Source organism: Triticum aestivum, chromosome 7B (genome assembly GCF_018294505.1).
Source record: "Triticum aestivum cultivar Chinese Spring chromosome 7B, IWGSC CS RefSeq v2.1, whole genome shotgun sequence".
Classification (NCBI taxonomy): domain Eukaryota; kingdom Viridiplantae; phylum Streptophyta; class Magnoliopsida; order Poales; family Poaceae; genus Triticum; species Triticum aestivum.
In genome coordinates, this window is record NC_057813.1 from 93,456 (window position 1) to 165,544 (window position 72,089).

The 72,089-nt window shown below is 45.4% G+C and overlaps 4 protein-coding genes across 4 annotated transcripts; 3 read left to right on the forward strand and 1 right to left on the reverse strand.

Moving 5' to 3' along the window:
* The first annotated feature begins 18,951 nt into the window (after positions 1-18,951).
* LOC123159948 (glutathione S-transferase T1) lies at positions 18,952-20,836 on the forward strand. The gene is made up of 6 exons (XM_044577759.1): positions 18,952-19,259; positions 19,341-19,401; positions 19,602-19,655; positions 20,059-20,138; positions 20,259-20,464; positions 20,554-20,836. The coding sequence occupies exons 1-6, from the start codon at positions 19,112-19,114 to the stop codon at positions 20,710-20,712; spliced, it is 708 nt and encodes a 235-aa protein (XP_044433694.1). The 5' UTR covers positions 18,952-19,111; the 3' UTR covers positions 20,713-20,836.
* A 266-nt stretch (positions 20,837-21,102) lies between these two features.
* LOC123159949 (uncharacterized) lies at positions 21,103-25,731 on the reverse strand. Its single transcript, XM_044577760.1, has 10 exons — positions 25,362-25,731; positions 25,140-25,217; positions 24,177-25,009; positions 23,661-23,749; positions 23,239-23,342; positions 23,028-23,127; positions 22,854-22,929; positions 22,647-22,761; positions 22,042-22,573; positions 21,103-21,874 (listed from the first exon to the last, which is right to left on the reverse strand). The coding sequence occupies exons 1-10, from the start codon at positions 25,621-25,623 to the stop codon at positions 21,391-21,393; spliced, it is 2,673 nt and encodes an 890-aa protein (XP_044433695.1). The 5' UTR covers positions 25,624-25,731; the 3' UTR covers positions 21,103-21,390.
* A 996-nt stretch (positions 25,732-26,727) lies between these two features.
* Positions 26,728-28,067, forward strand: LOC123161377 (phytosulfokine receptor 2-like). The gene has a single exon (XM_044579216.1). The coding sequence runs from the start codon at positions 26,751-26,753 to the stop codon at positions 27,867-27,869; it is 1,119 nt and encodes a 372-aa protein (XP_044435151.1). The 5' UTR covers positions 26,728-26,750; the 3' UTR covers positions 27,870-28,067.
* Positions 28,068-34,252: 6,185 nt separating this feature from the next.
* LOC123161376 (receptor-like protein 12) lies at positions 34,253-35,630 on the forward strand. Its single transcript, XM_044579215.1, has one exon. The coding sequence runs from the start codon at positions 34,287-34,289 to the stop codon at positions 35,412-35,414; it is 1,128 nt and encodes a 375-aa protein (XP_044435150.1). The 5' UTR covers positions 34,253-34,286; the 3' UTR covers positions 35,415-35,630.
* The last annotated feature ends 36,459 nt before the right edge of the window (positions 35,631-72,089 follow it).

Genomic DNA, 72,089 nt, shown 5'->3' on the forward strand with positions numbered 1-72,089 from the left:
CTGAAGTCCTTGCGGCCGAAGAGCATAAACTCGAACGCCCCTCCAGAGCTACCCAAAGCGCAGGTTGCTACCCCCATTAGAGGAGGAAGCACTCGATGCGGCCGACCGGCCACCTCGTGGCCGCGACAGAGAGGCCTCTCGGCCCTCCACTCAAGCCGCACCCCGTACCAAGGCACGGGACTATGCGCCGGACTTACGAGATATGTTGGAGGACAAGGCTAAACAAACAAGATCGATCTACGGATCGCGTGGGCGCCCAATGGCTCGAGACGGCATCCGTCATGCCGGCCACAAATTCGGCAGGGCCGAACACAGTAGACAAGGCTCACTGTAGCTACGTCATGATATAGCCCAGTGCAGAGGCGCCGCACACCCACTCTGCTTCACAGACGAAATAATGGATCATCAAATCCCCGAGGGTTTCAAACCCGTAAACATCGAATCATATGATGGCACAACAGATCCTGCGGTATGGATTGAGGATTATCTCCTTCATATCCATATGGCCCGCGGCGACGATTTCCACGCCATCAAATACCTCCCACTCAAGCTTAAAGGACCAGCTCAGCATTGGCTTAACAGCTTGCCAACAGGATCAATCAGTTGTTGGGAGGACCTGGAAGCCGCATTCCTCGACAATTTCCAGGGCACTTATGTGCGACCCCCAGATGCCGATGACCTAAGCCATGTAATTCAGCAGCCAGATGAATCGGCCAGGCAATTCTGGACATGGTTCTTAACAAAGAAAAATCAAATAGTCGACTGTCCAGACGCTGAGGCCCTAGCAGCCTTCAAGCACAATATGCGCGACGAGTGGCTAGCCCGGCACCTTGGATAGGAAAAGCCGAAATCTATGGCAGCACTCACGACACTCATGACCCGCTTTTGCGCGGGAGAAGACAGCTGGCTTGCTCGTAGCAACAATATAACCAAAAACCCTGGTAATTCGGACACCAGGGACAGTGGTGGCAGGTCGCGTCGAACCAAGCAGAAGTGCCACATTAACGGCGACAATGCTGAGGATACGGCAGTTAATGCCGGATTCAGAGGCTCTAAATCCGGTCAGCGGAATAAGCCATTCAAAAGGAATCCTAGGGGCCCGTCTAGTTTGGACCGAATACTCGACCGCTTATGCCAGATACATGGCACCCCCGAAAAGCCGGCCAATCACACCAACAGGGATTGTTGGGTGTTCAAGCAGGCAGGCAAGCTAAAAGCCGAAAACAAAGACAAGGGGCTACATAGCGATGACGACGAGGAGCCCCAGCCGCCGAACAACAGGGGACAGAAGGGTTTTCCCTCACAAGTGTGGACGGTGAACATGATATACGCAACCCATGTCCCCAAGAGGGAGTGGAAGCGCGCGTTAAGGGACATATACGCGATAGAGCCAGTCGCCCCAAAGTTCAACCCATGGTCCTCCTGCCCGATCACCTTTGATCGACGGGACCACCCCACTAGCACCCGTCACGGCAGCTTCGCCGCATTGGTTCTAGACCCAATTATTGACGGATTTCATCTCACTAGAGTCCTTATGGACGGCGGCAGCAGCCTGAACCTGCTTTACCAGGATACAATGCAGAAAATGGGCATAGATCCCTCGAGGATTAAACCCACCCAAATGACCTTTAAAGGCGTAATACCAGATGTAGAGGCCAACTGTACAGGCTCAGTCACACTTGAAGTGGTCTTCGGATCTTCGGATAATTTCCGAAGCGAGGAGTTAATCTTCAACATAGTCCCGTTTCGCAGTGGTTATCACGCACTGCTCGGGCGAACCGCATTCGCTAAGTTCAATGCGGTACCGCATTACGCATACCTTAAGCTCAAGATGCCAGGCCCTCGAGGAGTAATTACGGTCAATGGAAACACCGAACGCTCCCTCCGAATGGAGGAGCACACGGCGGCCCTTGCGGCGGAAGTTCAAAGCAGCCTCTTTAGGCAGTTCTCCAGTCCGGCCACTAAACGACCGGACACCGTCAAACGCGCCCTGAGTAACCTACAACAAGACCGCCTGGCACGATCCGAGCAGGCGTAGCAATGCGGCCCCAACCCCAACCCTCGCAAAAAGGCGACGCCAGTACTTCGCGTACATAACTACGCTCTAGAGATACCATGGGCACAGGGGGAGGGGCACCACCACGGCATGCCCGAAACACGGCTTAAACCGCACCAGGGGCTGCCGATTTTTTAAATTTTCTCTTACTTTCAGGATTCCACTCTTCGGAAGGCCTGTTCGGCAGTTCAGTTGCCGCACAAACGGTGCAAGAACCAGGGAAGCAGCCAAGCCACACCGCATTACGAAAACTCCCAAGTGGTCTCTATCACGAGCAGTATACCTGTTTCACACATTATTCCGCAGCTTGCCACTGGAGCGGACATGTTACATAGTCCAACCTTTTGCTTATCGCATTATTTGTATCGTTCTGCTTTGATCGCAGCCCTTTTTAATAAACAATGCATAGCTTTTGTCTATTTTTGCATTACTTTTTTAATATATTTATATATGTTCCTTAATGACATGTTGCACCCGTACACTTTGGTACGACCAAAATACGCCAGGGGCTTCCGTACCCCTCAACATGGTGTGAGAAGTCCGAACACTTTAACAAGTACGGTACCCCGAACTTATAGCATTATATGCATCGACTCCGAATCATGTCTTGGGTCAATAGTTGGGTTTGCCCGGCTCCTATGTTTTGGTGCCTTACGTTCCGCTATATCGGCTAAGGTAGCACTAGGAGAACCACTGCGATTGTGCCCCGGTTGAGCTGGGTCGAGCACCTCAGTGGAGAAAGCTAAAACTGACCGTCATGATGAGGCGAGAGCTGGTCGCTGTTCGAGAGGTTTTTTCGAGTCCATAAAGACTTATGCCACTTAGGGCGAGGAGCCGGCTCTGTCTGGCCAAGGCGTGGATAGCGCCCCGAACTCGGTCTTCCGAATACTAGGGGCTTCGCCGAAATTTAAAATTATAGAATTCTATGGCTAAGTGAGAGTGCTCACGCATTATAGTCCGATTGCCTCGTTCGACGGGCTGAGTGCCTCCCTCGAAGGACCCAAATATGGGAAAAAGAGCACCCAGGTTTATCCCCGAACACCCCAGCACTAGCGGCAAGGGGGCAGAAGCCGACGACTCGCCATCTCTCAGTATTGATAAACAGCCGCACAGAAGGTAATATTTTAAATTCAAATAGCATTGCCTAAGCGCATATGAACAAGTTTTCAGCGCACGGGACAAAACGAGCGAGTTTTACTCAAAAATTACATCCGTAGAACATTCCTCCGCCACAAGGCGGGCACCCTTCAGAACATCCTTATAATAATTTCTGGGCTTACGATGCTCTTTCCCCGGCAGTGGCCCATCCTTCACAAGCTTCTCAGCATCCAGCCTGCCCCAGTGCACCTCCGCACGGGCAAGGGCCCTACGGGCACCTTTAATGCAGACGGAGCGCTTGATGACTTCGAGCCTGGGACAGGCCTCCACCAGCCGCCGCACCAGCCCGAAATAGCTCCCAGGCTGAGCCTCTCCAGGCCACAGCAGAACTATGAGGCCCTTCATGGCCTGCTCGACCGCCTTGTGGAGCTCGACCAGTTGCTTCAACTGGTCGCTCAAGGGCACGGGGTGTCCGGCCTCAGCATACTGAGACCAGAACACCTTCTCCGTCGAGCTACCCTCCTCAGCTTGATAGAATGCGGCGGCATCAGATACACTCCGGGGAAGGTCTGCGAACACACCTGGAGAACTCCGGATTCGGGTAAGTAACAAGTAACTCACGCTTATGTGTTTACTTTGCATAAAGAATGCCTTACCCGCCGCTATCTTCTTCACCTCATCCAACTCCTGGAGGGTCTTCTGGGATTCGGCCTTGGCAGACTTGGCACTTTCAGTAGCCGCCGCGAGCTCGGACGCTCGCGTCCTTGAGTCACGCTCCAAACTCTCATGTTTTTCCATGAGAGCCTGGAGCTCTTGCCGCACCTTGCCAACCTCGGCCTCATACTTTTCTCGCTCAACGCGCTCCGCGGCCGACCTATTCTCGGCCTCGAGCAGCGCTTGCTTCAGGGTCGCCACCTCAGACGTGGCCCCTACAATAGCCACGATAATCCTGTCATTTTTTGCAATTGCACCTTTTTATATAAACATATATTTTATTTACATAAGGTATTTCTTACTTTTTTTTGACTGTGGACTGTGGGGCAAAACCCCCGCAGCAGATCAAAACTTTATCGAGAATAAAAGAGGTACAACAAGTTGATTACAAGGAGTAACCAGGTTACAAGGAACAAAAAGAGAAAAGAAAGTCCTACCAAACTAGCTTAGGGTGGGAGGAAAGATATCCATTTGAGCAGGTCATCCTTGTAAACAGCTTTGATCCTGTGCTGCATGAGACTAATATCCTGCCGAAAAGCAAACCTCCATTTACTGAAACTGGCCCTCTCATTTCTGAACACTTTGGCATTTCTGACTAGCCAAATATGCCAGCAAGCAATGAATACCACTTCAGAAAAGAAAGGCCTAGCAAAACCTCTCCTTGGCTGAGTAACCAGCTCAATCATGGATGTGCCAGCAGTCCAATCAATCTGTAGATAATTCCAGACCCTTACACTAAAATTGCAATTGAAAAATAAGTGGTCTCTTGTTTCCCTAGCCTGCAAAGGGCATAGTCTACAGTGGACTCCATCCTCCATGTGCCAGTGTCTCCTTTCAACTATATCCTTGGTGTTTAACCTGTCCATAATGAGCAACCAAGCAAAGACCTTGATCTTGAGAGTACAGGAGGATTTCCATATCCAACAGAGCAAAGGATTGAAGGACTCAAACTGAAAGGAGAGTAAGTAAAACATCTTGGGTTTGTAAAACTTGGAGGAGCCCTGCCAAAACCAACAATCCTTCAAGCTGGGGTTCCTTTTGTGTGAGTTCATTAAAGCCTTTATCAGGTTTAACTCATCAAAGGCTTGAGCCGATAAGGGTAGGTGAAAAAATTGGAGCAGATCCTGGGTGTTGAAAATTTCTCTAATTGAGATCCAGGGGTCCTTGGCAAAAGAGAAAAGCCTTGGGAATTGTGCTTGCAAACTGGATGTCTCAGAGCCAAGGTCCCAATTATCAGACCAGAATAGGGCAGTGTCCCCTTCATTGATCTGTACCCAGGAGCAGTCCCTAAAATGCTGCATGACTTTACAAATATCTCTCCACCAGAAGGAGCCACAGTCATTTGTTCCCTGGGGCATTCTCTCAAAATAATATGAGTCCCAAACTAGAGATACCCAAGGAATATGTCGTTTGTTCAGGAAATTGCTGGCATGCTTGAGAAGGAGAGCCACATTCTGAACCCCCAGATTAAGAATACCAAGACCTCCTTTGCTTTTTGGCCTACATATGAGCTTCCAAGCCGCCAGAGATGGAGCTGGCTCATCTCTATGCTTTCTCCACAAGCACTGCCTTTGAATTCTTTCTAACTGCTTTAGAATACCAGCTGGGAGAGCCAGACTACCCATAAAGAAAATTGGTAAAGAGGATAGAGCCGAGTTTAGGAACTGTAGCCTTTCTCCTTGGTTAAGGAAAGAAGAACTGGCAGTCATTCTTCTCTCCATACAGTCGACCAGTGGCATGAAGTCTACCATTTTGGGTCTGGTGGTCCCCACAGGTAATCCCAGATAGGTAAATGGCATTGTACCAATTTTGCAGTCAAAAGCAGTTGCTAAATCCTTCATTACAGCAGAGTCAACATTAATTGGAATAATGGAAGACTTTTGATAGTTGACATCCAGACCAGTGGACTGGGAGAACACCTGTAGCATATCCTTCAGAGCCAGGAGTTGGACCCTATCTGCAGGGAGGATGATCAAAGTATCATCAACATACTGTATCACAGGGTAGTCTGTATCATGGCAAGGAATAGGTAAATGCAGAATTCCCCTCCTCTACATATCATTAATCACTGTTTGTAGCAGGTCAGTAGCTATGACAAACAACAGGGGAGATACAGGGTCACCCTGTCTAACTCCTTTCTTACAAACAAACTTCCTCCCAGGGACTCCGTTGAGCAGGACAGAAGAAGTACCAGTGGTAAGGAGCTGTTTCATCCAAAGAATCCACTTATCATTAAAGCCCTTATACCTGAGAATTTGAAAGATAGCTTCATGCTCAATGGAGTCAAATGCCTTTTCAAAATCCAATTTAAGGATTACTATTGGCCTCTTGGACTGGTGGCACTGATGTAAGTACTCGAAAGTCCAACCCAGGCAGTCCTGTATTGTTCTAGTTTTGATGAAACCATATTGGTTCTTATGGATGCACTGCATGATTATTGTTTGAAATCTATTTGCAGCCATTTTGGACAAAAATTTAAGCCCCATACTAGTGAGAGAGATGGGTCTGAAGTCTCCCACTTCCTCAGGAGAAAGTTTCTTGGGCACAAGAGTAATAAAAGAACTATTGATGTTATCTAAGACAGCCTTTCCCTCATGAAAGGCCTGGGCTAGCTCATAGAAATCCCCAGAAATTAGGTGCTAGCATTTCTTAAAAAACAAGCCATTAAATCCATCCGGACCAGGTGCCTTATCCATAGGCATATGCTTGACCACATTATCCATTTCCTCCTTTCAAAAGGCCTAGTGAGCACCTCAAGGCCAGACACTGGTGAGATTAGCGAAGACAAGTCAAAACCCATCACAATCCCTCTAGAGGTGCCCATTCTGTTCTTAAAACAGTTCCAGATAAGTCCAGCCATTTGGGAATGATCAGAGACTACAGTTCCATCAGGTAGTCTTAGACTAGCTATGGAATTTCTCCTATGCCTCTCAGTGGCCATAGCATGGAAAAACTTAGTGTTTTCTCCCCCCACCTTAAAGTATCTGATAGAGCATCGCTTCTTCCAGTACAGAAACTGTAAGTGCAGAAGCTTTTCCAAATGTGTTTTGACAATTCTTCTGAAGTTGTTCTCCTGAATAACAAGAGGCCTCCACTCCTCTAATTCATCCAAAAGGAAAATGACATGATTGCATTTGCTAATCAATAGTCTCAACTTGGAAATATTCATTTGCCATTTCTTAAGACACATTCTCAAACACTTAAATTTGTCTGCAATTTTAGCAGTTATGTGTGTCTTTCGAGAGGGCTGCTTCCAAGAGGATTCAATACAATTCATGAAACCTTCCAGTTCAAGCCAATAGTTTTCAAACCTAAAGATGTTTGATTTTGGAATGGAAGTTTTGATGGATACTAGACAAGGCACATGATCTGATGCAGTCCTAGCCAGGGGCAGAACTTCAGTCATGGGGTAATCAGAGATCCAATCTACAGAGGTAAAAAAACCAGTCTAGCTGCTCAAGAAGTGGGGTGTCTTGCATATTGGACCATGTGTAGGATCTGCCTTTGATTGGAAGTTCAAGGAGGCCCAGGTGACCGATAATCTCATTAAAAATGAACATGTCATTAATGTCCCCACCCGGTAAGTTTCTGTTGTCCACAGATCGAAGGAAATTAAAATCACCAAGTAGCAACCAATGCTCATTAACAGGTATAGTCAGGTTGTATAACCAATTAACAAAGTTGTCCCTTGCTACACCCTGACAAGGACCATAAACAGACACAAGAGTCCAAGTTTCATTATTTTTCCTGGAAGTAAACTGAACCACCACAGCAAACTGCTGCACCTCAATTATAGTGCCACTAAAAACAGCAGAATTCCAAACAACAATAATTCCCCCAGAAGCCCGAATTGAGGGAGAGCAGACAAAAGAGTCAAATCTTTTAGGGCGGAAAGATTTGATTGTCCGCGAGTCAAAAGAAGTACATTTCGTTTCTTGCAGACAAGCTATTGAACATTGGCTCTCCTCAATTTTCTGCCTAACAGCTCTCTGTCTAGTTTCAGAATTCAGGCCTCTCACGTTCCAACAAAGAACATTCCAGTTTCTACAGCTATTACTCATTATAGAAAAAGTTAAAGGCAAGAAACCACATGGCACACAATACCACATTTTTAAAAGACGACAGTTTAGTCTGTCCCAACATCACCAAGCACCAAAGTTCCAGAAGCATGAAACTGCCTAAGAATAGATAAAAGGCAAAATTGAGGGCTTGCAAAACCCAATATTCCAGGGACACACTAATCATCAAGTTTAGGCGAGGCTACAGCAGGTGGGTCCACCATAAGTGCATCCACAGTTAGCAGAGCAGCATCAATCTGAAGCTCATGTCCAACTTCTTGTAGTCTGCTGATAGGGGTTGCAGGAGGAATTCCATCAGAAGCAGGCTCTTCATGCATCTGGGCCGTGAAAGGCCTGGCCTTGGGCTTCTTCCTCTTGGGCTGAAGTGCGAGCTCTTGGAAAGTGGGCTTGAACCATCCCGCTGGGCCGAGCTTCTGGTGCAGCGTCGAACTGTGGTGTCTACAATTGGAGTTGGTGCCAGAGTCTTCCGTGGCTTGCGAGTTTTGACCTCAGCGGAATTGGGCACCTGCACAGGCTGCACATCAATAGGATCAGAAAAAAGTGCCCTGGCAACCGGCCGAGGTGGCTCCTCTTCCCTCCATGTAAGACGTGGCAGGTTCGAATCGCTGAAAGCCAAATCCCAGCTCCTCTTAGACAGAATAACAGGTGACAGAGGTTGCAGCATCACTAGCCTGGGTACAGAAAATGCTACAGGAGCTTGCAAAAGGTTCTCAAAAGACCTCCTCCAAATCATCTCCGGGGGCAAAGGAGGCCCAAAAGGAATCACCGGTAGAGCAATCTCCTTCGTGACAGTAGGAGGATGATACACCACAATTGCCCAATTGTTCGCTGTATCTTCATTGACCACATGCTGCATAATTGATTCAGATAGATCATCCTCCACCACAATGACAGGTGGATCCTGGTCAGTAGCGGAGCTTGGCTGGGCGGAGAGATCCACCACCATTAACTCTTGATCTTGAACAGGTTCAGGCTCAACATTGTCCTGGCCATTCCCCCAATTGTCCTCAGCCACTTCAATGATCACAGGCTCTGGCGGCGGAGGAGGGACTGCATTCCACCCCAAGGCGTGGTAGACAGGAAGATTAAACGGGGGAAAATCCGGCAAAGGAACACCCGGAACTGGATGCGGATTACCATTGAGGGGCATCCAATCTTCATTCTGGGGCATCTGCTCAGCAAAGTTCGCTCCCAAAATGTATAGAGGTGCAGTCCAAGAAACCCTCGCCCCACCATAGGCCGCAAAATCCATGAATACCACACCACGTGGTACGAGGAAATCCTCAGGGAAGGAAGCGAAGACCAGAGATCGAACCAAATAAGGGTCCTCACTGACCCAATGGTGGAATTTCCCAAAAGTATTCACCGCTGCCCTTATGCATTCAGTGTTACGAAGGTCCAACGGAATACCAAGAAACATAATAAGTCCCTGACGAAAACCCTGAACTCCCCGAAAATTTTCACCCTCGTCATGCTTCATAAAATGCACAAAACGGTCATTACCCAGCGGCTGAGGCGGAAGTTGTAGCAGAGAAAATCTGACGACAGCATCTCTAAGCTCAAAGAGCCCAACAGACCGGATCCAAGGCTGAGCTGACCGAACATGAACCCCATGCCCATGCAACCACTACACTACTTCCTCTCTAGCCGCACCAATCTCATCTGGTTGAGGAATAGGCATTACCTCTGCAAGCATGAACTCCTCATGGCGGCGCACAATTGGGGTATGTGGCGTCACAAAGGTTCGCGGCAGCCGATCTTCTCCCCCATCGACGATGTGGTGACCAGCAGGTACATACCGCAGGGGATCCAAATGGAAGTTGGCCATTGGATTCGGGAGCTCCGCCTCCAATGACGACTAGTGAAGGGGCGGGGGAGGGGTTGCAGGCGGCAAAGTCGGTGGTGTCTTGGGGCCAGGGCTGATGGAACTGGACGATGGTGTAAATGCGGAAGTGCAAGGGAGGTCCAAGTTTGGTAAAGGATTTGTCAGAGAGATATTCCCGCAGCGCGCCTCGGAAGATGGAGCGTTAACAGGTTTGGCTTGCCACATGAGCCCCAAGATACTAGCAAATTTGTTGCAATCTTTTTTGACGTGACCAGACCGGAGGCAAGAGATACACCAGAGCGTAGATGTGCACGCAGAAGCAAAATGACCCTTCTCCAGGCACTGCTGACACATAGAAATTTCATCGACCATATCAGAAATTAAGTTATCGAAATCCTCCCTTGCTTGTTGGGACGAGGGGATATTCAGCTGCTCCCCAAAGGAAACCGGCGAAGTCCAGCCCACCTCAGAGGAGGATGATGGCTCATCAAGGCCCTCCGAGTCCATAAAAGCGGGCCCAACATGGCTCGGCACGTCCGCATTCGAAGGAACAGAATTCCCGCCCGAGACTGGTGGCGTGCGATCAGCATGGGGCCTAAGATCATGCACCGTACCAAACGAGATAGATGGTCTCGCCGACGTCCACCGAAGAGTCGTCGGCAAGGTTGGACGAATAATCACCCTCTCATGAGAAGAAATTGAGTAGCTCGCTTGTTCGACATCGCGAATGCAACTTTCCGTAGCTGGAAAACGATAATCCTGGCAAGCACCATATCTTTGAAAAACTGCAAATGAGAGCTTCTTTCGAATTGAATGAGCCGATTTGAAAGAAGACTTAGAAGGCTTAGAGCGCAGGGCTAAAACCCCAAGAGCAGCACGTCTCTTTGAGGGACTCACTAGGATCCACTCAGCATCACACTCCAAATTCCAGATCTTGAACTCACGACTCCAATTAGGACCACCGTTACTCCATAAATGAAAGTAACATTTGAATTGTTCGCAAGAAAAAGACCGAAGGCGAAGAATAATCATGGCAACAACCTTGCAAGAGACTTGAAATCCAAATACCTTGTCCTTAATCAAAAACACCATGAGATCAATGCCCGATCCACCAATCGCTGCTTCTAGAGCCGCAGCCACAGAATCTTCGTTCAAACAAAAGTTGTGGCGCCCAAACGGAACCACCATGGTGAAGATGTGGGAGTCCTCCATGGGGTGTACCGAAAAGCCCGTAGATCTGAAGACCTTCTCCGCAAAGGCCAAACCCTTGGAAAAATCCAGGCCAAGGGTAGAACCCTCCATGGGACCCATTAAAGATGGGTATGAACGTGTAGATCTCAGAACGCCGAAGAGATCCACTGGAGAAGAACTAGATTTTAGTGGCTAGTGGAGTGGATCACCGGAAGGGGGTGGAGATCGCCGGGGTGGGGGTGGGAGCGCCATTTTCGTCGTGGGCTATGTATTTCTTACTTTCATTGTCCTCGAGCTGCTTCTTGGCACATCCGAGCTCTTGCTCGGACCGCTCGAGGTTCTGCTTTAGCACGTCCACTTCCGCAGTCAGTGCGGCGGACGCCAGCAGGGAAGCCTGCACACACATATTGACTCTTTTTAGACTCCTGCGATTTTTTATTTTGATCCTCTATTCGGCTTTTCTTTCCGAACGCCAAACAGAGCATCAGGGGCTACTGTCTATGTGGTAATGTTATTTACACATTCTTTACTTACCTCAAAGCTGGTTAAAAGGCTTGTACAAGCTTCAGTCAGTCCGCTCTTGGCGGACTGAACCTTCTGGATCACCGCACTCATAATAGTGCGGTGCCCCTCGTTGATGGAGGCGCCTTGGAGCGCCTCCAACATATTGTCCGACGCCTCCGGTTGGACGGAGATCGCCGCCGCGGTGGGTTTGCTCCTCTTGGAAGGAGGTTCTCCGCCGGACTCTGGAACCTTTGAAGGTTTCGGAGCGGTGTTCGGCCTAGGGCCGGACTTGGAGCCCTGGGGGGTTTCGTCCCCTTTACTCCTGGAGTCCGGGAGGTCGCCTTGCGGCGCCTCCAGGACCACCTCCTCCCGGATTGGACCTTGTTGGGACAACACTTCGGTGTCGTCCGTAGGGCGGGGGGAGGAAGCCGTCGGCAGCGAGTTCACGTCCGACGAGTCCAGTGAGCCGCTCGACGACGCGTCGAGCCGGTCTTTGGGTGGGCTGCATAAACATATTCGACATAAGGGAAAGCTGTGCAATAAACGAATACTATGAAATCACTCCGGTATCCAGATACTTACGATTTCGCCAGGGGCTTGGCCCTGGGTGGCCACTCCTCTTCACCGTCGTCAGCGTTGGTGGGGTAGTCCGGAGGAGGGATTCTCCCCTTCTTGGACCCTTCGGCCTCCCCAGTTGGGGCGGCCTTCCTTTTCTTCCCTTCCCCCGTTGGAGGGGGAGGGGTCTCTTCTTCCTCCTCCTCATCTTCGTGGGAGGAGTGCGCCTCGGAACCGTCAGATGATGGATCCGACGCCTCCTGGCGCCGGGCACTCTTTCGAGTCCCCACGGCCTTTTTCGCGGCCTTCTTCTCCGGCACCACATAGGGTGCCGGAACTAGCAGCTTCGCCAATTGAGCGTCCGCTGGGCCTTCGAGCAGAGGAGCTGGACAGTTCATCTGCCCGGACTTCGCCTGCCAATCCTGTCAAAGGTAAGGGAGCTTAGATCCCGCACAGAGTTGAACTATGAAAAACTAGTGCCCTGTAAAAGGTACAAAAAACTTACCGCGCTAGCGTGACGCTGCGCGCCGTATCCGCGATCCTCGGCGGCAGATGCGGGAGCCTCGGCGCCTTTGAAGAGCACCTTCCAGGCATCTTCGTACGTCGTGTTGAAGAGCCTGCTCAGAGTTTGGTGCAGCGGCGGATCAAACTCCCACAGGTTAAAAGCCCGTTGTTGGCACGGGAGGATCAAGTAGATGAGCATAACCTGGACTACATTGACAAGCATGAGCTGCTTGTTCACCAGGGATTGGATGCATGTTTGTAGTCCGGTCACCTCCTTTTTGCTACCCCATGACAGGCCCGTCTCTTTCAGGACGTGAGCCGCGTTGGGGGTCCGGACCGGAACTCAGGGGGTGCGACCCATTCGGCGTCGCGCGGCTCGGTGATGTAGGACCACCCCGATTGCCACCCCTTCAGGGTCTCCACAAAGGAGCCCTCGAGCCATAGGACGTTGGCCATCTTGCCAACCATGGCGCCTCCGCACTTCGCTTGGTTGCCGCGCACCACCTTTGGCTTGACGTTGAAGGTCTTGAGCCATAGGCCGAAATGGGGGCGGATGCGGAGGAAAGCCTCGCACACGACGATAAACGCCGAGATGTTGAGGACAAAATTCGGGGCCAGATCGTGGAAATCCAGGCCGTAGTAGAACATGAGCCCCCAGACAAATGGATGCAGAGGGAAGCCCAGTCCGCGGAGGAAATGGGGGAGGAATACTACCCTCTCATGGGGCCTGGGAGTGGGGATGAGCTGCCCCGTTTCGGGAAGCCAGTGCGCGATGTCGCTAGCCAGATATCCAGCCTTCCTCAGCTTTTTGATGTGTCCTTCCGTGACGGAGGAGACCATCCACTTGCCTCCCGCTCCGGACATGGCTGGAGAAGGTTGAGGTGAGGAGTGCGGACTTGGGCGCTGGAGCTCGAGTGCGCAAGAATGGATAGGCGAAGGAGGAAGAGGGCGTAGGTGAAAAGGTGGATCCTTATCCCCTTATATGGGTGGACGCAACTACATGTCCCCACCAGCCTGGTAAAACTCGCTTATCTCCCAAGCGCCGTAATCAAAGGCGCGGTTGGGTTACCCACGCCCGTATTGATGAGAATTTCGGAATAAGGGGACACGGTCTCTGCTTTAACAAGACGTGCCAAGGAAACCGTCTCGCATAACGCACTGAGATGGGACAGTAAAACGGCTTGTATAAAAGCTTGGTCGTGGTGTGATGTCACACTACGGAGTGCGTCGGCAGATTAGATTTGTGTAAATATTATTCTCTCTATGGCAATATGTGGAAACTTATTTTGCAGAGCCGGACACTACTTTTGTGTTCAGCAATGCCGAAGACAATTTGCGCGCCGAACTCGTCGTCATTGAAGCCTGGTTCAGGGGCTACTGAGGGAGTCCTGGATTAGGGGGTGTCCGGATGGCCGGACTATACCTTCAGCCGGACTCCAGGACTATGAAGATACAAGATTGAAGACTCCGTCCCGTGTCCGGAAGGGACTTTTCCTTGGTGTGGAAGGCAAGCTTGGCGATACAGATATGAAGATCTCCTACCATTGTAACCAACTCGATGTAACCCTAACCCTATCCGGTATCTATATAAACCGAAGGGTTTTAGTCCGTAGGACAACATACACATCAACAATCATACCATAGGCTAGCTTCTAGGGTTTAGCCTCTCAGATCTCGTGGTAGATCAACTCTTGTAATGCCCATACCATCAATATTAATCAAGCAGGACGTAGGGTTTTACCTCCATTGAGAGGGCCCGAACCTGGGTAAAACTTCGTGTCCCCTGCCTCCTGTTACCATCTGGCCTAGATGTACAGTTCGGGACCCCCTACCCGAGATCTGCCGGTTTTGACACCGACAGTCGGTGAGGGAGACGGAGGCGCCATGGGAAAGCCATAAGCGCCGCTTAGCTGCGGCGGTGGGTACTCTCCATACGGCTGCGGAGCCGCGTAGTATGCATGAGGTGCGAGAGGGGCGGAAGGCCCGTACGGTGTGGACAGTAGCCTCGGAGGCAATTGCGGTGCCAGGTAGGCCGGATGATCCGCCGAAAAAAACCTGCTGGCCCGCTGAGACCGTCACCAATACCCGGAAGACCCGTACGCGGGCGAAGCTCCGTACGCCCCGTACGTGGGAACAGGCGCGTGGGGAGCTGCACCCGAGGGCGCCGGCGGTGGGGCGATGACGGACTGGCTGAAGAGCGCCAGCGGCGGAGCCGCGACAGAGGGTGCCGGCGGCGGGATGGCAGTAGCGGCGGCGGACGGTCCGGTTGACGCCATTGCTGATGACGTGCCTTGCTGCATGGCGAGTGACGAGGCGTATGGCCCCGTGGGCGACGCGCCTGGTTGCATCGCGGGCTGCATGGCGCCGTATAAAGCTGTAGGCGCTGCTGGCCCCGCGGGCGACGCGCCGTATGGCCCTGCTGGCAATGCGCCTTGCTGCATGGCGGGTGACGAGCTGTATGGCGGGCGAGGCGAAGCTAGCAAGCGGGCGACGCGATGCTACACGGAGGACTTGAGAAAGCAATAGGATCTCAAAGAACGAGTTGATTTGTGGAATTGCTCACGTACTAGAAGTACTGGTACTAATGCCCAATGGTTTGACTAGGTCTTCACGTGGAGCTGGCGATGCGGGGATTGCCTAGCGATGCAAGGCGCGGCTAGCAAGTGTGAGGTGTGGCGGCAGTACGGGTGCGGCGGCGCGGGAGGGAAGCAGGCGGGCGGCTCGAAGGGAGTGGCGGCCTGCGGATGGATGCGGCGGCGCGGGAGGAAGGGGACGCGCGGCGGCAAGGAGGAGCGGCGGCGGCCGGCGCAGGAGGTGTGCACGAGCGGCGGCGGCGCGTGAGGAGGTGCGCGGCGGCGGCAGCGGAAGACTAGGTTTAGAACCTAAAAACTGATACCATGTAGATTATGTGAATTGCATGATGTATTGCTCTCGTGCATAGGCACGTATATATAGTGTACAAAGGTGGACCACGGACCTTAACTATACAAAGAACTAGGAGACGGGCCCAATACACAATATGCACATAATATATATACTCAACAGTAGGCGTACCGGCATGCGCGGTGCCCCAGCTACCTGGCCGCGCACGGCGTGCTCCCAACGAGCACCGCCTTGGCCCCCATCAGCTGCGCGGCGTGAGTGGAGGTCGCCGCAGCAGCCTCCCGGCCGGCCCTGGCGCCGGAGCTGCTGCTCGGCCTCATGTAGCCAGGGTCCGACGACGCGGGCGCCCTCGCCGCCATGGCCTCGGCCCCGCCCCCGGCGCGCGCGCGGCCCCCGTTCCCGAGGACGCCGGGCCTCGTGCGCGGCTGCTTGCAGTGCACCATGGCGGGTGGCGGCGGCCAAGAAAGGAAAGAAAGGCGGAGACGAGATGGAGATTGGGGTTTGTTGGGGGTTGCGATCCTGGTGCAGACCCACACTGGCCTACTCAGCATTCTCTGCCCAGTCAGCGCCTAATCAGAATTATGGGCGCACATAAACCGCTCCAGATTACATATAAACCGTTAAGGGGGTTATTAACCCGGTTTGAGTAATTTCAGGGTGTTATTTATCCCGGTTTTGAGTTTAGGGGGTATGTATGTCAAAGAGTAGATTTGAGGGTGATTTGTATACTTCTTTCATCTATATATAATTGCTTTGCTAGGCGGCCTGGCTAATTAATCAGTGGGCATCTGCTTCATCGCCGCTGCCGGTACGCAATCAAACCGACACTCCTAGGTCCTGTTTGGTTCATAAGTCCTAGGGCTTTTTCTAGTCCCAACTAAAAAGTCTCTAGTCCCTAAAAAGTCTTTCCCTGTTTGTTTTCAGAGACTAAAATGTCCTTAATCCCTTTCTAGAGGTTATTAAATGACCATGTTGCCCTTAATATATAGAAAAATAACAATCAAACAACACCATGGGGGGCGGGCCAATGGGTGCATGGAGGGGCATTGTTGGAAAAGTCCCAAAAAGACTCTCCTTGAGAGTCTTCTTCATTTAGTCCCAAATGTCTAGTTTAGTCTCTAAAAGTCTCTATCGTTTGATAAAAAAAATCTTTAAAAGAGATTTTTTTTAATCCCTACATAAAAAAGTCCCTAGAAACAAATACCCCTATAATTTCTTTGCTAGGCGGCCTGACTAATTAATCAGTGGGCATCTGCTCCATCGCCGCCGCCGCTACGCAATCAAACCGACACTCCTAATTAATTGACTACTTAATTTGACCTTTTTTTTGCTGGAGAATTTGGCAATGAGACTGACGACGGTCCATTTACCCTTGAGTTTTGTCTCTAGTCAAAATTTCTAAACGTTGACCAAGTTTACAAAAACAATATTAGCATCTACAGTAACAAATCAATACAGTTAGAATCATCGTTCAATATATTTGCATACTATATATTTTTTTACTGTGAAAGTTTAGATTGTTTTAGATAAACTTGGTCCAACTTTATACAGTTTAATTTAGGTCAAATCTAATATGCCGAATAAATAAAAACAAAGAGAGTATAAATATCTATGACTAGTAGGCCCCGCATATCGGCACGAAGGAAAAATCAACGCCATGGGAATTTGAATTACCGCCCTCACGCTTGGGACAGGTTGTGCTACCCACTCCACAACTGTATTTCTTATCTCTAGTAATGATGACGGTGCTTATTATTTTGTAAAGGAACACGTTCGTCGGTTTCAAATCGGCTGCAGCCCATTTTGCACATGTTAGTGTTTTTTATAGAAATTTGTAAAATAATAATCACAGTAATAAAAATAAATTTCCAATATTTATGTATTATAAATATTATGCGTACAAATAAAATAACTAATTAAAAAAATGTTCACGTGATTTTAAAATATCCACTTGTTTACATGTGTATTATATTGAAACCATTTAGTAAATACAAAAATTGTTTACCAATGTAAACATTTATACCCTATGGATTATATTTAAATTATATTTATGAATACATTTTTTTTTACTATATTAACTTGTGGCATATATTCATCATTTCTATATAATTGAAATATAGTCAGGAGTAAATAGTAAATTGAATTAAGGTTTTAGATCTGAATGATCATGCATCTGAAAGTTGGAACGAACAAGTCTTGGTAGAATTATTTTCATCTCCCAATGGATATTGATGCAATCCACAAAATATCGATTAGCACACGGCATCAAGATAACTTTTGGCCTGGTTCCATGAATAGAAAGGAAGTTTTACTATTCATTCGTTCTACATAATGTTTATAACAACGAAGAAATTTAGAGAGGACTGGTTGGAGGGAAGGACGAGTTCAGGCTTAAAGAAGAGTCAGGAGTGTTGGTTATGGCTATGGAAAACAAAAGCTCCATCAAAGGTTCGGGTGTTCGCTTGGAGACTGGTTCGGCAATTGCTGCCCACGGGAGAGGTGCTTCGTCACGTAAACATGGCTAGAACAGTGAGATGCACAATCTACCAAGGCTGAGGACATGTGGGTGTTTGGTTGATTGTACAATGGCTAGATGTGTATGGGCACTATCGGACTCAAAGCTTACTGGTTTCACTCAGCTGGAGCAAGGATCCGACTACATCTCAAATTTCAGAGAGGATGGAAGCTCGTCCATGGAGAAATGAGAAACATGAGGAAGGAGACTAAAGTGAAGGAGGTTGTAGCCGTCCAATCCAAGCCAAGTTGTTGTAGCCAACCCCCTCCCGCCTCCTGTGGCTTTCGAGAAGCCCAAGCCCAGTTGAGCATGGGAAGCGTACTACTTGCCGTAGCAGGCCGCGGGGTATTTATTGATAGAGGCGAATAGCCAGGCGTGGCGTACAAATTGGGGACGATCGCTACGTCGAGGATGTGAGGAAATTGGGTACTTGGATGGGAATCGCCGGAGGATAGAAAGCCCTCGAAAAACCCTAGGGGAGACGGAAAATATTAGGTGAATGGAATTTGTGGGAACAATTTTGGTTGGCTATAGGGCAGCGATGAGTACGTGATAAATGGGCTGGTCCATTAATCTAGTTGTTCCCCTTCATCAGTTTTTTGGACTGTTTTATTTATTTGTTTCAGGGTTTTATCCGCACTTGTTTTGCTCTCTTTTTTCATTGGTTCCATTTTCGTTTTTGTTCTATTTTTTTGCGATTGTTTCTAAAACTTTTACGCAAATTTGTGACCTTTTTCAAATTCATGAACATTTTTGCATTTTTGCAATTGTTTTTCAAATTATGAATCTTTTTCAAATTCATCAACAAATTTGGAAATTTTTAAAAAACCATAAATTTTTTTCAAATTTACAAACATTTTATTTAAATAAAAAAATAAAAATCAAGGTATTTGAAAATTAATGGATTTTTTGTTCAAATTCATGAACTTTTTTTCCCCAAATTGTTGATGATGTTGTTTATGGTTATGTAGCGTGCGTGCGTTGGTTGGGAAAAAGATAGATGTTGATGACGTCAGTGTATGCCCTAGTGTGAACTCAGGAAGGGGATCTCATTCTCATTCTCATCTTCTTCTTCTTCTCTCCTCTTGTCTCGTAGGCAAGAGCTTACTCTCAACCAAGGTGAGGAAAGTGTGGATCGAATCGAACCGAACCCAATCCTAAGCAAGCGACCGGAAGGAAGGAAGGGGATGGCGATGGCGCTGTTGAAGGTGTATGCGGACCGGCTGTCGCAGCCGTCGCGCGCCATCATCATCTTGTGCAAGGTCAACCGGATCGACTTCCAGGAGCTCACCGTGGATCTCGCCAAGGGACAACACCGCGCACCAGAATTCACCAGTAAGTCTGTCTCTTTTTCTTGATTTCCTTGTTGACTTCTTTCCTTGTTGATTTCCTTCCTTGTTGATTTGCTTGCTTCAGAAATCAACCCCATGGCACAGGTCCCAACAATCGTCGATGGAAGATTCAAACTATTTGAAAGGTAGTTGCGTTTTTATTTGAATGAAAGGTCTCCCAACTGCTGCTGCTGCTGCTCCTTGATATATAGTGATAGTGTTGTTCAATCTCACTACCCTCATACTCATGCTCTCTCTCAAGCTCTACTAATCTCACTCACTCATTGCACAGTTTTACATCCTTTGCGCCTACTCTACTAATTACTATGTTTCTTCTTCCTGTCAGCCATGCCATTCTGAGGTATCTTGCCACCGTCTTCCCCGGGGTTCCAGATCACTGGTAAGTTCCTTCCCTTCCCTAACCTAACCTCTAACCTAACCTAACCTTGCCTTCCTCTCTCACAAGTCACAACTACTGCTACTGCTACCACTACTACTACTTACAGTATGAGTTACTGTATATGACCCAACCCATGGGAATTCACTTTATTCACTCTCTTATCAACTACCTAAATAATTAACGACTTTTAGAACTGCTGCTGGAGTTGTATCATGTCACAGGGACAGGGCTACACATGGATCATTCGCATAATTATTTTGCTCTCACAAGGGCTACATTTATTCTTTCATTGCCCCGTTTCGTTTCGTTTCGTTTCTTTTCTTTAAGGACGGCTACTACTTGATTCATAGTCTCAACTCATCATTTTATTACTTGTTTTCTCACATGACATATACATATATAGGTACCCTGCTGACTTATTTACCAGAGCAAAACTCGAGTCTGTCTTGGATTGGCATCACTCTAATCTGCGCCGTGGTGCAGGTCACAACCCCTCCCCTCCCCTCCCCTCCCCTATTTTATCCTTCTTGCATAGCATAATAATAATACTAGCTTCCATTCAAGAGATGAGATTGATTGATGGATCCTTGCATGCATATGCAGCAACCTATGTACTGCACACCGCGTTGGGTCCTGCTCTCGGTCTCACACCGAATCCTGAAACCGCAAAAGAGGCCGAGAAGTTGCTGTCGCGATCACTGGGAACGATCGAAACCGTGTGGCTCAAAGGCGATGCCAAATTCTTGAATGGCAACCCCCAGCCATCAATCGCAGACCTCAGCCTCGTGTGCGAGATAATGCAGCTGGAGGTATGATGTTTTTGTCTCTCAGCTTGTAAGAAGATGTGTGTGCCGTCAGCTCAAGTAGAGTTTCTCAAAGTGGAATTTCGTATTTGCAGGTTGTTGGTGACGAGAGGCGTGACAGAATTCTGGGACCTCACGACAAGGTGCGCGCTTGGATGGAGAATGTGAAGAAGGCCACCAGCCCTCATTTTGATGAGGTCCATGAGCTCATCTTCAAACTCAAGGCGCGCTTGAACCCAGTATCCAAGCTCTGAATACATGGATCCTCCTACATTTACCCAATTCTTCTTTCTTCTTGGGATGAAAACCAAGTACTAGCATCCATGTACTGTACGATGAAAGAAAGAAATAAGGAACAACAAGAACCTTGATGCTTGATGCTTTGCTTGTGCTGTAAATCTTCTTCCTTGATGCTTGATGCTTTGCTTGTGCTGTAAATCTTCTTGTGTACAAAACTCACCTTGCTGTTCTAGTGCTGTACGTGCCCCCTTACATTTTTGTACTCCCTCCGTAAAGAAATATAAGAGCGTTTAGATCACTACTACAGAGGTAGTGATCTAAACGCTCTTATATTTCTTTACAGAGGGAGTACATTTCAACATGGAGTGAGTAAGCAACACTACAATTTGTTCCATCCAGCTCTCTTTACTCAACAAAACTCAAGTTTGATTTCATTAACGTAACGTACAGAGCAAAACGGGCTTATTATTCCATTCCATTCCATGGAACCAACCTCTGCTACGTCACCTTCGGTATGTTCATATTCATTTACAACAACACCCAAAATGTACACATTACAGCATCATGCAAAATGTCATCTGAAATTTATTCCTCCTTCCTATGGCTCCTCTCTCTCTCTCTCTCTCTTCTTCGGCTATAAATTGTCTGGTCTCACATACACAACACGTGAAGCTTTCTTTACCAGCCAGCAGCTAGTCTGTCTTGAATCTGTGCACAAGCTTCTCCAAGCCATCTTTGCACTCCTCCACGACCTTCTTCGACCTGTCCCCGACGCTTGAACCAAACGCCTTGGCTTCTGATGACACATTCTTTGCCTTTGAGGCTGCAGCAGCCCCAAGATCTGCGCACCCTTGCCTTGCTTCCGCCGCTCGCTGCTTTAGGCTTGAGATCAAGGACCTCACGTATTGCATTACTCTCTCCAGGGCATGGCTGGATCGCACTTTCATCTCACCAGCAAACGACTTGAGCTTCTCCAGCAACGACTCCGCCCGGTTGATTGCCTCGTCGACTGGGTGTTCTTTGCCAGCATTAGCCCATGTCACTCCGGCCGATGCGTCGTCCTCAAGCCCTGCTTCAACGACAACTTTGATTCCCTGTCGCTCCCATTGGTTCCGGGCCTCCTCGAGTGCGCGAGCATGCTCCCTGGCCTTCTTTGCTTCATCCTCTGCCCAAGCCCTGGTTATTCAACATGTGTGCATTTGTTAATTTGATTTGATGCATGGTGGCAGTAGTAAGATGTATGTACTCATATTAAGTACATCACCAAACAAATTAGAGATGGGTTCAGTGTATCGCCAAACAAATGTATTGCAGAGGAAATCTCAAAAAAGTATCTTAATTACCTGGCCATAGACAAAGCCTTCCTTTCAACTTCAAGCTCGTACTGAAGTTGCACAGCAGCCTGGTTTTCATTCTCGATTTCCTTTTGAAGTTTCTCAATCCTGTTCTTCTCAAAGTTGATCTCGACCTTCTTGCTCAGCACATTCTGCAGCTGCTCCTCTACTTCACACCTCAACTTTGAAAGAACTTGTATTTCAGATTCGACGGTAGCTCTGCCCCTAAGCAGAGCATTCTTTTCCTCCTCTCTCTCTGCTCTCAACTTGTCCAATTCAGCCCTGGCCTCTTCAGCCAGCTTTTCAAGGGTCTCTATTTTTTCCTTTTCCCTTGTAAGCTCCCTTTCAAAACTTGCATTAATTTGTTTCTCCACCTCAGCGACCAATGCCCCATGAGCGTTCACAGCCGCTTCAGCTATTTTATCTGCTTCAATACGAGCAAGCTCCTCCATAACCACTTCAGCATAGTCACCAGTTGAAAGTGCCAGGGCAGCTTGTCCTTTTGTCACAGGTTTGTCTGGCTGGAAAAGTCTTGTAAAACCTTTAAGAAGATGAGTTTTAGCGATCGTCCATGAGCCAAAAAGTGAGCAAAATTTTATAAAAAGAAAGACTACCGAATGCAAGAGCCGTGATGCTCTGGTCTTCAGCACCCAAGTCAGCCACCAAAGCAGGCCATGCAGCTGTATCAATTTTATCAATGTCTATGTAGCCGGATGTCTTGTACAAAGACTGGTCATGCAGAGAGTGCTAATATCAGCATAACCAGATGGTTTCAAGACAGATAATTATGGAAGATATTATTAACTTTTTTATATCCTTACATTTTTGTCAACTTCAGGTAGTTGCCTTTTATCCAAAGCCATCTTCCAACTCACAAGGTCTTGACGTGACAAGGGACTGAAACAAGGACAGATGATTAGTAGCTAGACACAATAAACGCACGCACACATACAGCACGCAGAGAGTCAAGTGGATGCGTGGAACAAGACCATTACCTGTCCGGGGAGAAAAAGTAATGGTTGTCCTGAATGTTTTCAGCGATGTTCATATCAGATCTTGAAAGCTTGCTAGAAATTAACCCTGCTTCTGCCAGTCCTGAGGGTACATTTACATAGATGAGGCTAAAATTCAGCAGTGATGATTTATTGATTCACTCATGCTTGCATAAACAAGATAAACTGTGATAACAATCTTTCCATTTCTCACCTTGTATAAATGGAAAATCAGGATCTTCAGTGGTGACGTCATCAAATGCAAGTTCAGACACGTTCTCGATGTACATTGCTGGATAAACTTTTGAGTAAGTGTTCCTGCGGTTGCAAACCAGATCAATAATAAACTAGTTAAATGGAAGAAATCGCTCAGGAGGCCAGATTGGATTTACAGGGGAAAAAAAAAGTGAACTCCTGCCGCTACTTCTTATTTCTATTATGTAACAGGCAATATCCACAGAAACAGTTAGCAATAAGAAATAAACTAGTGATACAACATTACTGAAATAAATAATCAAGAGGATGAATCATTCAAAAGACAGAAATGAGACTTGGGATTTTCTCTCAAGGAACAAAGACAGAAGCGGGATGCAGCAATATCCGGAAGGTGAAGATGCATCAAGGAGAAGTATGTACCTCGAAAGGGAATTGCTTGCAACTACCAACCATCGAGCGTATTCACGTCGGGTACACAAATCACCAGCTCGAGCATCAGGTTCAATCACCTTGAAAGAGAATAAAAGTTGAAGAAAGAATTCCATATAATTCCCTAGAGAGTGTACTCAGTAAGTTGTCTCTGTAACAATCAGCCCCATACTACAGCTTACGTTGTGCAAATGAGATGGGGGTTTTCCCTAGAGAAAGTTGTAACGATTTCAGCGAAAGCAGCAAGGCATGATTCAACATATAATAGGGTAGTTTAACTTATCTAGAGACAGAAGCCACTATAAGCTCAAAACCCTGATGAGGAAGCCAATAATATAATATATATATAGGTTCAGGGCCACACAGAGATTTTCTGTTTCGAATAAAATTCTAGAACTAGCGAATGATGCTTGATCTAACAAGAACCCTTATCCAGGAGATACAAGAAACAATGAATGGTGTTCCTGAAAAAAGAGAAGAGAATATATACATGTAAAAAAGAAATACCTTTAGAAGTTGCAGCGCGGCCAATGCATTTCCCTGGGTAGGGTCAACTGCCGCTGGAACCACAATGTGGCCAGCAGGCACCTGTAAAGCTGCAGAGAGCAGAGAGGGAGCAGGAATTCCAATTCCAGAAGAGAAAGGTTTGGCATTTCGTCCTTGATCCTGGTCTGATGCTGGGTCTTGTATCGCCTTTCCTTGGTCAGCGTCTTGAGTGGGTAAGTCATTCGAGCCCGATGGAAGCATCCGGTCAGTGCTTCCATATGCCACATAATCAGGAAAAGTGGATGCAGAAGAAATTCCATCTTGAGTAGAAGAAAGTTGAGGATTCCGCTCTGTATCTTGTAAATGTTTAACCTCAGCCACAGCGTCAGATATTTGCACAACATCACCGGACTCCAGCACCATAATATCTGAAGTGAAAGTAGTATCCTGGTTTTCTGGCAAAGTGGGTTCAGAGTCCAATAATAATAATGCGTCCTCAGAGGTTGGATCATAAGCAGGGACCAAAGATTGAGGTGAATCAGTCACAGGAGTGTCATCTTGTGAAGCAATGTATTTATCGGTGGTCGGATCTAGGTGACTGCTGCCGCGATCCAGATCCAATTGGTGGTTGTCCATGTCATCATGTTGAGCTGCTTCCTCGGGTATTTTGTCGTCTGTTTGTAGATTATTAGGCAATGGCGTTGCCTCACTAGTGGCATCCAGGGTATCATCGGCTGGTGACAAAGCCTGAGCAGCAGCAGCGTCAGCGTCAGCTTCTTCTTGCTGGTCAGGAGTAGTATCGGCCGTTGCCTCAGTGTGTGTGGGCAAAAAGGTTTGGATGGGTGCCTTTGATCCTGCATATATGTATATATGTAGAAAGAGAAAGAAATGTCAGAGAGTGATTGAAGGGAGGAAGGAAGGAAGGAGAAGATTTGGGCATCATCAACAACAAGTGAAGTGCAGTAGAGTAGGTTATTGGTTTACCTGTGGGTCTGAGTGAGATTGCTGCGAATGTGACGCCGGCGAGGAAGAGGAGGCCAGCAAGGGCAGGTCCAACAAGGCCTGCGTTTGCATTTGCATTTGCATTTGCATTTGAATTTGATTGAGGCCAGTAGTGAGAGAATGTTTGCTTTAGCAGCTAAGAAAGAAAGAAAGAAAGAAAGAAAGAAAGAAATGATATTTATTAGTGTATTGTGAGTCACCTACCTCCGAATGGCCCTCCTCCTGAATCAGCAGCAGAATCCTTATTGTCTTGGTCCGACCAGCCGGCGAAGGAGTCGTCGGCTTCGGCTTCGGGATCCGGGGAAGGGGAAGAGGATGCTTGGGCCCGGAGGCGGAGAGGGAGGCGGAGGTGGGGGCGTCCGACTTTGGGAAACACGACTAGGGCGGGGCGGCGGAGGAGGTGGAGCTGGAGCGAGCAGCACGCCGGAGACGGAGACGGAGAAGCGGCGGCGAGGCTGGACGCCATCACCACCTCACCTGACCTGACCTGACCTGCCCTGCCCTGCCCTGCCCTGACCTGACCTACCGACGACGACGGCGAGACCCGACCCCAAGCGAGCGGCTGAGACGACCCACACCACATACACAAGTAGTACTCCACAACACACGGGACGGGAGATGGGCCTCCTTCCTCAACAAACCTCTCCATTTGGGCCGGCCCAGCACCTGGCTAAACGGGCCTCTCGCGGAACCAACCAAATTCTCTGGATAGCCCAAGCCCATACTGGATATCCTCAAGCCATCCGTCGGGGTAAAAAATATACTCTCTGCTCTGCTTTAGTGAGTCTTGCCTTGTCCCTCCCTTACCAAAAAAAAAAACATTTGGAGTTTCAAGACACGCATCATCTATGTCTTTTACCATCAACTCCGATTCTTCCTGCCCTCCAATAGTATGTCACCCCACTGAATATTTCTCCCACCGCAAGTTCCTCATTTCCTTTTTCTTTTCCATACAATCGTAGCAAAGGATATGATAGGATAGGGTTCCACTATCAAGAAAAAAGAAACAACGGAATAGCAAAAGTATAAAACAAAAACATTCGCCAGCTTACCAGTCAAGAAGGAATTTGGAGGAATTCAAGCCTAATCTCAACCTAGCTAGTAGCATATACTAGATACATAGACTAGCAATATTGTGTTGCGATTAAGGAGGCTAATCAAAGAAAGACGCTTGGACAAAGTTTGGTTGACAAGAACAAGATACATCGATTTTATTTTATTTTATTTTAGTAGAAAACAAGCTAGTGTCGACAAGCATTATTTTATTTTACTTTATCCCTGCAATGCAAAAAGTAAAAAAGCAAGACAAGAAACTATGAGCCAGGCAGGCAGCAGGTGCTCTCTGTCGACAGGTAAAGTATACATTTTATTTCCTTGATGGGAAGTAAAGTAGTACTCCGTAGTAGAAAGATAGATGAGGAGGAGCACCCATGAATTTCACTCCAGTCGACAGACCACCAAAATCAAATCAAGTTTGGCAGGCACTCACTGCATGCAACGCACACGCACACGCACATCTGCTATAAAAACACGACGCAACACTCAAGCAGTCTGTACACCACACCACCAAGAGAGATCACTCACTCCACCTGAATGAATCCCATGGCCAAATGTTGCCCGCTGCTCCTCCTCTTCCTCTTGTCGTTCCTCTCGCCCGAGGCGCGCGCGACATCGTGCCACCCCGACGACCTCCACGCGCTATGGGGCTTCACCGCGAACCTCAGCAGGGGGGGCGCCCTCCTTCGCGCCGCGTGGTCCGGCGCCGCATGTTGTGGCTGGGATGGCGTGGGCTGTGACGGTGCCACCGGCCGCGTCACAGCGCTGCGCCTCCCCGGACGTGGCCTCGTGGGGCCCATCCCAGGAGCCTCCCTCGCAGGCCTCGCGCTGCTGGAGGAGCTCGACCTCGGCTACAACAGCTTGCGCAACATCTCAGGGGTGATCACCGTGCTGCGTGGGTGCCAGAACGTCACCACACTAATTCTCACCAAGAATTTTGACGGTGAGGAGTTACCGACCGATGGTATTATTGGTGGGTTCAAGAGCCTCGTGGTGCTGGATCTTGGTGATTGTGCTCTTAGGGGCAGGGTTCCGGAATGGTTGTCTCAATGCAAGAAAATGAAGGTGCTTGACCTGTCCCGCAACCAATTGGTTGGCGCCATTCCGTCGTGGATTGGTAGGCTTGACCATCTTTGCTACTTAGATCTCTCCAACAATACATTAGTTGGCGAGGTACCCAAGAGTTCTAAGGGCCTCAACACCTCTGGGTGTTCATCGGGCATCAATTTCATGAATATGACATTTTATCTGAAGCGTAGCGGAATAAGCAAACATCGCCGACAACGTAAGCATGCCCCAAATGTCATAGCTGGGACCAATAACGTTGTCAGATCTGGGAGCAACAATGTTATGGCCGGGAACGACAATACTGTAATATTTGGGAATGACAACGCCGTATCCGGGAGCTATCAGGTCGTATATGGGAATAACCATGTTGTAACTGGGGATCATCACGTCGTATCCGGGAGCAACCATGCCGCGTCTGGGAGCCACCATGTCGTGATTGGGAAACACAATATCGTATCTGGGACCCACAATGACGTAGGTGGGAGCAAAAATATCGTATCCGGGAGTAAAAATGTTGTATCTGGGAGCCACAATACCGTGTCCGGTAAGAACCATTTTGTAACTGGGCACAACAAAGTCGTAACCTGAGGTTAATGACTGTACACATCATGGTATAAGTGCGCGTGTTGCCGCGTCCGTCCGTTCCATGGTGTCAGAAGTACTATCATGCATGATCCCAAAAGAATAAATAAAGATACTCATATATTCAGGGCAAAACTGATGTATCAAGAGTTTTAATACTAGCTGGTATGACATATCCAAATTAAACTTATGTATGTATGTATGTATGTATGTCTCACGAGATTATACTTTTTCCTAGGTTATGCTTTGCTGCAAATCCATGCATGCCGGCGTGCCATATCTTTTGTCCATGCACTACACTGCACTAGACGCATTCCATATTCTTCTTCTCACTGTATGTACGTACGTCCATGATAGCTGTCCATGCATCGATCCCACACGTCTTTGGCCGTCTGGTCGAATGCAAATTACAAATCAAAGATACCTATGACAGCCGCGCCGAGAGAATATCCACGTTGAAACTATCTTTTGAAGTTTTGAAGCTATAAAAAATGTTGCATGTCAAAGAGATGCTTTATATAGACATGTTAAATTCCAAGTTCAAATACAATACAAATTTATCAACTAGGACCAACAACTTAACCATCACCCAAATGTCATACAGTAACTAGGACCAACAACGTTGTCAGATCTGGACGCAATAATGTCGTATCCAGGAACGACAACACTGTCATATTTCAGAACGGCAATGGTGATCAAATGTACAAAGGGAGTTCGAAATGAGTGAACCGTTAGGGGTACGGACTGGCGACTGCGTTGGCGACCGCGTGCTTTCGCCGGTGCGTGCTGCGGGAGGGGCATCACCGGAGGGTTGGACCTTGGTTCGCCGCGGGGCGGGGTCGCCTAAGGCGCGCTCGTCGGCTGTGCGTGCTGGTTCGTTGCCGGCGGGGGTTGGGGCCTACTGCAATCGCTTTTGGGCATTATCGGCGGCGGAATTGGAAGATGAAGACGAGGGGGACGATCACGTGGTGCAGATGCGTGCGGTGCCGGCGGGTCCGTCGATCGGCGACTTTGTGGCCTTCGCGGCAGACGCGCGCGGCCTGGGAGCGGAGCGAGGGCGGCGCTTTGTGCCGGAAGGGCGCGGTTCCAGGGCCATGGCTCTGCGCATTTGGCAACCTTCGGCGGTGCGGTGCGCGGTCGCAAGCGAGGGGGTAGCATCAACAGCGGCTCGACACATCAGATCATGGCGGCGGCAAGCCTGGTGGTGGACAGGGCAGTGCCGTCCAGGGAGGACTGGCCGTGCCTGCCGGCCCCTCCGGCCCCCGCGCCGGCGGCGGCGGCGTCGGGTGGTCGGACGAGACCGCGGTCCCCACTAGTACCTAGGGTTGGTTCGGTCGGGCCGTGTTCGGTTGGGCCTGGGCCGGCTGGCTCCTCTTGTCTTGGGTCGGGCGTGTTTGTCGAGACGGGACCAGAGTTAGACCTGGTTGTGTTTCCTCATGGGCCCCCAAGGCCCGGGACGCCTCGGCCTGCCTCATGCCCTGTCTCTGGCTATATATGGTTGAGACGCGGCTGTCTGGACCCTAGTTTAGGGTTTCCAGCCACTGCTAGTGAGGTGCGGCGCCTCGCTCACTCCGCCCGCACCCTCCAGATCTCACTCCCCTCCCCCTCTCCACAAATCCTTCGCGGCGGTGGTGATGGGAGATCGGCGTGCGAACAAGCGCCCCATGGAGGTATCAGATCCGAAGGCGGAGCGGCGCCGTGAGCGTGAGCTGCGAGACAAGGCAAAGCGCGCGATGCGGGAGCGTGCGGATGGTCGGGAGGTCAGGGCCGAGCGCGGCGGTTCCCGTGACCATGACGGGCACGAGGGGGATTGGGGTCCTCCTCCCTCGTGGTGGAACCAGCAGCAGGAAAGAAAGAAAGAAAGAAGAAGGTCAACCAGCGACGGCGTGAGCTCGAGAGGAAGCCGGAGGCACATCCATACTATGGTGGGGGGCCATGGTGACCCGATGGCCAAGAAGCCGCGGGCGGCTGCAGACCCATTAGCGGTATCTTTTCCCTCCTCCTCCAAGGGCACGGCGGAGGAACCCATTCCGGTGGAAGAGGTGCCCGACGTGGAGTGCTTCAAGTGCGGACGCCTCGGGCACTACCAGTCCAAGTGCAAGTTCCCTCCCCTTTGTGTGCTGTGTAAGGAGGAGGGCCATGCGTATGCGCACTGCCCGACGAGGGGTCGACAGCTGCAATTACAGATCATGGGGAGCGCCATCTCCGGCGAGGATTTCTTCTGCTTGGAGTTCGACAAGGAGGCCGAGGGCGAGTTGCATGTGGACGCTCGGATTGAGAATGCGGCCATCCTATCTGCTGAGCCAGGGAGGCTCAATCTCCGCATCCTCAAGCAGGAGCTGCAACACATGGTGACCGGATCTTGGGATTGGCAAATTACTCAGGTGGGCGACAACGATTTCTTGGTGGTCTTTCCTTCAGCAGATCTTCTGCACATGGCAAAAACTAGTGGGAAGCTTTTCCTCTCGATCAACGACATCACGGCCTCGGTCCGGGATATGCTATATGAGGAGCTGCAGCCGGTGGCCATGCCAGAGACTTGGGTTCGGTTGCACGGCATTCCAAAGAAACACAGGCATGAGGACCGCATCAAGGAAGGGTTCCGGATGCTAGGTCGCCCGATTGTGGTGGATGAACTGTCCCTCATCAGGTTGGGGCCTGTGAGGATGAAGTTAGCTTGCAAAGCTCCGGAGAAATTGAATGGATTTGTGGAAGTGTGGTTCAATCATGAAGGTTACCAGATCAAGGTGGAACGTGAGGTTCTGCCCAAGCGTGGGGGAGACCGTGCGATGAATGTCTCTGATCCTCCCAACCCCGCGAAAAGACCCACCTGGCAATGGTGGCGCACGGCCCTCGGGTAGCGCCCCGCCCAAGGGGGCGACCCCTGGTCCTGAACCTCAGGGCGAGGCTCGGGCGCCTGCCAAGGCTTCTGACGGCGACACCAAGATGCAGGACACGGGAGAAGAAGGAGATGGCAGCCAACATGATTATTCTATAGACACGAAGACTTGGGACAAGCTGGGTGCGATTTCCACTGATTCGGGTGCCTTGGGAGTGGCGACCCAGGATACGGCGGTGCTTGTTCCACCACTGGCCAGATCCCTGGCGCTGTCCTTTGACGAGTATGGATCCAACATCTCGGCCCTGTAGCTGGCGCAGACGGAGACTCAGGAGGTGGTTGGGGCCATTGTGGTTGCGGACCCGCCGTCAACTCTTGTTGTGGCACCAGGGGCCGATTCTAGATGCGTTGTGGACTCCGACCTGACCCCTGCCAACAAGCATGGTTCCAACAGTGCGGGGCGTCAGGCTAAGAAGACGGCTGGGAGGAAGCCGGTCTCCGAGAACGTGGTGTCGGTGGCGGTGGCGATTCTGGGTGGCGAGCTAGGGGCGACGTTGGGCACGGCACAAGTGGGTAGCAAGGCCAGGCGCTCCAAGGCTACTCCGGTGACGCAGCGGGCTCCCAGCGTCCGCGCCAAGGCCAAGCTAGGAGAGCTAACGTCGATGGAAAGCGCCAAGCTGCGGCTCGCTGACAAGAACCTGGAGGCTGTAGGTAACCCCTTACCCTCTTATCGTATGTTGAATGCTTTTACGGACGATCAGCTTGCTAGCATTTTGGACGATAGTGACGTGGCGATTAGCGATCCTTGTAGCGAGATTATTGGCGTCGCAGGGAGAATGGGCCTTACGTTACGACTTGGAACGCCAAGTCCTGGCCATCCTCCGGGCTGAAGAGGAATATTGGCGTCGCAGGGGAGGGATCAAGTGGGTCACCAAAGGAGACACTAATACCGACTATTTTCATGCTTAAGCTAACGGTAGGAAACGCAAAAGTACGATCCTTAGATTACAATCCGATCATGGGCTCTTACTTACGAACGAGCTCATTGTGGCCCACATTTACGAGTTCTTCATCGGTCTGTTGGGAACGGCCGAGGAGAAAGTTCTTGGCCTTCGGGATGACCTATGGGACCCTGCCGAACGGGTCCCACAGGAGGAGAACGATGGGCTCATCCTCTCTTTCCTTCCGGAGGAAATTGATAGCGCCTTACACGATATGAAAACGGGCATGGCGCCCGGTCCGGACGGATGGCCGGTGGAATTTTTCAAAAAACTCTGGCCTATGCTCAAACATCTTTTCTACGACATCGTGAACGGCTTCGCGTTAGGTACCGTCGACCTGTCGAGACTAAACTACAGGGCTATCAATCTGATCCCCAAGGTTAAAGGGGACGACGACATTAAGTTGTTTCGGCCTATCACTCTGATAAATGTCCCTTTTAAGATTTGTGCAGAAGCCTACGCCTCCCGCTTGGCGCCCGTGGCTCAACGGGTGATTAGCCCTAATCAATCCGGTTTCCTCAAGCAGCGTAACATTCTTGAAGGGCCTTTAGCGCTGCTCGAAATCGTTCATGAGCTAAAACGTACCAAGTCTAGAGGCCTTAAGTTAGATTTCGAGAAGGCATACGATCGCGTGAACTGGGAGTTTGTGCGTGAGGTCCTCATCAAAAAGGGTTTTGATGTGGGTTTTGTCCATCGTATCATGCACCTCGTGAGTAGTGGACACACGACGGTGACTATCAATGGTGAAATGGGCAACTTCTTTCGCAACAAACGCGGCCTTAGGCAGGGAGACCCTAGCTCTCCTTTGATCTTTAATTTTGTTGCGGATGCCTTAGCGGCTTTGATTAGCAAAGCCAGGGCTGCGGGGCATATCAAATGGTTAATCACTCACCTCATCCCCGGCGGCGTGACCCATCTGCAATACGCGGATGACACGATGTTGTTATTCGAGCCAGACGACCATAGCATTGCCACGATTAAGTTACTTATGATTGCCTTTGAGATTCTATCGGGCCTTAAGATTAATTTTCTCAAAAGCGAAGTGATCACCATAGGGATGGATGACCACGAAGGACGGAGAGTCGCAAACTTACTCAATTGTAAGATTGGGAAACTCCCGATCAAATACTTAGGGCTCCCGATAAACCATAAGAACTTGACAATTGCCGAATGGGCGCCACTTTACGACAAAGTGGTGAATCGGGTTAGTCCGTGGAGAGGGAGGTTCATGTCTTCCGCGACTAGGTTAATTTTGACCAATTCTAGCTTATCTTCCTTGCCCATCTTTATTATGGGCATGTTCCTCCTAGCCGATGGTGTGCACGCCAAGCTAGACACGCCGCGCGCCCGATTCTTTTGGGAAGGAACCGGGACGAAACGCAAATACCACTTGGTGAAGTGGGCTGCGGTGTGCAGACCAAAGAAGTTTGGTGGTTTGGGGATCATGAATTCGAAGCTTATGAACATAGCACTACTCACTAAATGGTGGTGGCGCCTTGCCCAAAATGAGAAGGGTCTCTGGGCAGACATTCTCCGGGCTAAGTACTTCCCGGACAGCAACCTTTTTACGGCCAAGCCCAAGGGATCTTCTTTTGGAATGACTTTCAAGCGGTAAGGCCGGCGTTTGCGGTTGGGGCCCAGTTTGCAGTCAACAACGGCAAGTCCACGCGCTTTTGGCTGGACTGCTGGAAGGGGCAAACTCCGCTGTGGCAATCACACCCGGAGTTGTATCAGCTTGCCACGGACACGAACATTATGGTCGCTGACACCCTTAGAGTGCACCCTCCGGCGATCTCCTTCTTCAGACCTCTGGAAGCGGGAGAGGCGACGGCTTGGGATACACTGGTTGCTGAGCTCGAGGGGTGGAGTCTCAGTCAGGACCATGATCAGATTGCTTGGAGGCTTACGGCTTCTCGTAAATTCTCGGTTAAATCCTTATATGAGAAACTTACGGAGGGGAATGGGCTAGATATGGCTAGGGGGCTGTGGAAGGCTGGCATTCCCCTCAAGATCAAGATCTTTTTGTGGCAAATGTTCCGCAATCACCTACCTACCTCGGATAATGTGGCCAAACGCAACGGGCCGGCTACCGGTCGAGTGCTAACTCTCGGTGGACTTTTTTGTTCGAGAAGAAATATTCAATCTATTCATCGTCTGTTGCACATTAATAATTTCAATTAGGAGGAAGGTGACGCGTTTGAACAAGTTGATATAAGAAAAACAAATCCTTGCATCAGTAGTCGGCCAGCTTAAGATAAGAAGAAGAGTCGACAAACATGAATGGGCCACAAACAAGTAAATATAAGCTAGATGAGGAAGAGGAGCTGCCACCCACAAATTTCACTCAAGAGTCGACACAGATCTTCAAGCATCGAAAAAAAAAAGATCTTCAAGCATCGAAAGAAAAAGATCTTCAAGCACCAAAATCAAAATCAAGTGTGGCGGGCACTTACTTGAAGTAGAACGTGGCCTGGCCACTCACTACCACTTGCTGCAACGCACACCCTATAAGACACCATTCATCACCCTAGCAGTTTGTACAACACCAATAGAGAGCACTTGCCAATCACTCACTCGACCTCAATGAATCCCATGGCCAAATGCTGCCTACTGCTCCTCCCCATCTTCTTCTTGGCATTTCTCTTGCCCGAGGCGCACGCGACTTCGTGCCACCCCGACGACCTTCATGCACTGCAGGACTTTGCTGGGAACCTCGGCGGCGGGGGTGTCCTCCTCCGGGCCACGTGGTTCGCCGCCGCATGCTGCAGCTGGGAAGGTGTGAGCTGTGATGCCGCCAGTGGCCGTGTCACGGCACTGCGTCTCCCCAGGCGCGGCCTTGTGGGGCCCATCCCAGGAACCTCCCTTGCAGGCCTTGCGCGGCTCGAGGAGCTCGACCTTGGCTCCAACAACTTTCAAAACATCTCAGGGGTACTCACCGTGTTGCATGGGTGCCAGAACCTCGCCACGCTGATTCTCACCAAGAATTTCGATGGTGAGGAGCTACTAGGTGATGGTATTATTGGCGGGTTCAAGAGCCTCGAGGTGCTGGCCCTTGGTGATTGTGCTCTCAAGGGCAGGGTTCCGGAATGGTTGTCTCAATGCAAGAAAATGGAGGTGCTTGATTTGTCCGGCAACCAATTGGTGGGCACCATCCCATCGTGGATTGGTGAGCTTCACCACCTTTGCTACTTGGATCTCTCAAACAATTCATTGGTTGGCGATGCACCTAAGAGTTTGGCACTGCTAAAGGGGCTCGCCCCTGATGGGCGTTCACCGGGCATGGTTTTCACTAACATTCCATCGTATGTGAAGCATAACAGAAGCACACTCGGACGACGACTTAACGACCTCCCAAATGTCATCACAGGGACCAACAACTTTGTAACATCTGGGAGCAACAATGTTTTATCGGGGAATGACAACACAGTCATATTTGGGGATGAAAACACCGTATCTGGGAACAACCATGCTATATATGGGGATGGGAACACGGTATCTGGGAACAACCATGTCGTATCTGGGAGCAAGCATGTTGTATCCGGGAGTAGGCATGGCGTAACTGGGAGAAGTAGTGTGGTATCTGGGTTCAACAATGGCGTATCTGGGATCAACCATGTTGTATCGGGGAGTAACAATGTCGTATCCGGGAGCAACAATGTTGTATCTGGGATGAACCATATTGTGTCTGGAAACAACAAAGTAATAACATGAGGTTAATGATTTTATAAGAGAGAGGAGGGAGGGGGAGAGATTATGCCTAGTATCCGAGGCCGATGAGATGGTTCAATAAATAAGGTACATAAGTTGCCACACAAGATGTGCCCTATGCCTCGTATAAGTTGTAGTGAGTATATGTATTGTAATAGTATGGTTTGGTTTGTATGTTAAGTTTTATTGTGTATCGAGAAGACGCGATCTTGAGTGGTTTGTTTGTTTTAATTATTTGAGCTCTGATCTCTAATATATTAATTAGATTAGATTATTCCTTGCGACCTGGGCGGTGTTGTTTGCTTTGTACTTTGCTTTGATCCATACACCAAAACAAGATAGCAGCAGCAGCATGTCCACGCCTTCAATATTCTTCTTGGGCAAACCAGTAGAAGTATTACGATCAATCACTATCCATCATATTCATATCAGCTCCAGAGCTGCTACAGCCACGCATATTCATATGAGCTCCAGAGCTGCTGCAGCCACGCAGAAACCAGTGAAAACCAGGTTGATACTATATTTTGAAATTTTTAAAAATGCTATAAAATACACTATATGTCGAAGAGATGCTTTCTACAGACATGTTAAATTCCAAGTTAAAACACAAATTTATCAACTAGGACCAACAACTTAAGCATCTCCCAAATGTCATAACTAGGACCAACAACATTGTTAGATCTAGAAGGAACAATGTTGTATCCAGGAACGACAACACTATCATATTTAAGAATGGCAATGTCAAGTCTGCGAGCAACTATGTCATCTATGGGGTCAAGCATGCCGTATCGAATTTTTTGAGTTTCCTGTCCCCTATCTGTAATTCTGTTCCAAATTGGTTTTTGAAGCAAACGACAATCCGACAGTAGCAGCTGGTGGTGAGTTTTTTAGTTTCCTGCCCTCTATTTGTAATTCTGTTCCAAATTGAGAATAAATATTGATTGACTAATTGAATTCCAGAATGATGTATCGTAGTATGCATTCTTTTTATTTGAGCAAAGGTGAACATTTTGAGGCTTTCTAAGCTGGAACAGCAGCACCTGTTAGATGCTTGCAAATGGATACATTAAGAATTCAGGAAACCAAGTATTAGGTAGCCGCTCAAACTTATTGATATGAAGTATACCTTTACAAAAAATACATTGTATGAAGTCTAAGATGCCTTCTTCGATTCTAACTTGTATTCAATGTTTCACGTGTTATATATTCCTTTGGTGAAGTTCTCCAGCCAGTATAGTAGAATAAATCAACCATAAATCTCATTTCCTATAAAGTTTTGCTGCTGAGTGATCAGTTTTTGCATGTCTATTACTTGCATATTTGAAAAACCAGGCGCATGGCTTCTGTGAAGGAATACCATATCTTTATGAACTTTTTTGTTTACCAGTAATGCTTACATGCTTGATCTTTCTTTGATAAAATATCACACCGGATGCAAGAGGACACTATCTAATGCGCAATGGGAATAGGTCTTACCATTAAGTAGTATAAGCATCATAAGGCAATGTTGGGGTATTGATTACAAGACACAATCAGATGGTGATCTTTGTCATGTGAGAAATACAAAAAAAACATTTGCTACTTCTCTAATTCTCATGGATGGTTGGATTTTGGTGTGCATGTGTTGTTTCAGTAATGACATAAATTTGGTTGGCTCAAGAATTATTTGTTGACGAACTGTCGGATGCTCAGTTCAGTTTAAAAATATCATGCCATGTGGCTTTCACTGTTTATGGCCGCATCAAGGATCAAAAGAGGGCATGTCAATTAATTTGTTGGCATGTTGTCTCTAAGCCTATAGTAATCCCACTCTCTCTTGCATTTTCCGCTATTTATAACTTTTACATTCACTTTTGTTATGTAAGTGCAAGTACAAATAGTGACGAGCTTTCACTCTTTCTAGGGCTCCGGTAGTAAATCATCATGAGATGGGTAGCGATGACCTGATATACATCACCGATTATACAATGTGCAGCAGACACATCTACGACTTTGTGTTTGACTTATTCTTATTCAATCTTAATTTTTCATTTTCCTCAGAACTGGAAACATCAAAATTGACACTTGGATATAAGCAAGACCATGAATTATGTCAATTTTAGTGCTCTACAATTAGAAGTGACTCTTCTGCAATTTTTGATAACACAGGTTGAGGCGAGCATTGTAAGGATGTAACGCCCTCGATGCGGCTATAGCTCCCACGTGTCAAGGCACGACTTAGAGACATAACCGCATTGAAAGCAATGTCGCAAGCTAGGCAATCTTCACAACATCCCATGTAATGTAAATAATAAAGGGGAGAAACATAGTTGGCTTACACTCGCCACGTCAATCAAGTACATAACTAGCATTACAACATTCAAAACACTCATGGCCCGACTACAGCGCCAAAATAAAAGATAACCCAACATGCGACACGGTCCCGATCACCCCAATTGGGCACCACTACTGATCATCAGGGAAAGACACGTAGTATCGTTGTGAGTCCTCGTCGAACTCCCACTTGAGCTCAAGCGCGTCATCTGGAACGGAATCATCAGGCCCTGTATCTAGTTTAATAGTAATCTATGAGCCACAGGGACTCAGCAATCTCGCACCCTCGCGATCAAGACTATTTAAGCTTAATATGTAAGGCAAGGTAATATATGTGGAGCTGCAGCAAGCGGCTAGCATATATGGTGGCTATCCTGTTCGCAAAAGAGAGCGAGAAGAGGAGGCAAAGCACGAGCGAGAAACTAGAGAGCATCCTGCGGCAAGCATTACTCCAACACCGTGTTCGCTTTCCGGACTACGCCGAGAAGAGACCATCACGGTAACTCACACTGTTGATTCATTTTAATTAAGTCAAGGTTCAAGTTATCTACAACCGGACATTAACAAATTCCCATCTGCCCATAACCGCGGGCACGGCTTTCGAAAGTTCAAATCCCTGCAGGGGGGTCCCAACTTAGCCCATGACAAGCTCTCACGGTCAACGAAGGAATAGACCTCCTCCCGAGACGTTCCGATCAGACTCGGTATCCCGGTTCTTCAAGACACTTCGACAGGTTAAAACAAATCCAGCAACACCGCCCGAATGTGCCGACAAATCCCGATAGGAGCTGCACATATCTCGTTCTCAGGGCACACTCAGATAGGTCAAGCTACGAGTAAAACCAACCCTCGAGTTTCCCCAAGGTGGCCCCGCAGGCTGCCTGGTTCGCACCAACACTCAGAGGAGCACTGGCCCCGGGGGGGGGGGGGTTAAAATAAGATGACCCTCAGGCTCTGGAGACCCAAGGGAAAAAGAGGCTAGGTGGCAAATGGTAAAACCAAGGTTGGGCATTGCTGGAAAAGCTTTAATCAAGGCGAACTATCAAGGGGTTCCCATTATAACCCAACCGCGTAAGGAACGCAAAATCCGGGAACATAACACCGATATGACGGAAACTAGGGCGGCAAGAGTGGAACAAAACACTAGGCGAGAGGCCGAGCCTTCCACCCTTTACCAAGTATATAGATGCATTAAGATAACATGGCAATATAATGATATCCCAACAAGTAAATAATGTTCCAACAAGGAACGGTCTCCAATCTTCACCTGCAACTAGCAACGCTATAAGAGGGGCTGAGCAAAGCGGTAACATAGCCAACCAACGGTTTGCTAGGACATGGTGGGTTAGAGGCTTGACATGGCAATTTGGGAGGCATGATAAGCAAGTGGTAGGCATCGAAGCATAGGCATAGCAAAAGAGCGAGCATCTAGCAAAGCAAAGATAGTAGTGATTTCGAGGATATGATCATCTTGCCTGCAAAGTTGTCAGAGTTGACTGAATCCTCGAAAGCAAACTCAACGGGCTCCTCGTTAGCGAACTCGTCTCCCGGCTCTACCCAAACAAGACAAACAAGCAAACGAAGCACAATCAACCACGTGCAAACTCAAACAACATGATGCAAAGATGGTATGCTATGCGGGATGCGATGCGGGATGCATATGCAAGAATGGACAAGTGATGCATGAACCTGGCCTCAACATGGAAATCCAAGTGTGCCACTGGAAAGATGAGATGAAATCGCTTGAAAACGATATAAAGAACACCGAAATCGGAGTTACGGTTTGGAAATGGCAAGCGATTTAAATATGACCACGTTCTGCGATTTACAGCAAGTAGCCATCTAAATGCAACAAGATGAACATGCTACAGCACTCAAACATGGCATCAAAGTACATGGCAGGAATCCATTCATGGAGCTTAACAAAAGTCTAGCACTGAGCTACGACCAATTCATCCATTAACAGGTTCAAACAAGAATGGAAAAATGCATTTGGTAAACAGATCTCAGACTTAGTGAAATTAACACTTGTCTGGAATTTCAGATCAGATAGCACTCTTTGGAGCATGAAAACTATATGCTACAGGACCTGAACATGGCAAAGTAAAGCATGGCATGGAGCTACTCAAAGAGCTTAACAAAAGTCCCTTAGTGACCTTGAGCCAAAAAGGATCAGAAAATACATTTGCAAGCATGTGAACATGGCAAAAACATAATCAGTTCTCAGACTTAGTAAAAACTGGAGCATGCTGAAACAGATATCAAGTAGGCATGTTTACGAGCTCGATGCACTCACTACAGAGCAAGTCATGACAATCTAAGTATACACCCATCAAGAATGCACAAAATACAAGCTAGACATGGCGAGAACAATAGCATAGCATGCACGGATCAACTACAACATCCTCGGCCAAATTGCTAACAAGTAGACAATCTGCCCAGATTCATGAAATGACAAAAGCAGAGCTTGATTGACTCAAGCTAGGGTGCTCCATAATTGCAAAAAAATTACATGGGTGGATAGAGCACTACAAGATTAACAAAATATCCTTACTGATCATCCTCAAAAGAGGCACAGATCACTAGGAAACAACATGAACATATGGCCATATGAGATAAACAGTCCAAGGACTTAGTGGAAATGCTAAGTCCCTGAAATCAGCATTAACAAATGCCTCACTTTGCAAGCTTGTGCTAGTCACCACACACATCACAAAAATACATGGGTTGCACCTCTAGATAGATGGCAAAACATATAACAAAACACATGTGGAGCACCTGGGCATATCATGCACACAATAATCATGGCAAAAATGACAAATATCCAATTGGATCAGCAGATCTGACAATTATCTCAAATAGCATTCTTCTAACAGCATTTCGGACATCAAGATGAACTCAAATGAAAATGATGCAATGAGATGAAATGATTTACTCTCTGAGATGAACATTTTGATATGCTATATGCCCAAAACGGAGTTACGGATGAGGAGTTACGATGCGATGAACAGGAGCAAATAATTAGGGTTTCGGGGCAAAAGTCAACCCAAACGGGATCTCAGATCCAGATCCGGACAGCACGCGGATCGAGGTTGGCCGGAGCTTCGCTGGAGTTCCTGTACGCCGGTGGACGAGGTGGCCGGAGTTTGTGGTTGCGGTGGCCGGCCGGAGGAGGACGAGGACAGAGAGGAGGCAGACGGCGTGGTGCGGCGGCCGGGGCGGCGGTCGCCGGGCGCGGACGAAGGGCGCGGGGCGCGCGGGGAGCCGCGGGCCGGGGAGGGCCTCCCGCGGGCTCGCCGGGCCGGCGGTGGAGGAAGGCGGCGGCGACACGTGGCGCGGCGTGGTTGGTCGGTGGCGGCGGCGGACAACGTCCGGCTCCGTCCGGACGTGTCCGGCGGCGGCGGAGGAGATTTTTTAGGGTTAGAAGGAGGGGATCCGAGATTTGGAATGGGGGAGGTATATATAGGCATAGAGGGAGCTAGGAGTGTCCAAATGAGGTGCGGTTTTCGGCCACGCGATCGTGATCGAACGCTCTAGATGATGGAGAGGGTTTTGGTGGGTTTTGGGCCAAATTGGAGGGGTGTTGGGCTGCAACACACACGAGGCCTTTTCGGTCCCTCGGTTAACCGTTGGAGTGTCAAACGAAGTCCAAATGGTACGAAACTTGACAGGCGGTCTACCGGTAGTAAACCAAGGCCGCTTGAAAAGTCTCGGTCCAATCCGGAAATGTTTAATCCCCACACACGAAAGAAAGGTAGAATTGACCACCGGAGGAGAACGGAGCGCCGGAATGCAAAACGGACAACGGGGAAAATGCTCGAATGCATGAGATGAACACGTATGCAAAAGCAATACACATGATGACATGATATGAGATGCATGACAACGATAACAACACACGGAGACAAAAACCCGAACCCGAGAAAATAAAGTAACTTAACGCCGGAAACGGCAAGAGTTGGATTACATATTGGGTAATTCACATCCGGGGTGTTACAAAGGATCCAGTAGAATGATGCTTGATCTCCTATTAGAGCATCATGGGCTTCCAAAGGCCATTTACCATCAAAGGAGATACTTATAGAACACGATGAGTAACCATTCTTTTCAACACCACTATCCAAAAAAGCGCTGTCCAACCCAAATGTCAATTACTTGTGTTTGCTCTCCCAATGAGACAATGGCGGAAGATTCTGCCGCTTTGAGGCCATTAGGTACATGGAAAACGCCACAAACACTGTGGCGAAGGATCTGAACTACACACAGCTGGACATATGTAACGAGACTTTGGTTATCTAAGGCTCAGACTCAATTAGGCATTTGACATGATAGACAGCTTGCTAAAGGTTACTTATATGATGTGAGATACATGTCCTCCTTTTCAGATCAACTTCATAGTGTGATAGCAGATGCCTTTCCTCCTACTTGTGACATGGATAAATCGACAAAGTAGATGGTTATTAATATCGAATTGGTGGGGCATAATCTTAAGGACATAAGCTGCCACTAGCTACTGTGATGTGTTTTGTGAACTGTTGTCGGATTGTCCCCGCCCTTCGTAAGAGTGCCCTGCCCTAAGAATTATATGACATTCTTTATGTTGACTACATATTAGTTGCGCTGATGCACTACTGGAGCTTTAGCAGAACCATATAAGATTCTTATCTCGAAACTCCACACTACTAGAGAAAACTGTATACACATAATATTACTAGCAGCATGGTTTAAAATAAGGCGCAGCAGTAGCGCGTGACCCCAAATAGCGCTATGGATATCCATGTAGCAGTAGCGCGACAGGAAGAAGGAGCGCTACTACTACAATTGCCACGACGTTGCCGCCAGACTAGGTATAGTAGCAGCTCATTTGCGCAAATGCACTACTGCTATTGTACTTAGCAGTAGCGCTCTTCGCCAACCATCGCTGCTGTTAAGTTTAGTCCCCTCCTAGGAACTAAGTTTAGTCCCATCTTGCTCCGCGAACAGGGTGTTTACCACCTTAAATATGTTACTTCTCAAACTATCACAACCACTTGGTCTTCATTATACTCTATGTGTAGTATCTGTGACAATATGAATCCTCACCGGTTCCTAAACCGGTGAGGATTCATACTGACAATTTAGATTCTACACAAAAAGATCATTGATGACCAATGTATTTTTTGATGGCATATTATCATTGATGACAATATGAATTTTCCTTTTCCGTTGCCTCCAAGCTTGGTATAGAAGTACGTAGCGCCCGTCCACAGACCACGCTACTGCTAATGAAGTAGTAACAACGCGTTTTAAGGTGACAGCGCTTCAACTAAGAAAAGGAAACAAAAAAAGAAAAGGAAAATTAGAAAAAGGAAAAAAATAAAGCAATATGTTTGCGAAAGCGCTATAGCTACTTTAGCTATAGCGCTTTTTGCCGGCAAGCGCTATAGCTAACTTATTGAAAGCACAAGTGCTCCCTGGGTGATTTTGGTAATTAATGACAACATGTCTCTTGTTGGACTAATGCTTCTATCTAGTATGTTTCAGATAAGTTCAACAATGGAGTGGCATGGACTAGAGGATGTGGAACCTCTTCAAGATGCTGAGGACAAAGGATTGGCTCAAGCTCAAAGCTCAGGACTCTATATTTTTTATTTTAGTGATCCAAGATCACATTGAGTCCATAGGAAAGCCAATACTATTAAGATGGGATGAGGTGTTGCTTAATGGATTGCTTGCTCAAAGTGCTTAGTGATATGCTCCATAGCCCTCAACCACTTTCTCACATCCACATATGTCCCAAACCAAAAGTCAAACTCGGCCCCACCGAAACTGTCTATCCGGCGCCACCGAGTTCTCTTGACATAGCCACTGCTAGAAACCCTAGTCTTTTCGGTCTCACCGATAGGGATCTCGGTATCACCGAGATGGGATCGCAAAATCTCTATTGCCTATTGCAATAATTTTGGTCTCACCGAAATATGCAATCGGTCCCACCGAGATTGCAATGCAAACACTCTAGTTCCCTTTTGTAACGTTTCGGTCTAACCGAGATGAGCGAATCGGTCCCACCAAGTTTGCCTGACCAACTCTCTGTTTGTCTATTACCAAAATCGGTCTCACCGAGTTTTTGTAATCGGTCTCACTGAGATTAATTTATGCCCTAACCCTAACGAAATCGGTCTCACCGAGTTGACGTGTCAGTCCCACTGAAAATCCTAACGGTCACATTATGAACTATATCGGTCTGACCGAGTTTAACGATTCGGTCCCACCGAGTTTGGTAAATTCTGTGTAACGGTTAGATTCTGTGTGGAGGCTATATATACCCCTCCACCCACTCTTCATTTGTGGAGAGAGCCATCAGAACATGCCTACACTTCTAACATACATTTTCTGAGAGAGAACCACCTACACTTGTGTTGAGGTCAAATTATTCCATTCCAACCACATAAATCTTGATCTCTAGCCTTCCCCAAGTTGCTTTCCACTCAAATCATATTTCCACCAAATCCAATCCTATGAGAGAGAGTTGAGTGTTGGGGAGACTATCATTTGAAGCACAAGAGCAAGGAGTTCATCATCAACACACCATTTGTTACCTCTTGGAGAGTGGTGTCTCCTAGATTGGCTAGGTGTCACTTGGGAGCCTCCGTCAAGATTGTGGAGTTGAACCAAGGAGTTTGTAAGGGCAAGGAGATCGCCTACTTCGTGAAGATCCACTAGTGCAAAACCGGGCAATAGCACCGGTTCGTAAGGCCCTTTAGTGCCGGTTCCATAACCGGCACTAAAGTGTGGGCACTAAAGCCCCCCCCCCCCTTTAGTACCGGTTCAGCACGAACCGGTGCTAAAGGGCAAACACGTGGCACAAGCCAGCTCCGTGGGCGCGTAGGACATTAGTACCGGTTGGTAACACCAACCGGTACTAAATGTTTTGGTGTGTTTTGGTTTTTTTACTTTAATTATGTGTTTTCAATTTAATTTAGTGATTTTTTTACATTATAATGAGTTGTTAAATCATTAGGTGATTAGTTTGACTGGATGCGTGTGGATCCTAGCTAAGTCATCAAGTATATGTCATATCCATATTATATATACTTGATCACCTACTTAAGTGATCGAGGTAATATGGATATGGCATATATATACTTGATCACTTAGCTAGAATCCATCCAGTTGAAACTAATATGCAATTTCTTTCATAAATGATATAATAACTCATCATCATCATCATATTAATTAATATAAAAACTCTTGCATCATATATATCATCACCAACGGTTTTCATAGCAAAGATATCACCGAGTTCAACATGGTAATGATATTATAAGCGTTCATAACACCACAAAAGCAAATCACTGTTTGAGATTAAGTTCGGGACGAAGAACACGGACATGAGAGGACAAGTACTAAGAGCATGAACTAGCTAATTAATCACTCCTGCTGCTCTCTCTCAGGTAAAATAGCATAGAACATGTATAGCTTTGCTGATTCATCATATTGGAACATGCAGATGAACCTGTCTCCTAATCATGGGTTGTGCTTTTGATTGCTGCCCCCTAGTACTTCTCTGTGATCGTTCACAATTTTGCTCCAGTCTTTTACTATTAAGCATTCCTCGCTATTAGAAATCCTGAATGCAGTAAAGTGCATTGTAGGATATGTTGGCCGTAAGCTAACAATATTCATGGTACCTTTAGTCTCGATCCAATCAGGCACAACATTCATCGGGAGTCCCTGTTGAATAACATCGTATAGTAACATACTTAGCAATGAAGTTTAGCTTAAAAAAATAATGTATGCAAAAGATGCACTAAGAAGAAATAGTAGAAATCTTACCATCTTTCCTAAATATATGTGACCGTAGTTCAGTACGAACACTATTGGTCGCACGTTTTGAGTACTAACATTTCTGAGTGCAGGAAAGAAATTTGTCTTGACAACATCAAGATCCTCAAGCCATGAAATATAATGACTTGTCTCCTCGCAGTTTAGTTCAGCCCCGGGACAGTGGATGGTCCTGTCCACCAAGCGCCAGACATGTTTGCTTGACTGGAAGTAAGCTGTCAATATTAATTGAGATCTATTAATTATTCAACTGGTTCAAATAATCTCATATCGAAGACATAAATATGGTTGAGAAACTTACATAATGGTAGAACTGGAGGCGTCTGCACATCGACCCAGATGTCTCTATTACCTTCAATATCATCTTCCGGACGAATATCAAAGGTGATAACCATATCAGGCTCAAATGCATAAGCCTTGCATAGTGCTTGCCAAGTTTTGCATTCAAAATAGGTGTATGTGTCTTCATTGTATAATTTGACGTTGAAGGTATAACCATGCTCGGTCTTCAAGTAAACTCTTTTTACCTCCATAGTTTCGTTAGGACTGAAACCTATCTTATCCAAGACAAAAATTCTTGCATGGCAGGGGATACGCTAGTAGAATAGTGAAAAATTAAAATTAAAAGGTGAAGCAAAATGAAGCATAAGTCATGCTTAATTACGAAAAAAGACTTGTCGTTGTGACTTACTGTATCCACTTCGAAGTTCTCATCCAGCTTGATGCTGAAGCGTCTATCATCAACTAGAAAATTTTGGCCGCACAGGCCGCGCTAGTCTTCGCAGTATTCACACATAATGAAATCGTGTTCGTCGTCAGACAACATTCCTATGTTCATAGGTGAAACATTAAACACTTATTAGTTCTATTAATTCAACTAATTCTGTTAATTCAACTAGTTCAACTAAGCACTTACGAATTCAACTAACTAGTTCAACTAATTAATTGAACTAATTCATCTAATATCTAACATATATGTTCATATATAGGTGAAACATTAAACACTTACTAGTTCTATTAATTCAACTAAATAAACTAGTTCTATTAATTCAACTAAGTATTTACTAAAAATAAACTAGTTCTATTAATTTCTTACTAAAATAAAGTAGGTAGTTCTATATAGTAATATTTTGATTAGATCATCAAATCTCATATACCTAAATTTTCTTACTAAAAATAAACTTGTTCTATTAATTTTCATACTAAAAATAAACTAGTTATATTAATTCAACTAGTTCAAATAATCTCATATATATACCTAATTAATATCTAGCTATACTAATTCAACTAGTTCAACTTGTTCTAATTCATGTAAAATATATTTGACATTAATATTTAACATCTTTTCCATATAATTCATCTAACCATTAACATTCTAACATTATTATCTACGTAATTTATCTAACATTAATCTAAACAACAGAAAATAGAAAATAAGTAAAAATTAACAATGCGTGTGTGTGTATGTGTGTGTGTGTACGTACGGCCGGGGGACGGCGGCGTACGGGCGGCGGCGGGCGACGACGGGGGGACGGGCGCGGCGGGCGAGAGGCGGCGGCGACGTACGGGCGTGGCGGGGGTGACGGGTCGGGCGGTGACGGCGACAGGCGGCGAGGGCGGCGCGCGATGGGGCGACGGGCGCGCGGCGAAGAAGTTTGGATCGAGAAGAACTACTGGTGGTCGATGAACTGATTTTTTCATAGGTTCCATATATATAGGAGGGGTCTTTAGTGCCGGTTGGAGCCACCAACCGGTATTAAAGGCCAATTTTCGCCAGGCCAAGGGGCGGGAAACGGCCCCTATAGTACCGGTTCGTGCCACGAACCGGTACTAAAGACCCCCCTTTAGTACCGGTTGGAGCCACCAACCGGTACTAAAGGTTGTGCGCTGCCACCGGCGGTGCATAATGTTTAGTCCCACCTCGCCGAGCGAAGGGCAGCCGCACTGGTTTATAAACCCAGCCGCGACTGCTCCTTCGAACTTCTCTATATAGCAGGTTTCTGGGCCTAATTAACTAGGGCGCGCTGCCCTGTGAGCCCGCTGGCCCTTCTGGGCCTGCATTTGCACACCCTAGGTCTGGCAGGCCCACTGGACAGCGCGCCAACAATTTTTTTATGAAGTTTTTTCTTTTCTGCATTATTTATTTTCTTCTATTTATTTTTGAGTAGTTTTTTATATAGTTTTTTCTTTTCTGCATTATTTCTTTTCTTCTATTTATTTTTGAGTAATTTTTTTTGTATAGTTTTTTTTATTTTCTGCATTATTTCTTTTCTTCTATTTATTTTCTTCTGGAAAATGAATACTGCATACTGAACAATTAGGTAAATGACCGAAAACAACAAATGATGTCAAAACATGTTGGAAATTGATGACGTCGCTTTGAATGCTGCATACGGAACACAAAAGAAGTCCGGAGTTCAAATAAGTTTAAAAAACATTGAAGTGGCCGTGTAACAGATGAGTTCTCGTCCGAAACCCTGATACGCCGAAAGAGTATGTCCAGTTTGTACACGAAGTGTGTCCAGTTTTTGCCGTGACCCTCTCTACTCTTGCGCGCATGCTATGTGGGTGATATGATGATACCATGCCAAGTTTCAACATTTTCAGGATTCATTTTGTAGTGATTTTCAATTTCACGGTCATTTAGCTCTCTAAACAATTAGGTAAATGACCGAAAAACAACAAATGATGTCAGAACATGTTGGAAATTGATGACGTCGCTTTGAATGCTGCATACTGAACACAAAAGAAGTCCGGAGTTCAAATAAGTTTAAAAAACATTAAAGTGGCCGTGTAACAGATGAGTTCTCGTCCGAAACCCTGATACGCCGAAAGAGTATGTCCAGTTTGTACACGAAGTGCGTCCAGTTTTTGCCGTGACCCTCTCTACTCTTTCGCGCATGCTATGCGGGTGATATGATGATACCATGCCAAGTTTCAACATTTTCAGGATTCATTTTGTAGTGATTTTCAATTTCACGGTCATTTAGCTCTCTAAACAATTAGGTAAATGACCGAAAAACAACAAATGATGTCAGAACATGTTGGAAATTGATGACATCGCTTTGAATGCTGCATACTGAACACAAAAGAAGTCCGGAGTTCAAATAAGTTATTAAAAATAAAAAAGAGGTGCAATGCTGGTTAATTTGCTTCAAGCCATTCGGAATAGTGTAGACTGCACTGCACATAGCTCGGTGCAATCTATGCTATTCCACAAGGCTTGAAGCTAATCAACATGTAGGTGAGCATTGCAACTCTTCGTCATTGTCTGTGCACTCACGGCTTATAAACCACTCATACTGCCTCTCTCTTGGCGAGGTGGGACTAAAAATCACCTTACAAAGAAACTCTAGTACCAGTTCATGGCATGAACCGGTACTAAAGGTCTTCATGGGGGCCCCAGACTGACCATAGCCTAACACAGCCTCATTAGTATCGGTTCGTGGCATGAACCGGTACTAAAGGTTAACCACGAACCGGTACTAATGATGCCCGCCCGCCTAGCCGTTGGAACCGGCACTAATGGTCACATTAGTGCCGGCTCAAATTCAAACCGGCACTAATGTGCTTCACATTTGACCCTTTTTCTACTAGTGATCTACCCTAGTGAGGCAAGTCCTTCCTGGGCGACGACCATGGTGGGATAGACAAGGTTGCTTCTTCGTGGACCCTTTGTGGGTGGAGCCCTCCGTGGACTCACGCAACCGTTACCCTTCGTGGGTTGAAGTCTCCATCAACGTGGATGTACGATAGCACCACCTATCGAAACCACGGATAAAAAATCTCCGTGTCTCCAAATTGCGTTTGCACACTCCAATCCCATCCCTTTACATTCTTGTAACTTGCATGCTTTACTTTCCGCTGCTCATATACTCTTGTCATGCTTGCTTGATATGTATTGTGAATGTTTAAACTTGTGCCAAAACTCCACATCAACTTAAGGAAATTAAAAACTGCAACTTTTCTTCTTAAAGTCCATTCACCCCCCCTCTAGACACCTCTTCTCGATCCTTCCAATTAGTATCAGAGCTTTGGTCTCCATTGCATTGGTTTAATCACCATTGGAGGAAGATGGATGAGTCTATGTTGGGGAGTCTTAGACATAGAGTGCCTATTCTTGATGGAGAGTTCTTCCATGAGTGGAAAAATGAAATGCTTGCGATTTTCAATGAATATCATTTGAACAAGTACATTACTGAAGGAAATATGCCCTAGAGGCAATAATAAAGTTATTATTTATTTCCTCATATCATGATAAATGTTTATTATTCATGCTAGAATTGTATTAACCGGAAACTTAGTACATGTGCGAATACATAGACAAATAGAGTGTCACTAGTATGCCTCTACTTGACTGGCTCGTTAATTAAAGATGGTTATGTTTCCTAACCATATACATGAGTTGTGATTTGATTAACGGGATCACATCATTAGGAGAATGATGTGATTGGCTTGACCCATTCCGCCAGCTTAGCACTTGATCGTTTAGTATGTTGCTATTGCTTTCTTCATGACTTATACATGTTCCTATGACTATGAGATTATGCAACTCCCGTTTATCGGAGGAACACTTTGTGTGCTACCAAACATCATAACGTAAATGGGTGATTATAAAGGTGCACTACAGGTGTCTCCGAAGGTACTTGTTGAGTTGGCGTATATCGAGATTAGGATTTGTCACTCCGATTGTCGGAGAGGTATCTCTGGGCCCACTCGGTAATGCACATCACTATAAGCCTTGCAAGCATTTCAACTAATAAGTTAGTTGCGGGATGATGTGTTACAGAACGAGTAAAGAGACTTGCCGGTAACGAGATTGAACTAGGTATTGAGATATCGACGATCCAATCTCGGGCAAGTAACATACCGATGACAAAAGGAACAACGTATGTTGTTATGCGGTTTGACCGATAAAGATCTTCGTAGAATATATAGGAGCCAATATGAGCATCCAGGTTCTGCTATTGGTTATTGACCAGAAACGAGTCTCGGTCATGTCTACATAGTTCTCGAACCCGTAGGGTCCGCACGCTTAACGTTCGGTGACGATCGATATTATGAGTTTAGGTGATTTGATGTACCAAAGGTAGTTCGGAGTCCCGGATGAGATCGGGGACACGACGAGGAGCCTCAAAATGATTGAGATGTAAAGATCGATATATTGGAAGGCTATATCCGGACATCGGAAAGGTTCCGAGTGTTTCGGGTATTTTTCGGAGTACCGGGGAGTTACGGGAATTCGCCCAGGGAGTCAATGGGCCTTAATGGGCCTTGGTGGGAAGGAGAGGCGGCAGCCAGGAGGTGGAGCGCACCCCTCCCAAGCCCAGTCCGAATTGGACAAGGGGTTTGGGGCGCGGCCCCCTCTCCCTTCCTTCTACCCTCCCCCTTCTTTCCCCCTTCTCCTAGTTGGACTAGGAAAGGAGGAAACCTACTGCTACTAGGAGTAGGAATCCTACTGCCTTGGCATGCCCCTCCTAGGGCCGGCCTCCTCCTCCCTCCCTCCTTTATATATGGGGGCAGGGGGGCACCCTAGGACACAACAATTGATCATTGATCTCTTAGCCGTGTGCGCTGCCCCCCTCCACCATATTCCACCTCGGTAATATAGTAGTGGTGCTTAGGCGAAGCCCTACGTCGGTAGCATCATCAACACCGTCATCATGCCGTCATGCTGACGGAACTCTCCTGCAAAGCTCTACTGGATCGGAGTTCGTGGGACGTCATCGAGCTGAACGTGTGCAGAACTCAGAGGTGTCGTGCGTTCGGTACTTGGATTGGTCGGATCGTGAAGATGTCATAGGAATTTTGTCATAACGCTTCCGCTTACGGTCTACGAGGGTATGTGGACACACTCTCCCCTCTCGTTGCTATGCATCACCATGATCCTGTGTGTGCATAGGAATTTTTTTGAAATTACTACGTTCTCCAACAGTGGTATTAGAGCCAGGTTTATGCGTAGATGTTATATGCATGAGTAGAACACAAGTGAGTTGTGGGCGATACAAGTCATACTACTTACCAGCATGTCATACTTTGGTTCGGCGGTATTGTTGGATGAAGCGGCCCGGACCGGCATTACACGTACGCTTACGCGAGACTGGTTCTACCGACGTGCTTTGCACACAGGTGGCTGGCGGGTGTTAGTTTCTCCAACTTTAGTTGAACCGAGTGTGGCTACGCCCGGTCCTTGAGAAGGTTAAAACAACACTAACTTGACGAACTATCGTTGTGGTTTTGATGCGTAGGTAAGAACGGTTCTTGCTCAAGCCCATAGCAGCCATGTAAAACTTGTAACAACAAAATAGAGGACGTCTAACTTGTTTTTGCAGGGCATGTTGTGATGTGATATGGTCAAGACATGATGCTATATTTTATTGTATGAGATGATAATGTTTTGTAACGGAGTTATTGGCAACTGGCAGGAGCCATGTGGTTGTTGCTTTATTATATGCAATGCAATCGCCCTGTAATTGCTTTACTTTATCACTAAGCGGTAGCGATAGTCGTAGAAGCAATAGTTTGCGAGACGACAACGATGCTATGATGGAGATCAAGGTGTCGCGCCGATGATGATGGTGATCATGACGGTGCTTTGGAGATGGAGATCAAAGGCACAAGATGATGATGGCCATATCATATCACTTATATTGATTGCATGTGATGTTTATCCTTTATGCATCATATCATGACGGGTGTAAGATAGTTTTGCACATGCAGAATACTCAGGTTAAACTTGACGAGCCTAGCATATGCAGATATGGCCTCGGAACACTGAGACTGAAAGGTCGAGCGTGAGCCATATAGTAGATATGATCAACATAGTGAGATGTTCACCATTGAAAACTACTCCATCTCACGTGATGATCGAACATGGTTTAGTTAATATGGATCACGTGATCACTTAGATGATTAGAGGGATGTATATCTAAGTGGGAGTTCTTAAGTAATATGGTTAATTGTACTTTAATTTATCATGAACTTAGTCCTGGTAGTATTAGCATATCTATGTTGTAGATCAATAGCTCGCGTTTAGCTCCCCTGTTTTATTTTTGATATGTTCCTAGAGAAAACTAAGTTGAAAGATGTTAGTAGCAATGATGCAGATTGGATATGTGATCTGAGGATTATCCTCATTGCCGCAAAGAAGAATTATGTCCTTGATGCACCGCTAGGTGACAGACCGATTGCAGGAGCAAATACAGACATTATGAACGTTTGGCAAGCTCGATATGATGACTACTTGATAGTTTAGTGCACCATACTTTACGACTTAGAATCAGGCTTCAAAGACGTTTTTGAAACGTCATGGAGCATATGGGATGTTCCAAGAGTTGAAATTAGTATTTTAGACTCACGCCTATGTCAAAAGGTATGAGACCTTTAACAAGTACTTTGCCTACAAGATGGAGGAGAATAGCTCAGCTAGTGAGAATGTGCTCAGAATGTCTAAGTACTACAATCACTTAAATCAAGTGGGAGTTAATCTTCTAGATAAGATAGTGATTGACAAAGTTCTCTAGTTACTATCACCAAGTTAATAGAACTTTGTGATGAACTATAATATGCAAGGGATAACGGAAACGATTCCCAAGCTCTTCGTGATGCTGAAACTCGACAAAGGTAGAAATCAAGAAAAGCATCAAGTGTTGATGGTTAACTGATACGTCCATTTTGCATCATGCTTTTATATCGATATTTATTGCATTATGGGTTGTTATTTCACATTATGTCACAATACTTATTGCTATTCTCTCTTATTTTACAAGGTTTACATAAGGAGGGAGAATGCAGGCAGCTGGAATTCTGGGCTGGAAAAGGACCAAATATTAGAGACCTATTCTGAACAACTCCAAAAGTCCTGAAATTCCACGGAACACCTTATAATAAATAATGAAAAATCCTCGCCAAAGATGAAGACTAGGGGGCCCACGCCCTTCTCACGAGGGTGGGGCGCGCGCCCCCTGCCTCGTGGGCCCCCTGGTGGCTCTCCAATGACCATCTTCTCTTATATGAAGTCTTTTGTCGAGGAAAAAATAGGAAGCAACCTTTCGGGATGAAACTCCGCCGCCACGAGGCGGAACCTTGGCGGATCGAATCTAGAGCTCCGGCAGAGCTGTTCTGCCGGGGAAACTTCCCTCCCGGAGGGGGGAATCATCGCTATCGTCATCACCAATGCTCCTCTCATCGGGAGAGGGCAATCTCCATCAACATCTTCATCAGCACCATCTCATCTCAAAACCCTAGTTCATCTCTTGTATCCGATTCTTGTCTTCAAGTCCGGGATTGGTGCTAGTAGGTTGCTAGTAGTGTTAATTACTCCTTGTAGTTGATGCTAGTTGGTTTAATTGGTGGAAGATCATATGTTCAGATCCTTTATGCATATTAATACCCCTCTGATTATGAACATGTTTATGCTTTGTGAGTAGTTACGTTTGTTCCTGAGGACAAGGGAGAAGTCTTTCTATTAGTAGTCATGTGAATTTGGTATTCGTTCGATATTTTGATGAGATGTATGTTGTCTAGCCTCTAGTGGTGTTATGTGAACATCGACTACATAATACTTCACCATTATTTGGGTCTAGAGGAAGGCATTGGGAAGTAATAAGTAGATGATGGGTTGCTAGAGTGACAGAAGCTTAAACCCTAGTTTATGCGTTGCTTCGTAAGGGGCTGATTTGGATCCATATGTTTCATGCTATGGTTAGGTTTACCTTAATACTTTTGTTGTAGTTGCGGATGCTTGCAATAGAGGTTAATCATAAGTGGGATGCTTGTTCAAGTAAGAACAACACCCAAGCACCGGTCCACCCACATATCAAATTATCAAAGTACCGAACGCGAATCATATGAACGTGATGAAAACTAGTTTGACGATATTCCCATGTGTCCTCGGGAGCGCTTTTCCTTATATAAGAGTTTGTCCAGGCTTGTCCTTTGCTACAAAAAGGATTGGGCCACCTTGCTGCACTTTATTTACTTTTGTTACTTGTTGCTCGTTACAAATTATCTCATTACAAAACTATCTGTTACCACTTATTTTAGTACTTGCAGAGAATACCTTGCTGAAAACCGTTTATCATTTCCTTCTGCTCCTCGTTGGGTTCGACACTCTTACTTATCGAAAGGACTACGATAGATCCCCTATACTTGTGGGTCATCAAGACTCTTTTCTGGCGCTGTTGCCGGGGAGTGAAGCGCCTTTGGTAGGTGGAATTTGGTAAGGAAAAATTTATATAGTGTGCTAAAATTTACTGTCACTTGTTACTATGGAAAGTAATCCTCTGAGGGGCTTGTTCGGGGTATCTTCACCCCGACCAGTAGAGCAAAGAGTTGCTCCTCAACCCACTGAACCTATTGAAAATGAAATTCCTTATGAGTATCCTTCGAGTATAATAGAAAAACTGTTAGCTAATCCTTTTACAGGAGATGGAACAAAGCATCCTAATGAACACCTAATATATGTGGATGAAGTTTGTGGATTATTTAAGCTTGCAGGTATTTCCGATGATGTTGCTAAGAAGAAGGTCTTCCCTTTATCTTTGAAGGGAGACGCATTGACATGGTATAGGCTATGTGATGATATGGGATCATGGAACTATAGAAGATTGAAATTGGAATTTCATCAAAAGTATTACCCTATGCATCTTGTTCATCGTGATCGCAATTATATATATAATTTTTGGCCTCGCGGAGGAGAAAGCATCGCTCAAGCTTGGGGGAGGCTTAAATCAATGTTATATTCATGCCCCAATCATGAGCTTCCAAGAGAAACTATTCTTCAAAATTTTTATGCTCGGCTTTCAGATAACAATCGCACCGTGCTTGATACTTCTTGTGCTAGCTCTTTTATGATAAAGACTATTGAATTCAAATGGTATTTATTGGATAGAATTAAATGCAACTCTGAAGATTGGGACCTCGACAATGGTAAGGAGTCGGGTATGAAACCTAAGTTTTATTGTGTTAAATCTTTCATGGGTACCGATGTTTTCCGTAAGTTTAGCACTAAATATGGACTTGATTCTGAGATAGTAGCTTCTTTCTATGAATCTTTTTCTACTTATGTTGATCTCCCTAAGGAGAAGTGGTTTAAATATCATCCTCCCATAGAAGTAAAAGTAGCTGCACCTATTAAAGTTGAAGAAAAGACTGTCACTTATAATGATCCTATTGTTCCGACTTCTTATGTTGAGAAACCACCTTTCCCTGTTAGGATAAAGGATCATGCTAAAGCTTCAACTGTAGTTCGTAAAAGCAATATTAAAACATATACACCTCCTGAGCAAGTTAAAGTTGAACCTAATATTGCTATTGTTAAAGAGCTCTTGTCTGATAATATTGATGGGCATGTTATCCAGTTCTGCGGTGAAACCGCTAGAATTGCTAAACCTTGTGCTAAAGATAAACATAGACCTGTGGTAGGCGTGCCTGTTATTTCTGTTAAAATAGGAGATCATTGTTATCATGGCTTATATGATATGGGTGCTAGTGCTAGTGTTATACCTTATGACTTGTATAAACACTAGTAGAAAAAGGGTCAAATGTGAAGCACATTAGTGCCGGTTTGAATTTGAGCCGGCAGTAATGTGACCATTAGTGCCGGTTCTAACGGCTAGGCGGGCGGGCATCATTAGTACCGGTTCGTGGGCAACCTTTAGTACCGGTTCATGCCATGAACCGGTACTAATGAGGCCAGTGCGGCTGTGGTCAGGCTGGGGCCCCCACGAAGACCTTTAGTACCGGTTCATGGCATGAACCGGTACTAGATTTTCTTAGTAAGCTGATTTTTAGTCCCACCTCGCCAAGAGAGAGGCAGAATGAGCGGTTTATAAGCTGTGAGTGCAGAGACAATGACGAAGAGGCGCAATGCTCACCTGCACGTTGATTAGCTTCAAGCCTGTCGGAATAGCATAGATTGGACTGAGCTATGTGCAGTGCAGTCTACACTATTCCGAAAGGCTTGAAGCAAATTAACCAGCATTGCACCTCTTTTTTATTTTTAATAACTTATTTGAACTCCGGACTTCTTTTGTGTTCAGTATGCAGCATTCAAAGCGACGTCATCAATTTCCAACATGTTCTGACATCATTTGTTGTTTTTCGGTCATTTACCTAATTGTTTAGAGAGCTAAATGACCGTGAAATTGAAAATCACTACAAAATGAATCTGAAAATGTTGAAACTTGGCATGGTATCATCATTTCACCCGCATAGCATGTGCGAAAGAGTAGAGAGGGTCACGGCAAAAACTGGACGCACTTCGTGTACAAACTGGACAAACTCTTTCGGAGTATCAGGGTTTCGGACGAGAACTCATCTGTTACACGGGCACTTCAATGTTTTTTAAACTTATTTGAACTCCGGACTTCTTTTGTGTTCAGTATGCAGCATTCAAAGCGACGTCATCAATTTCCAACATGTTCTGACATCATTTGTTGTTTTTCGGTCATTTACCTAATTGTTTAGAGAGCTAAATGACCGTGAAATTGAAAATCACTACAAAATGAACTCTGAAAATGTTGAAACTTGGCATGGTATCATCATTTCACCCGCATAGCATGTGCGAAAGAGTAGAGAGGGTCACGGCAAAAACTGGACGCACTTCGTGTACAAACTGGACAAACTCTTTCGGAGTATCAGGGTTTCGGACGAGAACTCATCTGTTACACGGGCACTTCAATGTTTTTTAAACTTATTTGAACTCCGGACTTCTTTTGTGTTCAGTATGCAGCATTCAAAGCGACGTCATCAATTTCCAACATGTTCTGACATCATTTGTTGTTTTTCGGTCATTTACCTAATTGTTTAGAGAGCTAAATGACCGTGAAATTGAAAATCACTACAAAATGAACTCTGAAAATGTTGAAACTTGGCATGGTATCATCATTTCACCCGCAGAGCATGTGCGAAAGAGTAAAGAGGGTCACGGCAAAAACTGGACGCACTTCGTGTACAAACTGGACAAACTCTTTCGGAGTATCAGGGTTTCGGGCGAGAACTCATCTATTACACGGGCACTTCAATGTTTTTTAAACTTATTTGAACTCCGGACTTCTTTTGTGTTCAGTATGCAGCATTCAAAGCGACGTCATCAATTTCCAACATGTTCTGACATCATTTGTTGTTTTTCGGTCATTTACCTAATTGTTTAGAGAGCTAAATGACCGTGAAATTGAAAATCACTACAAAATGAATTCTGAAAATGTTGAAACTTGCAATGGTATCATCATTTCACCCGCATAGCATGTGCGAAAGAGTAGAGAGGGTCACGGCAAAAACTGGACGCACTTCGTGTACAAACTGGACAAACTCTTTCGGAGTATCAGGGTTTCGGACGAGAACTCATCTGTTACACGGGCACTTCAATGTTTTTTAAACTTATTTGAACTCCGGACTTCTTTTGTGTTCAGTATGCAGCATTCAAAGCGACATCATCAATTTCCAACATGTTCTGACATCATTTGTTGTTTTTCGGTCATTTACCTAATTGTTTAGAGAGCTAAATGACCGTGAAATTGAAAATCACTACAAAATGAATTCTGAAAATGTTGAAACTTGCAATGGTATTATCATTTCGGAGTATCAGAGTAGAGAGGGTCACAAAAAAACTACTCAGAAATAAATAGAAGAAAATAAATAAAGCAGAAAAGAACAAAACTATATAAAAAATTACTCAAAAATAAATGGAAGAAAATAAATAATGCAGAAAAGAAAAAACTATATAAAAAATTACTCAAAAATAAATAGAAGAAAAGAAAAAACTACATAAAAAATTTGTTGGGGCGCTGCCTAGTGGGCCTGCCAGACCTAGGGTGTGCAAATGTAGGCCCAGAAGGGCCACCAGACTCACAGGGCAGCGCGCCCTAGTTAGGCCGAGAAGACATATATATAGAGAAGCTCGAAGGAGCAGCCGCGGCTGGGTTTATAAACCAGTGCGGCTGTCATTCGCTCAGCGAGGTGGGACTAAACATTGTGCACCACCGGTGGCAGCGCACAACCATTAGTACCGGTTGGTGGCTCCAACCGGTACTAATGATTGGGCCTTTAGTACCGGTTTGTGACACGAACCGGTACTAAAGGGGCCGTTTCCCGCCCCTTGGCCTGACGAAAATTGGCCTTTAGTATCGGTTGGTGGCTCCAACCGGTACTAAAGACCCCTCCTATATATATGGCACTTAGGAAAAAATCAGTTTCATCGACCACCACTTCTTCTCGATCCAACTTCTTCGCCGCGCCCGTCGCCCATCGCGCGCCGCCCTCGCCGCCCCCGCCGCCCGTCGTCGCCGTCACCGCCGTCGCCCCGCCACCCGCCGTCGCCGTCGCCCCCGTCGCCGCCGCCTCGCCCGCCGCCCGTCCCCGTCGCATCGCCCGCCGCCGCCCCTACGCCGCCGCCCCCCGCTCGTACACACACACACATATACACACACACACACCCACACACACACACATACACACACACACATAGCCACACACACACAGACACACACACACATTGTTTTTACTTATTTTCTATTTTCTGTTGTTTAGATTACTGTTAGATAAATTACGTAGATAATAATGTTAGAATGTTAATGTTAGATGAATTATATGGAAAAGATGTCAAATATTAATGTCAATTTTACATGAATTAGAACAAGTTGAACTAGTTGAATTAGTATAGCTAGATATTAATTAGGTATATATATATATGAGATTTGAACTAGTTGAATTAATATAACTAGTTTATTTTTAGTATGAAAATTAATACAACAAGTTTATCTTTAGTAAGAAAATTTAGGTATATGAGATTTGATGATCTAATCAAAATATTACTATATAGAACTACCTACTTTATTTTAGTAAGAAATTAATAGAACTAGTTTGTTTTTAGTAAATGCTTAGTTGAATTAATAGAACTAGTTTATTTAGTTGAATTAATAGAACTAGTAAGTGTTTAATGTTTCACCTATATATGAACATATGTTAGATATTAATGTCAAATGTTAGATGAATTAGATATAAATTATATGTTAGATATATATTTAATTTAGTTATATGAGATTTCATTATCTAATTAACATTTTATTATATAGAACTAGCTACCTTATTTTGAGTAAGAAAATTAATAGAACTAGTTTAGTTGAATTAGTTGAATTAATTAGTTGAACTAGTTAGTTTAATTAGTTCAATTAATTAGGTATATTTTTCGTAAGTGCTTAGTTGAATTAGTTCAATTAATTAGTTGAACTAGTTGAATTAACGGAATTAGTTGAATTAATAGAACTAATAAGTGTTTAATGTTTCACCTATGAACATAGGAATGTCGTCTAACGACGAACACGATTTCATTATGTGCGAATACTACGAAGACCATCGTGGCCTGTGCGGCAGAAATTTTCTAGTTGATGATAGACGCTTCAGCATCAAGCTGGATGAGAACTTCGAAGTGGATACAGTAAGTCACAACGACAAGTCTTTTTTCGTAATTAAGCATGACTTATGCTTCATTTGCTTTAACTTTTAATTTTAATTTTTCACTATTCTACTAGCGTATCCCCTGCCATGCAAGAATTTTGTCTTGGATAAGATAGGTTTCAGTCCTAACGAAACTATGGAGGTAAAAAAGTTACTTGAAGACTGAGCATGATTATACCTTCAACGTCAAATTATACAATGCAGACACATACACCTATTTTGAATGCAAAACTTGGCAAGCACTATGCAAGGCTTATGCATTTGATCTTGATATGGTTATCACCTTTGATATTCGTCCAGAAGATGATATTGAAGGTAATAGAGACATCTGGGTCAATGTGCAGACGCCTCCAGTTCTACCATTATGTGAGTTTCTCAACCATATTTATGTCTTCGATATGAGATTATTTGAACCAGTTGAATAATTAATAGATCTCAATTTATATTGACAGCTTACTTCCAATCAAGCAAACATGTCCGGCGCTTGGTAGACAGGACCGTCCACTGTCCCGGGGCTGAACTAAACTGCGAGGAGACAAGTCATTATGTTTCATGGCTTGAGGATCTTGATGCTGTCAAGACAAATTTCTTTCCTGCACTTAGAAATGTTAGTACTCAAAACGTGCGACCAATAGTGTTCGTACTGAACTACGGTCACATATATTTAGGAAAGATGGTAAGATTTCTACTATTTCTCCTCAGTGCATCTTTTGCATACATTATTTTTTAAGCTAAACTTCATTGCTAAGTATGTTACTATACGATGTTCTTCAACAGGGACTCCCGATGAATGTTGTGCCTGATTGGATCGAGACTAAAGGTACCATGAATATTGTTAGCTTACGGCCAAGATATCCTACAATGCACTTTAGTGCATTCAGGATTTCTAATAGCGAGGAATGCTTAATAGTAAAAGACTGGAGAAAAATTGTGAACGATCACAGAGAAGTACTAGGGGGCAGCAATCAGAAGCGCAACCCACGATTAGGAGACAGGTTCATCTGCATGCTCCAATATGATGAATCAGCAAAGCTATACATGTTCTATGCTATTTTACCTGAGAGAGAGAGAGAAGCAGGAGTGATTAATTAGCTAGTTCATGCTCTTAGTACTTGTCCTCTCATGTCCGTGTTCTTCGTCCTGAACTTAATCTCGAAGAGTGATTTGCTTTTGTGGTGTTATGAACGCTTATAATATCATTACCATGTTGAACTCGATGATATCTTTGCTATGAAAACCGTTGGTGATGATATATATGATGCAAGAGTTTTTATATTAATATGATGATGATGATGAGTTATTATATCATTTATGAAAGAAACTGCGTATTAGTTTCAACTAGATGGATTCTAGCTAAGTGATCAAGTATATGCCATATCCATATTACCTCGATCACTTAAGTAGGTGATCAAGTATATATAATATGGATATGACATATACTTGATGACTTAGGATCCACGCATCCAGTCAAACTAATCTACGGTACATTCACCTAATGATTTAACAACTCATTATAATGTAAAACAATCACTAAATTAAATTGAAAACACAAAATTAAAGTAAAAATAAAAAATAAAACCAAAACACACCCAAACATTTAGTACCGGTTCGTGTTACCAACCGGTACTAATGTCCTACGCGCCCACGGAGCTGGCTCGTGCCACGTGGTTGCCCTTTAGCACCGGTTTGTGCTGAACTGGTACTAAAGGGGGGGCCTTTAGTGCCTACAATTAGTGCCGATTACCGAACCGGCACTAAAGGGCCTTACGAACCGGTGCTATTGCCCGGTTCTGCACTAGTGAAAGAAATCAAGCATGAAATTGCACGTGCTGAGTTAGAAGATATTGATGTCACAATTAAACTTGCTAATAGAGATACTATTTCAGCAATGGGAATTGTTAGAGATGTTGAAGTCTTGTGCGGGAAAACTAAATATCCTGCTGATTTTCTTGTTCTTAGTTGTCCACAAGATAGCTTTTGTCCCATTATATTTGGTAGACCCTTCTTGAATACAGTTAATGCTAGGATAGACTGCGAAAAGAATGTTGTTACTATTGGCTTGGATGATATGACTCATGAGTTTAATTTCTCTAAATTTAGTAAACAACACCGTGAAGAAGAATTGCATACTAAGGATGAAATTATTGGTCTTGCTTCTATTGCCGTACCTCCTAATGATCCTTTAGAACAATATTTGCTAGACCATGAGAATGATATGTTTATGAATGAAAGAAGGGAAATAGATGAAGTATTCTTTAAACAAGAACCTATGCTAAAACACAATTTACCTGTTGAAATCCTAGGGGATCCTCCTCCACCTAAGGGTGATCCCGTGTTTGAGCTTAAACCGTTGCCTGATAATCTTAAATATGCTTATCTTGATGAAAAGAAGATATATCCTGTTATTATTAGTGCTAACCTTTCAGAGCATGAAGAAGAAAGATTATTGAAAACTCTGAAGAAGCACCGTGCTGCTATTGGATATACTCTTGATGATCTTAAGGGCATTAGTCCCACTCTATGTCAACATAAAATAAATTTGGAAGCAGATGCCAAACCAGTTCGTGATCCTCAACGACGTCTAAATCCTAAAATTAAAGAAGTGGTAAGAAAAGAAATACTAAAGCTTCTGGAGGCAGGTATAATTTATCTCATTGCTGATAGTCAGTGGGTAAGTCCTGTTCATTGTGTCCCTAAGAAGGGAGGTATTATTGTTGTTCCTAATGATAAAGATGAATTGATTCCACAAAGAATTATTACCGGCTATAGGATGGTAATTGATTTCCGCAAATTAAATAAGGCTACTAATAAAGATCATTACCCCTTACCTTTTATCGATCAAATGCTAGAAAGATTATGCAAACATACACATTACTGCTTTCTAGATGGTTATTCTGGTTTCTCTCAAATACCTGTGTCGGCTAAAGATCAATCAAAGACTACTTTTACATGCCCTTTTGGTACTTTTGCTTATAGACGTATGCCTTTTTGTTTATGTAATGCACCTGCTACCTTTCAAAGATGCATGATGGCTATATTCTCTGACTTCTGTGAAAAGATTTGTGAGGTTTTCATGGACGACTTTTCCGTCTATGGATCTTCTTTTGATGATTGCTTGAGCAATCTTGATCGAGTTTTGTAGAGATGTGAAGAAACTAATCTTGTCTTGAATTGGGAAAAGTGCCACTTTATGGTTAATGAAGGTATTGTCTTGGGGCATAAAGTTTCTGAAAGAGGTATTGAAGTTGATAAAGCTAAGGTTGATGCTATTGAAAAGATGCCATATCCCAAGGACATCAAAGGTATAAGAAGTTTCCTTGGTCACGCCGGATTTTATAGGAGGTTCATCAAGGACTTCTCAGAAATTTCTTGGCCTCTGACTAATTTATTACAAAAAGATATACCATTTGTCTTTGATGATGATTGTGTAGAAGCATTTGAAATACTTAAGAAAGCATTAGTCTCTGCACCTATTGTTCAGCCACCTGATTGGAATTTACCCTTTGAAATTATGTGTGATGCTAGTGATTATGTTGTAGGTGCTGTTCTACGGCAAATAGTTGATAAGAAACTAAATGTTATCCATTATGCTAGTAAGACTCTAGACAATGCTCAAAGAAATTATGCTACTACTAAAAAAGAACTTTTAGCAGTTGTATTTGCTTGTGATAAGTTCATACCCTTATATTGTTGTTTCTAAAGTAACTATCCACATTGATCATGCTGCTATTAAATATCTTATGGAAAATAAAGATGCTAAACCTAGACTTATTAGATGGGTTCTCTTGCTACAAGAATTTGATTTGCATATTGTTGATAGAAAAGGAGCTGAAACCCCCATTGCAGACAACTTATCTAGGTTAGAGAATGTTCTTGATGACCCACTACCTATTGATGGTAGTTTTCCTGATGAACAATTAAATGTCATAAGTACTTCTCGTAGTACCCCTTGGTATGCTGATTATGCTAATTACATAGTTGCTAAATTTATACCACCAAGCTTCACATACCAACAAAATAAAAAGTTCTTCTATGTTTTGAGACATTACTTTTGGGATTACCCACATCTTTATAAAGAAGGAGTAGATGGTGTTATTAGACGTTGTGTACCCGAGCATGAACAGGAACAGATCCTACGCAGGGGCCACTCCGAAACTCATGGAGGACACCACGCGGGAGATAGAACTGCACATAAGGTATTGCAATCCGGTTTTATTGGCCTACTATCTTCAAGGATGCTCGTAAGTTTGTCCTGTCTTGTGATGAATGTCAAAGAATTGGTAATGTTAGTAGACGTCAAGAAATGCCTATGAATTATTCACTTGTTATTGAACCGTTTGATGTTTGTGGCTTTGATTATATGGGACCTTTTCCTGCCTCTAATGGATATACACATATTTTAGTTGATGTTGATTACGTTACTAAGTGGGTAGAAGCTATTCCAACTAGTAGTGCTGATCATAACACTTCTATTAAAATGCTTAAAGAAGTTATTTTTCCGAGGTTTGGAGTCCCTAGATATTTAATGACTGATGGTGGTTCACATTTTATTCATGGTGCTTTCCGTAAAATGCTTGCTAAATATGACGTCAATCATAGAATTGCATCTCCGTATCACCCACAGTCTAGTGGTCAAGTAGAATTGAGTAATAGGGAACTCAAATTAATTTTGCAAAAGACTGTCAATATGTCTAGAAAGAAATGTTCCAAGAAACTTGATGATGCATTATGGGCCTATAGAACTGCATATAAAAATCCTATGGGTATGTCTCCGTATAAAATGGTATATGGAAAGGCGTGTCACTTACCTCTCGAACTAGAACATAAGGCATATTGGGCTATTAAAGAGCTCAAATATGATTTCAAACTTGCAGGTGAAAAGAGGTTATTTGATACTAGCTTACTTGATGAATGGAGAACCCAAGCTTATGAAAATGCCAAGTTGTTTAAAGAATAGGTTAAAAGATGGCATGACAAAAGGATACAAAAGCGTGAGTTTAATGTAGGTGATTATGTATTGCTATACAACTCCCATTTAAGATTTTTTTGCAGGGAAACTTCTCTCTAAATGGGAAGGCCCCTATGTTATCGAGGAGGTCTATCGTTCTGGTGCCATAAAAATCAACAACTTCGAAGGCACAAATCCGAAGGTGGTAAACGGTCAAAGAATCAAGCATTATATCTTAGGTAATCCCATAAATGTTGAAACCAATATTATTGAAACTGTAACCCCGGAAGAATACATAAGGGACACTTTCCAGAACGTTTCAGACTCCGAAAAGGAATAGGTATGTGGTACGGTAAGAAAACCGACTCCAAAACAATTTTTAAGGCAATATTTCTCCGTTTTGGAATATTTAGAAAAATAGAAAATTAAGTAGCAGTTCGGGAAGTACACGAGGGTGGAGGGCGCGCCCTACCCCCCTGGGCGCGCCCCCTACCTCGTGAGCACCTCGTGTGCCTTCCGGACTCTGTTTTCTTGCACGATACGTATTTTGGTCGATAAAAATTCATTATATAATCTCCCGGGGGTTTTTACTCCCGTATCACGCAAAAATCACTTGTCTTTGTTTTGAGTTGTGCTACCTTTTGAGCTTGCGTTGGATTTCCCCGAAGAGGAAGGGATGATGTAGCAGAGTAGCGTAAGTATTTCCCTCAGTTTTTGAGAACCAAGGTATCAATCCAGTAGGAGGCCACGCTCAAGTCCCTCGTACCTTCACAAAACGATAGCTACTCGCAACCAACGTGATTAGGGGTTGTCAATCCCTTCACGGTCACTTACGAGAGTGAGATCTGATAGATATAATATTTTTGGTATTTTTGGTATAAAGATGCAAAGTAAAAAGTAAAAGGCAAAGTAAAAAGCAAAACAAGATTAAAGTGATGGAGATTAATATGATGAGAATAGACCCAGGGGCCATAGGTTTCACTAGTGGCTTCTCTCAAGAGCATAAATATTCTATGGTGGGTGAACAAATTACTGTTAAGAAATTGACAGAATTGAGCATAGTTATGAGAATATCTAGGCATGATCATGTATATCGGCATCACGTCCGTGACAAGTAGACCGAAACGATTCTGCATCTACTACTATTACTCCACTCATCGACCGCTATCCAACATGCATCTAGAGTATTAAGTTAAAAACAGAGTAGCGCCTTAAGCAAGATGACATGATGTAGAGAGATAAGTTCATGCAATATGAAATAAACCCCATCTTGTTATCCTCGATGGCAACGATGCAATACGTGCCTTGCTGCCCCTTCTATCATTGGGAAAGGTGTTGGGGAACGTAGCAAAAATTCAAAATTTTCCTACGTGTCACCAAGATCTATCTATGGAGAGACTAGCAACGAGGGGAAGGAGAGTGCATCTACATACCCTTGTAGATCGCTAAGCAGAAGAGTTCAAGTGAACGGGGTTGATGGAGTCGTACTCGTCGTGATTCAAATCACCGATGACCAAGTGCCGAACGCACGGCACCTCCGCGTTCAACACACGTACAGCCCGGTGACGTCTCCCATGCCTTGATCCAGCAAGGAGAGAGGGAGAGGTTGAGGAAGACTCCATCCAGCAGCAGCACAACGGCGTGGTGGTGATGGAGGAGCGTGGCAATCCTACAGGGCTTCGTCAAGCACCACGGGAGAGGAGAAGAACTTGGGAGAGAGGGAGGGGCTGCACCAAAGGCAAAAGGTGTGTTTGAGAGGCCCTCCTACCCCACTATATATAGGGATCCCAAGGGGGGGGGGGTGCGCCAGCCCCTAGGAGATCCAATCTCCAAGGGGGCGGCGGCCAGGGGAGGAGTCCTCCCCCCCAAGGCACCTAGGAGGTGCCTTCCCCTGCTGGGACTCTTCCTTTAGGGTTTCCCCAGGCGCATGGGCCTCTTGGGGCTGGTGCCCTTGGCCCATGTAGGCCAAGGCGCACCCCCTACAGCCCATGTGCCCCCCCGGTGTAGGTGGTCCCACCCGGTGGGCCCCCGGGACCCTTCCGGTGGTCCCGGTACAATACCGATGACCCCGAAACTTGTCCCGATGGCCGAAACAGAACTTCCTATATATAAATCTTTACCTCCGGACCATTCCGGAATTCCTCGTGACGTCCGAGATCTCATCCGGGACTCCGAGCAACATTCGGTAACCACATACAAGCTTCCTTTATAACCCTAGCGTCATCGAACCTTAAGTGTGTAGACCCTACGGGTTCGGGAGACATGCAGACATGACCGAGACGTTCTCCGGTCAATAACCAACAGCGGGATCTGGATACCCATGATGGCTCCCACATGTTCCACGATGATCTCATCGGATGAACCACGATGTCAAGGACTCAATCAATCCCGTATACAATTCCATTTGTCTAGCGGTATTATACTTGCCCGAGATTCGATCGTCGGTATCCCTATACCTTGTTCAATCTCGTTACCGGCAAGTCTCTTTACTCGTTCCGTAACACATCATCCCGTGATCAACTCCTTGGTCACATTGCGCATATGATGATGTCCTACCGAGTGGGCCTAGAGATACCTCTCCGCTTACACGGAGTGACAAATCCCAGTCTCGATTCGTGCCAACCCAACAGACACTTTCGGAGATACCCGTAATGCACCTTTATAGTCACCCAGTTATGTTGTGACGTTTGATACACCCAAAGCATTCCTACGGTATCCGGGAGTTGCACAATCTCATGGTCTAAGGAAATGATACTTGACATTAGAAAAGCTATAGCATATGAACTACACGATCTAGTGCTATGCTTAGGATTGGGTCTTGTCCATCACATCATTCTCCTAATGATGTGATCCCGTTATCAATGACATCCAATGTCCATGGTTAGGAAACCGTAACCATCTATTGATCAACGAGCTAGTCAACTAGAGGCTTACTAGGGACATGGTGTTGTCTATGTATCCACACATGTATCTAAGTTTCCTATCAATACAATTATAGCACGGATAATAAACGATTATCATGAACAAGGAAATATAATAATAACCAATTTATTATTGCCTCTAGGGCATATTTCCAACAGTCTCCCACTTGCACTAGAGTCAATAATCTAGTTCACATCGCCATGTGATTAACACTCACAGGTCACATCGCCATGTGACTAACACCCAAGAGTTTACTAGAGTCAGTAGTCTAGCTCACATCACTATGTGATTAACACTCAATGAGTTCTAGGTTTGATCATGTTGCTTGTGAGAGAGGTTTTAGTCAACGGGTCTGAACCTTTCAGGTCCGTGTGTGCTTTACAAATCTCTATGTCATCTACTAGATGTAGCTACCACGTTCTATTTGGAGCTAATCCAAATAACTGTTCTACTTGGAGCTATTTTAAATTGTTGCTCCATTATACGTATCCGGTATCTCTATCGGAGCTATCCGGATAGGTGTTAAGCTTGCATCGACGTAACCCTTTACGACGAACTCTTTTACCACCTCCATAATCGAGAAAAACTCCTTAGTTCACTAGTTACTAAGGATAACTTTGACCGCTGTCCTGTGATCCATTCTTGGATCACACTTGTACCCCTTGACTGACTCATGGCAAGGCACACTTCAGGTGCGGTACACAGCATATCATACTGTAGAGCCTATGTCTTAACCATAGGGGACGACCTTCGTCCTTTCTCTCTATTCTGCCGCGGTCGAGCTTTAAGTCTTAACTTCATACCCTACAACTCAGGCAAGAACTCCTTCTTTGACTGATCCATCTTGAACACCTTCAAGATCACGTCAAGGCATGTGCTCATTTGAAAGTACTTTTAAGCGTTTTGATCTATCCTTATAGATCTTGATGCTCAATGTTCAAGTAGCTTAATCCAGGCTTTCCATTGAAAAACACTTTCCAAATAACCCTATATGCTTTCCAGAAATTCTACATCATTTCCGATCAACAATATGTATTCATCAGAAATTCTATAGTGCTCCCACTCACTTCTTTGGAAATACCAGTTTCTCATAAACTTTGTATACACCCAAAATCTTTGATCATCTCATCAAAGCATACATTCCAACTCCGAGATGCTTACTCCAGTCCTCAGAAGGATACTTATTAGCATCTTTCAGGATTGACAAAACCTTCCGGTTGTATCACATACAACCTTTCCTCAAGAAAAATCATCGAGGAAACAATGTTTTGACATCCTATCTGCAAGATTTCACAAATAATGCAGTAATCGCTAATATAATTCCAACAGACTCTTAGCATCGCTACGAGTGAGAAAGTCTCATCATAGTCAACTCCTTGAACTTGTCGGAAACTTCTTAACGACAAGTCGAGCTTTCTTAATGGTGATACTTACCATCATTGTCCGTCTTCCTTTTAAAATCCATATGTACCTAACAGCCTTACGACCATCAAGTAGTTCTTCCAAAGTCTACACTTTGTTTTCATATATGGATCCTCTCTCGGATTATATGGCCTCGAGCCATTTATCGGAATCCGGGCCCACCATCGCTTCTCCATAGCTCGTAGGTTCATTGTTGTCTAGCAACATGACTTCCAAGACAGGATTACGTACCACTCTGAAGTAGTACGCATCCTTGTCATCCTACGAGGTTTGGTAGTGACTTGATTGAAGTTTCATGATCACTATCATAAGCTTCCACTTCAATTGGTGTAGGTGCCACAGGAACAACTTCCTGTGCCCTGCCACACACTAGTTGAAGAGACGGTTCAATAACCTCATCAAGTCTCCACCATCCTCCCACTCAATTCTTTCGAGAGAAACTTTTCCTCGAGAAAGGACCCGATTCTAGAAACAGTCCCTTATTGCTTTCGGATCTGAGACATGAGGTATACCCAACTGTTTCGGGTGTCCTATGAAGATGCATTTATCCGCTTTAGGTTCGAGCTTATCAGCCTGAAACTTTTCCACATAAGCGTTGCAGTCCCAAACTTTTAAGAAATGACAGCTTAGATTTCTCTAAACCATAGTTCATACGGTGTCATCTCATCAGAATTACGTGGTGCCCTATTTAAAGTGAATGTGGTTGTCTCTAATGCCTAACCCATAAACTATTGTGGTAATTTGATAAGAGACATCACGGTATGCATCATATCCAATAGGGTGCAGTTATGATGTTCGGACACACCATCACACTATGGTGTTCCAGGCTGTATCAGTTGTGAAACAATTTCCACAATGTCTTAATTCTGTGCCAAACTCGTAATTCAGATATTCATCTCTATGATCATATCATAGATCTTTTATCCTCTTGTCACGACGATCTTTCAACTTCACCCTGAAATTACTTGAACCTTTCAATAATTCAGACTCGTGATTCATCAAGTAAATATACTCAACATCTACTCAAGTCATCTGTGAAGTAAGAACATAACGATATCCACTAAATGCCTCAGCACTCATTGGACTGCACACATCAAAATGTATTACTTCCAACAAGTTGCTTTCTAGTTCCATTTTACTGAAACCGAGGCTTTCAGTCATCTTGCCCATGTGGTATGATTTGCATGTCTCAAGTGATTCAAAATCAAGTGAGTTCAAATGGTCCATTTGCATGGAGTTTCTTCATGCATATACACCAATAGACATGGTTCGCATGTCTCAAACTTTTCAAAAATGAGTGAGCCCAAAGATCCATCAACACAGAGCTTCTTCATGCATTTTATACCGATATGACTTATGTGGCAGTGCCACAAGTAGGTGGTACTATCATTACTATCTTTTGGCATGAACATGTGTATCACTACGATCGAGATTCAATAAACCATTCATTTTAGGTGTAAGACCATTGAAGGTATTATTCAAATAAACAGAGTAACCATTATTCTCCTTAAATGAATAACCGTATTGCGATAGACATAATCCAATCATGTCTATGCTCAATGCAAACACCAATCTCGATGGTAGAGGGAGCGTGCGATGCTTGATCATATCAACATAGAGAACACTTCCAACACATATCGTCAGCTCACCTTTAGCTAGTCTCCGTTTATTCCGTAGCTTTTATTTCGAGTTACTAACACTTAGCAACTGAACCGGTATCTAATACCCTGGTGCTACTAGGAGTACTAGTAAAGTACACATCAACACAATGTATATCCAATATACTTCTATCGACCTTGCCAGCCTTCTTATCTACCAAGTATCTAGGGTAATTCTGCTCCAGTGATTGTTCCCCTTATTACAGAAGCACTTAGTCTCGGGTTTGGGTTCAACCTTGGGTTTCTTCACTAGAGCAGCAGCTGAATTGCCGTTTCACGAAGTATCCCTTCTTGCCCTTGCCCTTCTTGAAACTAGCGGTTTCACAAACCATCAACAATTGATGCTCCTTCTTGATTTCTACTTTTGTGGTGTCAAACATCACGAACATCTCAAGGATCATCATACATGTCCCCGATATATTATAGTTCATCACGAAGCTCTAGCAGCTTGGTGGTAATGACTTCGGAGAAACATCACTATCTCATCTGGAAGATCAACTCCCACTTGATTCAAGCGATTGTTGTACTCAGACAATCTGAGCACAAGCTCAACAATTGAGCTTTTCTCCCTTAGTATGTAGGCTAGAAGAACCGTCGGAGGTCTTATGCCTCTTGACGTGGGCACGAGCCTGAAATCCCAATTTCAGCCCTCGAAAACATCTCATATGTTTCGCGACATTTCAAAAACATCTTTGGTGCCTCAATTCTAAACCATTTAACTGAACTATCACGTAGTTATCAAAACGTGTATGTCAGATGTTCGCAACATCCACAGACGACGTTCGAGGTTCAACACAACGAGCGGTGCATTAAGGACATAATCCTTCTAAGAAGCAATGAGGACAATCCTCAGTTTACGGACCTAGTCCGCATAATTGCTACTATCAACTTTCAACTAATTTTTCTCTAGGAACATATCTAAACAGTAGAACTATAGCGTGAGCTACGACATAATTTGCAAAAATCCTTTTGACTATGTTCAGAATAATTAAGTTCATCTTATGAACTCCCACTTAGATAGACATCCCTCTAGTCATCTAAGTGATTACATGATCTGAGTGAACTAGGCCGTGTCCGATCTGTGCGTGAGACGGACTAGACAACGTCGGTGAACATCATCATGTTGATCGTATC

Coding starts and splice junctions, on each gene's coding strand:
- LOC123161377 (XM_044579216.1), top strand. CDS start 26,751: ATGAATCCCATGGCCAAATGTTGCCCGCTGCTCCTCCTCTTCCTCTTG.
- LOC123161376 (XM_044579215.1), top strand. CDS start 34,287: ATGAATCCCATGGCCAAATGCTGCCTACTGCTCCTCCCCATCTTCTTC.
- LOC123159948 (XM_044577759.1), top strand. CDS start 19,112: ATGGCGATGGCGCTGTTGAAGGTGTATGCGGACCGGCTGTCGCAGCCG. Junction 19,656..20,058: donor CCCGGGGTTCCAGATCACTG/GTAAGTTCCTTC, acceptor ATACATATATAG/GTACCCTGCTGACTTATTTA. Junction 20,139..20,258: donor TAATCTGCGCCGTGGTGCAG/GTCACAACCCCT, acceptor ATGCATATGCAG/CAACCTATGTACTGCACACC.
- LOC123159949 (XM_044577760.1), bottom strand. CDS start 25,623: ATGGCGTCCAGCCTCGCCGCCGCTTCTCCGTCTCCGTCTCCGGCGTGC. Junction 23,128..23,238: donor TGATTTTCCATTTATACAAG/GTGAGAAATGGA, acceptor ATGTACCCTCAG/GACTGGCAGAAGCAGGGTTA. Junction 22,762..22,853: donor TACCTGAAGTTGACAAAAAT/GTAAGGATATAA, acceptor CTGCATGACCAG/TCTTTGTACAAGACATCCGG.